The sequence below is a fragment of the Hypomesus transpacificus genome, unplaced genomic scaffold, assembly GCF_021917145.1.
Source record: "Hypomesus transpacificus isolate Combined female unplaced genomic scaffold, fHypTra1 scaffold_107, whole genome shotgun sequence".
Classification (NCBI taxonomy): Eukaryota; Metazoa; Chordata; class Actinopteri; order Osmeriformes; family Osmeridae; genus Hypomesus; species Hypomesus transpacificus.
The window spans coordinates 252693-313640 of NW_025813698.1; the positions used below are offsets into that span (position 1 = coordinate 252693).

The window sequence follows — 60948 nt, forward strand, 5'->3', positions numbered from 1 at the left end:
CGCATCAATAAAAATGGCCTACCCCATTAAAACCCATGAGTCAAACATTAATTTTATATTTGTTTATTTGAAAAAAGAAATACAAAAACTAACAATGGCATTTGTATAAATTACATTCAGCTTCAGTTGTGTACCTTCCACAACAGTGTTGCTTTGCTGACCTGAAGTTGCCATTTTGCTCACTTTTTTGGAAACGAGGCAAGATCCTCAAGTCATTTTTGGAATGTTCACCTGTACAGTTCAAAGTGGCATCTCCAATTTAAGGCTGACTGTATCACAGTACATGTTCTGTTGAGGTTAACATACTGCTCTCAAACATCAAGGCACAGACATCTGGGTTCAATCCAATTCACCAAACCATGAGTCTGACTTTCCTCCCCTTAGCAGCTTTTAAGCTCATCATCTGAGCAATCTGCAGCTTCTGAAAACTTCCATCACTGTTATCAAGGTTCAGAACAACCAACATCTTAAGAATGGCTATTGAGAATTCTAAGTACAACTCTTTTTGTGCTGAAGATTGACGCAGTACCGACCTCTCTGAACTTCATCAACATGCTAAGAATTCAGTCTGTTTCTTAGGTAACAGTTAAGCATCAAAGCACACATCTTTTAAGATACCACAGCTCCTGCTCAGAAAGTTGTATGCAATGATTCTGGTTTGTATGCATATCCTAAAAGGTTTTGATTTACCTTTTGCATATTTGTTACCCGCGTACATTGTCTACAAATCTACACCTGCAGACTCAACTTTTCTCCATTAATCTCAGATATGTACTTATTGTTCATTTGACATTTAGTCACAACATTAGAAATAGTCATGGAAACACCATGCTAGTTGAGTCACAATACATTGATAATGTAGATTTGACATCTTAAAATGTTACCAGGCTGGGAGTTGTGCATTACAGATCATGATATCCTTTCACCATACCAGTGTATAATTAACTCATTTCATAAATGAGTTCTGGGGGGGGAAAAAATCACAATATCTTGAAGGTTTAGGATTTCATCTGTAACTGCAACTCTCCCTTAACAAACATCAAGTGATCTATTCCTCCAAGTTTTACCCAACTTAAACACCAACATTTCTTGCTTGGGAATCATTGTTTGGAGGGAATTGCAGCTCTGAGCTTGTGCAGAGCTATAATCACTTAGGAGGACAGGAACCAGGGCGAGAAGTCATTTCCTTTTTGCTAAAGACAACTTGATAACATGTCTTTCTTTGCTTACTAAGGAACTTCTCTACAACACCTCAGGTCCTGTTGGCTCCTTGGCCTCTTCCGACCTCTCGGTGGCACTCATGTCCCTCTCCACACCGGGAGACGTCTTGGGACCCGAGGACCAGTTTCGGAGAGAGTAATCCAGGAGAAGAAAGATCTCTTGCTTTGTTTTAACTTTTCAAAATCGGGTCGTCGCTTGACCTTCCGGCGGGGCTGATGGTTCAACACGTCATGCAACGAGGTCTCATGTTGATTGGTTGAGGATTTGGGTCAACCTGTTGGCGCAAGTAAGAAAACATCAGTTTCATAGTTAACACTTGGAGGTAAAAAACATATTCTCGAGTCTCAGGTGTAAATGTAAACGTCCTGCAGCCATCCAAATATACGGCCACCCTCTGAGATGGAGAGTGAGGGTGGGGAGGGATATATTGCGCGTGACCTTACCTCGCTGTACATAGGAGGCGGCCGGAAGCGAAACTCTTGGATGAAGGCCGTGAGGGGGCGCTCCAGGATCCCACTAAAGTCCTCCTCAGGGCGGGGTGCTGTTGAGTTCTGTAGCCCGGCCTCCTCATCAGTCACCACAGAACTATAGTCGGGAGGAGCTGTGAAAGAATGAAGAATCCAGATTAATCAACCAATTTCATGTTTTGGTCACATTTTCCACTGGTCTCAGTGCAGACCCTTGGGGGACGCTACTAGCAACAGTGAGACAGGCACTTACGCTCAGGCTGCTCGGGGATGGCCATGCGAAGCCACTCCAGGTTAACGCTGTACTGGCTGCTGACACTGGAGGTACGACTGCCGAAGGGGTGGAGGGGTATGGTGCCCATGACCAGGGGCAACTCCAGGGATAGTTTGGAGGTCCCGGGGACGTCCACACACACCTAGGATGAGGAGGGGGGGGGAGAGAGAGCTTTTAGAAACACTGTTCACACAAAGAAAATCGACAACTAATATTCCTGCCATCAATACAGCTGGTGATGTCAACTGACGTGAAAGCAGGGCTGGTCACAGTGTAGGAGAGTGTAATGTTGGGGTGAGTGTAGCAAACTCACCCTCAGCATGTATTCCACTTTGATGATGCGGCACTGAAGGATGGAGGGCCCAACAGGCGGGATCTTGATGGCGCGGCCGTGCCAGGTCTCTCTGCGGCGAGCTCCGACCAGGTCGCCAGATAAGGTTGCCACCACTGCCCGCTTCTGCTTCATGGTGCCGCGTGCGATGAACGTCTGCGTCTGGGTGATGTAGGCCTTGGGCACCACAGAGCGTGATGTGGCGTTGTCGAACTCGGCAAAGACTGGAATCACCTCACCTACAAAAAGGTAGACGAACGTGATGTTAAAACCTCTGTTATGTTGAAACAAACTACAATTTTGGTTGACAAGGTCTCAGTGGTTAAAATGGTTTGTTCTTACCTGGTGTGTAGCCTTTGCGGTCAATTTTAGCAGTTATGGAGACTTGTCCAAAGTTACGGTACCAAACTCGTGCCATCTTGTCTTTTGTGCCAGCCTGAGGTGCCTGAATTAATAAGACATTGTGAGTTGGGATGTCAAGAGGATAATTTTATAATTCAGAGGATAATATATTCATATCTCAGCATGTCCTTACCAGTAAGGCTGGGGTGTTGATGTCAATGGGTTCAATGACTGTAAACTCCTTCTTGATCTTCTTGACTGTGGACCAGGGCCTGTGCAGCTTTACTTTCACCCAGTAACGAATGCTTCCGTGCTTGCCCTCAAATGATGTCACCAGTGTCCTGATAAACAGAAAAGATTGACTGATTAGAAATCAAGAAAATTAGAGCAATGAATAGAGGATCAGAACTTAATTCTGCCCAAGAAAATATCTCCCATTGACAGTTTACTTACTCTTCAGGCAGCTGAAAACTGAAAGGAAATTCATGCCTTCCAGCAGAGAGGAGGGTTAGCTCTCCATTATCTGAAAAGAGATTAACAAATAACCATTAACCTAACTGGCTAAGGTACAATACACTGTACAGTAGGTTGTATACTGCCTGAAAGCGAACTTTGCATTCTGTTCAACCCCTTCGCTACAGTTTCCGTGTTCTACTCAAACATTGGGGCACAATCACATGCCATTTAGTGCTTGCACGTAGGGGTGGTTCCCGTTTTTATTGAGCTGAACGTGTTTTTGTCAGAGAGAAGACGGTAAACTTGAAGAAAACGATGCCACAATTTAGCTCTGTGTTTGTGAATTAAACACTCTTATTTGCATTTCAATTATAGCTGAAAGCCCTTGCATAGGCTCAAGTGCTTTGTATTGAACAATATAGTCTGCTACCACTCCTAATGTTGTTTCGTACACTTAATCAATCAAATGAGCATGCAAAGACAATTAAAACTCCTAAACCTATCGGATATCGGTTTTATCCTATGCTTCTCATTCTATCGCTTTTCATTCCATGGAGGCTTTTGGTAGTCTGAATCTGACCTGCTTGCAGAAGCACTTCTCTTCTATTCAGATACTCCACTTCATCGCTGTAATTTTGAGTGTAAGCAGTACTGGACCCAGCAGAACGCGACTCGGTCCAATGCACTTTCGCAAAACCTTCGGCGTGCAATTTCAAAGACTCCACTTTGCTTTCTCCTGCCAGATCCAAAACAACTTTTCCAGAAACCACATCCCCACTACTGAAGACAGGAGTGGAGTCTATTTCTGGAGAGTCGAAGACGATATGAAACTTTTTCAGTTTGTCGAAAATCATCTTGAGGCTTTGTTAATTCCAAAGAGAACTTCTTAAGTGACTTGTTGAGTGAAGGTTTAGGCTCTCGGTATCCTCGCAATACTTGCTAAACAAAACTGTGGATGCAGAGCTAGCGCCAGCTCCTTTTAGATGATGTTCAAGGGGGCGGGCGCTTGTGAATATATTATGTAAAGGCCCCAGGCAAGGCTGGCTAATAAACATCTTCCATGGGTGTGGATAGCGAACGGAGGGGGAACAGAGCCTGGTGATTGATGGTTACAGGTTCTTAGACGAAAACATGCTTACTGAGCATGCCCCAGGACTGGGATTCTCCCAGCAGAACTTTGCAGGAAAATAGTTTCCATTGTTTTAAGCTTTTGTTCACGTTCGATGCAATGTTGATGTAATGCATCGTTTGCACAAAAGGGAACACTTTGTTCAAACCAAGTTATCAAACACGGTTTATTATAACTTTCAGTACTTTCGTAAAGGAGTGCTTGGGAAATAGCCCAATGTAGTGTCTACCAATTGTTCAAGTTTTTTATGTTTGTAAATTCAGGGATAAAACTTGTGAAAGTTGTTTACTCCTTTGTTTCCTGGAAGTATCTGAGGGGTTCTATACTGCCTCTCTGTGGCGTGCACGCGACACGCATAATAGAGCGCCTAGTCATGATCTCTAGAAATGGAATGACAGTGGAGAGTTATGATCTTGCCATCTTGTGGTCATCATAGAAACTACAAGGCTATAACTAACTATTAACTATTACTTGAAAAGTGTTAGTTGTTTGGGGAACATGGCAGTCAGTTTATTTTGCTATTCGTCGATTTGCTTGTCATTGTTGTGATTACAAAACCCCTTGTATGCACGCGCAGGCGTCAAACAATGCCAGGCTGACACAAACGGTCAAAATATTAGTGTGAGCTCCACTTACTGGGACCTACGTGATGTTTTACACGTTGAAAACAAAAGATGCATTTATTTAAAAACACCCACCCCCTTTTGAGTCTCCTTGGCAGCTGCCGCCCTGGGCTTCCCCTTCCCTCGCCTTCCACTTTCCGAAAACACGGATTTTTGATAAGGCTACAAGTTTCTAATCATAACAGTCTAATCCAACCGGTTAGCCAATCGAGGATATCGGCAAATCTTTGGTGTAGCGTTATTTTTCAGCCTCTGTTGCCCTACAAGAAAGCAAAGATGATGCCAGTTATAGTCTTAATGTTGTCTTAACGTAAATAGTGACAGTGTTTGGATTGTGTCCTACATTAATGTTGCAACACCGGTCCAAAATTCACAATGGATGTTTGGATTGCCAAACGATCCATGCCATTAACTTTATAATGAAACATTAACCCCACCAACAGTCCTGCTTTCGGTGCCCTTAGTTCATAACATTTAGCACTAGTCTAATGCCTATTCATAAAAATTACTGTTTCTGTGTTCTATTGTCATTTAGACTAAGCCCAACTTCCAACAATTAAAATAGCCCACTTTACTGACCTCGAACGAGATGCTGCCTCTTTCGAAAATAGGTGATCTTGGAGGTGTAGTCGTTGTAAACTGAATTCATGCCCACGCTGCGGTTCTCCAGCCAGTGGACTGTAGCAATCCCTCGTCCAAGGACCTTCATACATTGCACATTTGTTTCCCTATTGAGCTCCAGGATTACTTTTCCAGAAACCACTTCTCCACGAGCATAAACGGAATTGTCCTGCCTTTCCAGCTCCAGCTTAAAACTTTTGATGGTTTTGAAGCTCATTCCTGGAAGAAATGTTCCATTATTTAAACTGTAACCAAGGGGCCAGGAAAAGTAACAGTATCACTGATTAAAACATAATATAAAGTTTGTAAATGAAATGTAATACGAACTGACTGAAGGCAGACAATAGATTTCAAACTCACCGCAACGTTTCAAGGCACTCGTTTATGTCTTAAACTTTTCTTTTAGTATATCACCACTATTTCGCTACAATTCGGTTGCTTTATATTGTAACACGCTTTAAACGCCCAGTTTAAAAGTGGTTTACATTTTACACCAATAAGAACGAAGTATATGCCAATCACTCCGCCCACTTATGCAAACGACCACCCAATTTGACCTGTCATATTTGGTCCGCTCGACACTCGACCTTAAGGTTTCATTAACTACCCGCCAAGTGTCTCCGTATTTGTCTTTCGAGTTCTTCCTCATGTCTTTCCAAATATTCTTAAACTTAAACTATGGGCCCCCTTTTGGAAATTATGGAACACATTGCCAGTCAATTTATTAAACCTTTTTTTTCTGAGGCAATGCATGCAATGTGCATCTAATGAATTCGAGATTATAGTCAAATGGATGACATTCCAAATGTTGAGCAAATCGATGTGGCATAATCCATATTTGTGTAGTTAAAAATAAAGTACTGATGTAAATGAATGTTTAATTAGGCTACTGATTAAACTAACTGACGAATTCCTAAACTTGGATGAGCGCACATTTCACCTCACAATCACAGAACATTGGAACATCCAGGTTGGTGAACTCATGTTGTTTGTGTCTGCTTTCTAGCTCCCGATTTCCACAGTAAAACAAGTTTGCCACACAAGTTCAAGGTTATGTTGTTATTTCGAGATTATCTTTATAGCACAGCTTATTATTAACCACACTGAAGTCAACATCCTAAATCTAAACCTGTAATAACTAAACAGACTCCCACCCAATTTATCTAGTTTATACTGCAAACACAGAACATTTGTCTATAAATATACAGCCTTTCACAGCCTTTATAAAAGCTTATAAAATACAGAATAAAGTCAATTCATATGGGTTCAATGTATTTATGAATACTACATCCAGTTACTTGCAGGCACAAATAAAGCGCATCACACCATGCCATGTAGAGCTCAAAAGTACCCATAGAAAACAAACAAAACACTGCATGGATTATAGGGTTTATGCATTGGTTTTTTGCTTTTCTCCTCATGATAACATCTTCATCCAAATAAAAACAAGTCTCTAAAGTAGTTTTGACAAATCGTTACAAAGGCCTGTGTCTTGGACGGTTGTCTAGGCAAGTTTTGGAGCGAGATTTGGGCCCAAACTCCTCTTTATGGGTCGTACTGAAGTGTTGTTGATTGTAGGGTGCAAGGATGTGGCTCCCTTTGATCTGAGAGACACAGAGAAAGAGAAAGAGGGGACAAACAGTTGATAGATCAACTCTAAATGAATAAAAAGGCAAAGAGCTTGTATTTTGTACATTAACCGTTGGGCACTGGTTCTTTAGGTATCAGAATCTTTTTTTCTGTAAAACAACTCAGTCTAAAACAATTCAGCAATACAAATGTATAGTTACTCATCCATGCCCTGTGTAACAGAAATCATTTCTAATAAATGTGTTTAGATGTCCCAGCAGTCTTGCTAAAGGTGCATTAGCTCTACTCTGGAATGTGATAAGAAAGTTTACATCACAAAACGCCACAAAAACATGACTTGTTGACTTGTCTTGTTGTGACCATCAGAGTCTTTAAGAATGACTGTGTACTATGACACGTCGGGAGGGTACAGTCTCCTCTCTTATGTAATACAGTGTAACATCTTTATTTAAGCTTGTGAATAGAGACAGGCTTTATGATGTTGGGCATTTTTAATAATGCCCTCTAGTGTTCATATCAAGTCCTATGTAGGCCAACAAATTAGCAGGCGTTCAATTTTAAGCTTGGTTCCTACTTTTGCATAATTTTGCAGGCTGTGTGTAAATAAGGTGCTAGGCTACATACCTGCTGAAGTTGTCTTGGGTCAAGCTCCTGTCTCCTGCAGTTTTGTGGGAGGAAGTCCCTCTGAACGGTTGTTAAGGCTGGCCCAGACTCTGGGGAACATAGTGGCAAGGAAAATATGATCTATGTTTTTTTCCATTATACTACAACTGAACCAATTGCAAAGCAATCCATATAGTTAATATTACGGTTGATAAGTAAATGAAAATAAACTACATCCAGTCATGAAAGGAAAATATCCCTTTGATATGGAACAACATACAGCCCAACATACAGTATCAAATAATTCCTTAAGTATGGATTTCTGAAGATATCGAAACAAAGCAGGGTGCCTCACCATGGCTAGCTAACACTTGGCCAGAAGGGTGTGTGTGGGGTCTGACCCTGTCAAGGCCCCTTCTGGGGTAGTGATCATGGGTTGTTGTGCTGTAGAACAGGCGTCCCTGGCTGGGTCTTCCCAATTCTATGTTGCTTTTGGTCCTCAAGTTGGCCCCACTGACATGGGGTGTTCGTTCTCTATGGTTGTGCTGTGGGATTTTGGAATTAAAACTGAAGCTTATGAAGGTTCATAAAACCTTACAAACCGCTAATTTAGTAAAGAATGTCCTGAACAAAGTACATTTTCTGTTATTGCTTGAAACAGGCTCAAACTATGTAAATGCGTTGCTGTAGTAGTCTTAATCATTTACCTGAAAGATAAATTAAATAATAGATACCCACATCTTTACAAGTTTCTATTAGACCAGTAAACCACTGATCTAACAGTTTGAGGAATTGATAAATACACAGAACTACATTTTACCTCAGTGAAAAAGAAGCCGTTAGTCGTGGCCGTCATCCTCTCACGATTCCGTCCCACATCAGTGTCTCCCCTGGGAAAAAAGCTCTGGTTCTTGTTCCCCTGCATCAAGCAAAAGAGGTCTGGGAAACAGGCCAATAGGACGGTTAGCCAGGCAGAGAAACGAGCACACACTGGGTTTGAATACAATGCTGTAGTATTTTATCTGTGAGCTCAGCTGTCTCAATTGGCTAGGTTTAACATTGTTAAACTACCTTTTACCTCTCACCATAGCTCTGAAAACAAGCAATAAACAGCTTTGAGTATTTGAGTATGCTCTGAGTATTATTGGATTGTTTCAATCTATGAATAATCAGTAACTTGTCATCAGAAACAGGTCAAACCAGGAGGTGACAATAAGCATATGTGTCTCTTTATGTTATGCATGTGTGACATTGAGTTTGAATACCTGACTTTGCACTTTGAAATGCATGCGACATTGTGGATGTCCATGTGTTCTCAGAGTAATCCCCAAGATTGATTTGAAGACGTTTTGTTACGCTCACTGGGCTAATACAAACAATGACAAAAACAACAGCAGGGTTGGGGTCAACAAAGGTTCAATTCATTTTTAATTGTTTGTTTGAGAATTTGAACTAGTATGCTTATTTGACATATTGATGGCCAGTTCGTGTCTAATATGGTTGCATGTTACGAGGATGTGTATCCTGGCATTTAAAGGAACAAAAGCGACAAACCTAGGAACACCAGGGTGTTTAAAGGACTCGTCGTGAGTCGTTTCTTTCATAAATGTCTTTTTTGGATCTCCCATGGGAACTGAGGAAGAAATGGACTGCAGAAGACAAGGCAGACTTCTTCAGTTGCCACACAAAGCGTCCTCACATGCCATCATCGTCTTACTGTATATTCGTTCTGACATGGTCTTATCTTAGGCTTAGGCCACAGAAAACCCATTGACCATTTCATTCATAAACAAGGTTCGTAAAATACAGAGGATTTTTACAGAAATGGGAACCACGCTGAATTGGGTAAATGATGCTCTAAATATACGTTTGTTTGCATGTACCTTCTCTACAGGTTGAGGTGTATTACACCCCTTTCCTTGGAATTCCTCATTGTGATGAGTGTTAAAATGGTGAACCCTCAGATCTCCTTTGATCGTGGGCTCACCCCCTAGATTACAAGGACATTGACATGTTCAGTATTGATATATCTTTTTTCTCTTACAGATGATAACGTAAATTCACAGAAAGGCCCCCCACCTGAAGGATTCATACTTGAGGTTAAACATTGACATCAGAGCTACTGTTCTACATTGGGGATTGTAATGATTTGCTGGAGTGAACCTGTTTTTCACTATAGCAAACTTTTAAAACTTTTTCATGGAAATATGGGTCTTCCCTTGGCACTTGTTTAGTTTTTCACAATATATGCTTCATGTTTTGGCTGTTTGCAATGTTTGGGACTACCTCATTGTTATGATCAGTGACCTATGCTCTTTTGTAAAGCTCTCTCTTGGAAGTCGCTTTGGATAAAAGCGTCTACTAAATGCATAAATGTAAATTTGAATACATTTGACTGTAAATTTGTCATACTAGCAAACATGTAAGTACACTGCATTCACACAGGCATCAGAACAATTAATCATAAGCTAAATTTCCAGAATTTGTTTAAAGGTAAAACAACGTCACTGACCTAGATGTTTAACTGGGGCTTTGACAATGGCTGAAACATTGTATGGGGGAAAGGTGGCTTTATGCGTGGTTTCCGGAAGTTTCTCCTTGAGTTGGGTCTTTGTCATGGTCATGACTGGCCGAGTGATTCTCATGAGGGTTGACAACTGGGGCTTGAAGCCATCTGCATGGGTGGTCAGGTAATTCACTTGCTTGGGGTCCGAGTGCATCTTAAAGTTGGTACAGAGCTTATTCCAGGCAGGGGAGCGAATCAGCACTCTCCGATGGTGGTGTGGATAGGAATCGACTGCATCGGTTACATACTCCCTGATATGTGCCAAATCCTTGTGTTCAACCTGGGCTGGGGGGGGACGCGGAATTGCACATCTCTTGGGAAGTGTGGCAAAGGAATGGAAGTCCTCCTCAACGGTTGTCTTGAATGTTTGGTGTGATCCATAGTTGCCATAGTCTTTAAAGGGAATGTGTGAGGACTTGTGGAAGTCCTTACCCGTTAGGGGAGTCTGGATCAGGGAACTTACAGCAGTAGCCATTGAATAGCACTTTTAAGAATAACACTGTATAGATCTTGGCTGTCTTAGCTTACACAAATATTACTCTCCTGTCATGTTCAGCCATCTCCTTGGAAAAACAATGCACTGTTGTGCCACACCATGGAAACATTGATGGACTGTGAAGAACAATGATGTCATAATCCTCTATTTGAAAATAAAGTCAATATTCTATTATAGCACCTGATAAATCAATATCACTCCAAAATTAACTTTCACATAACAGAAGTTTGACAGAAATAGACAATTTTAAGATCAAGTAAAAGTATTTTGAAATTATCCATGCAAGTTTAATTGTATGTGGTCATGAAGAAAGAAATGTGCTAGGAAGGCAATGAAAGTTATTTACCCATTCCATGGCATGCGAAGCCTGAATAGTTGGAGTGGGCTTCCTTCCATGTGTCAAGTGTCCATCATGCATAATTTACTATTTCCGTGGATAACCTTACAATATATAACCCACATTATCTCATGTTGCATGTTGTTGACCAGCAATGACTACAAAGTAATGGCTTTAGTAAACATGTGGCAATCATGCAGCTATCTAAATTGTGCTATGATCCCTGAAAAAAATTGTACATTTTAGACTTAATCAGGGATGCCAACTTAAAAAAAACCTTGGAGTGAGATGTGGTGGGGACAACCAACATTTTGCTGCTAACAAAGCGAATGCTTAAGAGTTATTAACGAGTTCCAATTGTCATATAAATCATGACGAATTGACATCCAACTAATTTCCATAAAAAGTAAAAACACATTCATGCGTTTCAAAACACCAAGTAACAAGGCAGTGCCAAAAGAGGTCATCTAAATGAACACGTACAAACACATATTTTCAGTCTCTCAACAGCAGGTGGCAGTAAAGTTCACGGAGGTCACAAAAGAAGAGGATGTGATGTAGTTTTCCTTCCGCCTCCCTCTGTCTCTTTTCGTTGAGGCACAGCTATCGGTCGGGTGGGTACATAGTTTGTCCACAACGTCTTTACTAAAACTCTTTATAAGACGATTTAAAAATGTCTCTTCGACATTCTAATGTCATCGCGCTACTGTGGGAGTGTCTTCTTAATAATTTTGTTGGAACGTTTGAAACCAGAAAAATCCCATAACATGTTAAAATGTAATCTGCTCAAGTGAGCATGTGGCGGAGGCCTTGTGATAAAACACATTTGATAGCTGCTAACGTAGCTAAACGGCTGTGTGCTAACTATACCCCACAGAAAATATTTTTTAATATTTGTGATTAGTTGGACAGCACATGTTGTAAAACTGATGGGTAGTTTAAACTAACGACACCACACGCATAGCATTATTAGCAGGCGAAGATGGCTAGCCAGGGTGTTGCCAGTTTACCGCTGTGTTCGACGACTAGACCGTAAACTAATAGGAAGTTTATCTCCACAGTCTGCAAAGATGCAGATTTTCGTGAAGACTTTGACGGGGAAGACCATCACCCTTGAGGTCGAGCCCAGCGATACTATCGAAAATGTCAAAGCCAAGATCCAGGATAAGGAAGGTACGTCATATTATTTTAATAGCCAGGCATTGCATATCATACCATCTACTTGTATGAAACTTTGGACTAATCATTTGGTTTTGTTATAATGTTGGGAAAACCTGTAAGATTAATTGGTTTTCTACAGGTATTCCTCCCGATCAGCAACGTTTGATTTTCGCTGGCAAGCAGCTTGAAGATGGACGCACTCTGTCGGACTACAACATCCAGAAAGGTAAGTGTGCCTTGTCAATAACGTTCTTAAGTCCTTCGACATAACAGCTTAATAGAATAGATTTATGACCATAATTTTTTTCTGTTTTTAGAGTCCACCCTGCATCTTGTGCTGCGTCTTCGTGGAGGCATCATTGAGCCTTCTCTTAGACAGCTGGCCCAGAAGTACAACTGCGACAAGATGATCTGCCGCAAGTATGTCTCATCCTCTGTTTGTGTGCTTCAGTTTTATATTAGATCAACACCTAGGTGTACATGTTAGGTTTAAACTCTCACTCCCATACCTGGTGTCGAGACGGCAAAGTGTCAATGAGGTGTGGGATTCAACATTCTACCAATTAGGCTTCTTTCCCTAGACCTAAAGTGCTAGTTCAATTAGTTTAGCAATTTGTTGATTTGGCAACTAATACTAGAAAGCAAGTGATCGATGCGAATGCCGCTTTTACAGGAGTAATCTAAGTCTGGCCTGTTTCATGTTGCAGGTGCTATGCACGTCTCCATCCTCGCGCTGTCAACTGCCGCAAGAAGAAGTGTGGACACACCAACAATCTGCGCCCCAAGAAGAAGCTGAAGTAGACTGTTGTGTTGGTGCCTTCGGTGGGCTTGATGCAGAACTGTTCTGATCTGTTAAATAAATGGTAAAAAGACATCACCTTGTTTGTCATTGTTATGTAGGGGTGGAGGGTATTGATCAGGACTATACGGAGGAACAGTTGAAAGGAAACCGTTTTAATGTATCTAGTTGTTGGATGCAAGCATCAATAGAATATGAGCAACTGTAAATGTGAGGCAGTGACACATTCAATGGAAAGATCCAGTCTCCAGTGAAGATGAGCTGACTCAGTGTACTGTCCCAATTATGTAGTTAAGTTTAACATTTTTACCTAAGCCATACCAAGTGACCACGAGACAAGATGTGAGATGAACATGATTCCATTTTAATATTCATAAACAAGTACAAATGTTCTCAAGGTTGAATGATCCTTTACTACACTGGTTGTTTCAGTAAGACAACTTTCGTTTGCAAGACTGGTTAAATCAAGGGAGTGAAAATGTGTACTGGCTTTAATCATGACTTGGATGTATTGAAGTGTTTTGAGGTATATCAATATACTGGGCTGTGTGTAAAAATACATACCCAAAGGTTGCAATTTATGAAAAAAGCAAATTAAAACAAATGACTACCCTTAAGCCAGTTTTAATACAGAATGTGCTTTTCCAGGTGCATGGTAACAGAACATCTTTGGTACTGCATTTTGTGATGTGACTACAGTATCAATGTTGAACATGGAGATCTCATCCATTATTTAAATCTGTTCTTCAACCCTGGTCCTCAGAGCCCCTCTGTCCTGTTTGATTAAAATCTCCTGCTCCATCACACCTGATTCAAATGAATGGGTCGTTATTAGGCTTCTGCAAAGCTTGATAACGACCCATTCATTTGAATCAGGTGTGTGCAGGGAAACATCTAAAATATAAAGGACAGTCGGCTCCGAGGACCAGGGTTGAAGACCGCTGATCATGAAGACACAATGCATACTGAAAATGAGCGCACAATTTGAAGAAAAGGGTTGATCAACAAAACATCCCACATTTTGATGGTGTGGAAGTAATCCACTAACAGGCCAATCCATATTTAATAGATCACCAAAAAAAGAAACACAAGGGCCTTTGGTGACACGCAAGCTTTGACCTAGGGATTTAATTGTGCTTTTCCAGGACCAATACTATGATTAGTATAGCTTATTCTAGAACAATTGCACTTTATTTGTACCTACAATAAAGAACCATTAACCTGAAGGAAGGCTTAGATCAAGTGGAGATAAGTTGCATGTAGATTGTGCTTGTTTGTAAGAGATCAAACATTATCATTGAATTACTGTAGCCTGGAGGACCCGAGCTGAGCTGTTGGTCTGGTTGAACAGACTGGTATTGAAACAAGTCATAAGTACCTGGTTTCTAACTACTTGTGTTACTCATAACTCATACTATTGTACACTAGGCAATGCACATAACTTCTATTCCTTGGCAAATTGATTTGCTGAGCTCATGCAGTTTTTAAATTGTGTATCCTTGGTGATCAAAAAAGTGTCTGCATTTTGAAGCAAACCCTTTGAAGAAATCACGGTGTTAGTATTATTATGGCAACTGTTAGTGTAATAATACATAGTGTTTGACACAATCATTTGATAATACTGACAAACGTAAACAATAACTTGGTACCTACAAGTGTAAGACCCAAATATAAGGTAACCAAATGAACTTCAACATACATGTGGCTAACACCTTATGTATTCCCTGACAGTGGTTCTCAACCCTGGTCCTCTGGACCCCACGTCCTGCATGTTTTAGATGTTTCCATGTTCCAACACACCTGATTCAAATGAATGGTTGTTATCTAGTTATGCAGAAGCCTGCTAACGACCATTCATTTGAATCAGGTGTGTTGGAGCAGGGAAACATCTAAAACATGCAGGACAGGGGGTCCAGGGGACCAGGGTTGAGAACCACTGCCCGATGAAACCATGTGTGAACATGTCCTTTTAGTCACCTGTACGGTGGGAGTAGTGTGTGTGTGTCTTGACAGCGCTACAGCAGATGTTTACCATTCCTTGTGGAGTTTCCACGTTGTTGTCACGGTGACGACAAGCCATGATTGCAAGGTGCCACTGCTGAGGTGTGCTTGAGCTAACAACATTCAGAGCAAGCTTCCTTGTCAGTCAAAACTCCTTCCACTGGGTGCATCTCAATAGCCTTAAGCAACTTCCTTTTCTTTCTTCATCTGCACTGAGCACATGAACAGAGATGAGTCATCGCTAGCTCCTGATAGATATTCTCCATGCTACTTTCACCTTTCATGCCTTTTTTTTGTGTGTTTTTTCTTAGATAAGTACAGATGAAGGCAGGGAAGGCAATATATTCAGACTTTTTATACTATGGTGGTTATTTGTCAATGAGCTTGGCCAGAGTCTGTCGCAGGTCATTCAGGTCGTAGATCTTCACGTCAAGGACGTCGATGACCCGGCGTAGCTCGCCCTCTGTCTGCTCCCTCTCTTCCACTGAGGAAGCCAGGGTCTGTTCCGCGCTGTGCACTTGCTGCTCCAGTTCTGCATTCTGCATCTCAATCTCCTAGAGCCCGGGAGAAGATCCAGAAGTGACATTAGGGGAACAGATCATTTAGAGAAATGTCTGTTTACATATGCCATTTCTTTCATTGAGTCACAGGGAATAAAAAAAGGAAAAAACTAAACTAACAAGGATATCTATTATGTATTTGGTTCTGATGCATTATTCATTGTGACTCGTATTTTTGCCATCATGTGGGGGTGTCAGATGGCTGAGCGGTTAGGGAGTCGGGCTAGTAATCAGAAGATTCCCGGCCGTGCAAACGACGCTGTGTCTTTCACCCTACTTGCCCCGGGGGAATGTCTCTGTACTTACTGTAAGTCGCTCTGGATAAGAGCGTCTGCTAAATGACTAAATGTAAATTTGTCCCCCCCCCCCTTCCACTCAACCATCCGTCCAAGCACCTGAAGTCTCTGAACAGCCTCCTCTCTCTCTGTCTCCAACTTATGGACATCCAGTTTCTTGCTCTGTAGATTGTGAATTTCCTAAAAGAGAGCATATATGGGTGATCATTTCTTCAATAATGCATTCATACTTATCTTCCTTCTCATTGGTTGAGATATTTCTTTCTACAAATAAATGTAGAAGATGTGTCGGGTCACATCAAAGGATGGATGCAGTTTGTTGTCATTTTAGTACCGGTACTTGCTAAGTTATTGATCCCCAAGGGGAAATGGTGGAACATCTCTAACTTAGTAAAAGGTGGCCACAGGGGCAGTGGAAAGTGACTTTTGAAAGTGAGTCAGTCTGGCTGTATAAATATGTACACATGAATGATTTAAAGAAACTGATTTGTATTGTTATTCTGTCCTATGTAACACAAGCTCACTACAAAATAACTTGATAAAAATGAAACTGGTTTGCCAATATTTATGTTAATATTTTCTTCTTGTCAAATTGAAAGGTTGAGTGACAGTTGTTCTATGAAACCAAGATTCTATCAATCAAAGTAATACACCTTTAATCAAAGCAATTTCCTCTGACCTACATTACCAAAAGGCTGCACAGTATGCAAAACATAATCTGAAGGGCGTTTTGTGAGGAAGGTGAAAAAGGATTTTAGATTATGCAGTTAAGTTGGTTGTGTGTGTGGTGGTGGTGGTGGTGGTCTTCAATAAACAGTCTGATTCAACAGTTCTTTCACCAATGACTTTCAAGTCCCTTTTAAACGATGTGCTCACTTCGTCTTTAGCTTTAAGAAGGGCCTCCAGTTCCTCCAGGGACTGAGTGAGTTCATCCCTTGTGCCTCCATCACTGGGCCCCAGCTGCCCGCTCTGCACCTCCAGCTCTGCCACCTGGAAGCACACAAACATAAACACCCACCTGAGTACGTCAGAAAACAGGAGAATACCCCGCGCCCTGCAACAATGACAACTAATTAATTTTCATTCGCGATTCGCTGTTGCTCATCCCAAGCGGTCAGGACATCTTTAATGCCAAATGTTCAAAAGATCTCAATGTTCCAGACTTTATCACCATGGATACCTTTATTTTATTGTCAGAGGGAAGGGACATTACAGGTGTGGGTTTCTCTTTTCATTTGACCCATTTCTATGCTTTCAGCATACAAAAAGGGACAAACTTATGGATTGCAGTGTCACATACTAATGTAATGAGTGAGAGTTTTCCTAAATGAGATCACATCATCATCAAAGGGAGTCAGGTGGCTGAGCGGTGGCTGAGCGGTGGGGAATCGGGCTAGTAATCTGAAGGTCGCCAGTTCGATTCCCGGCTGAGCCAAATTACGTTGCGTCCTTGGGCAAGGCACTTCACCCTACTTGCCTCGGGGGAATGTCCCTGTACTTACTGTAAGTCGCTCTAGATAAGAGCGTCTGCTAAATGACTAAATGTAAATGTAAAGGCAGAACACGTGATATGTATATATAGATATCTATATATATCTATATTTTTTTCTAACCATTACATTCTCTCCAATCCTCTCCTCAACAATGTTTCCCCTCCAACCAGAAAAGTCCACGGGTCAAATGAAACGTAATGACATGCGCTCACACACAACATTTGCACCACTCAATCTGCATCTCTTAGCACGTTTTCAAGTGGAATGTCAAAGAGCCTCTTTAATACCGTGCCATCCATCCATGCAGGATTAAGATGCTGTAGGGGGAAAACACACACTGCCACAGGAGCAAGCCCCATCTCATCAAATCCATATGAGACATCTGCCCTCTAGGGATCTAGCTCCAGCAAGCACTGGCAGAATGTTTGGTCCAATCCACAGTGAACATGTTGTAAGCGCACAGACATGGCAGTGAAACCCTTTCCCTCCTCAAACATATGGAAATGTAGCTCTTTTAAAATGTTTACGCCCATATTCAGTTGATTGGGATGACACACAAACCAAATACAAGTAGCAGTTCAAGTCAGACAGCTGGGTAATGCAGCAGAATATCTGGATGAACCGAGCTGGAAAGGTTTGCAAGCCTTATGCTGGCATTTGGGAAGGAAAGGAAACAACAGATGGGTTCACAAAATCATGTGTTCCATCTCCCCTTCGTTCTACACCGTCTGGAGTTTCGGGTGTAGGCACAATTTCCTCGTCCTCAAGTGTCAAGGCAAGGAGTGAGAGGAAGGGCCAGGGACAGGAGCCCCGCTGCAGTGTCACAGACATCCCATAATAGATCAAGAGAGCCCCCCCCCCTTCAGCACAGCAAGAAAAGTAAAGGGCACGATACAATGCAAGCCTGGAGAGGGAAAGGAGTTCTCATTTAGAATTTGCCCGCAGTTCTCTCGGGTGATTTGTCATTCTCTTCCTAAGTGGGGCAAGAAGTGGGGAGGGGGGGAGAGAAAGGTGTCCTGTACTAAAATCGCCTTGCTAAACCCCCGTGCCAGGCCCTGGAGGCCTGCTCCATTTCCATCCACCTGGTTGACTTTGTTGCAGTTGAGGGATAGCCTCCGTCTGGACCAAGATGGATGTTCTCCCTCCGAGCAAAAATAGGACGGTTCTCTGTTGACAATCGTTTCAGCGCAGATGCGCTGAAACGATGTGGTATTATTAATTATTTCTGGCTGCCTGGTAGATAAACCTTGTTAATCTTGACCGACGGGGACATTTCTGACTTTTTGAATTAAAGATAGAAGTTATGCATGAAACTGGTTTCACGGTCAGACTGTTGAGGCAAGTCAACAGTTATGCTCTCAAGATGGAATGAACGTCAACAACAGAATTAAACATGCCATTCTGAATGAACTCCACTTACTAGTTGAATGAAGTGTTCAAACTTTGGTATTATATATGACTCATGCCACCACTGAGCTACTCAAAGTTGTGATTAAGAATGTCAGGTTGATCCCCATACAAAGATTTTCAGATGTATTCTGGCCCACAACCTCTGCCAAACCGTTTAATTCAAACGATGTCAGTCAATGTCATTTAAACTAAATAATTCACATTTTTCTTTTCTTTTTTGTAAACTTTTCCATTCAAATCCCATTGTGTGGAGGAGGGGTCAGGGCATTCAGAAAAAGCTCTGGATCTCCGTCTCACCTGATCTCGAAGTCTCTCAGTCTCTTCCTGGTACTCAGCCAGCTGTTTCTTCCACTGTTCCGCACCACTGTTAGCCTCATGCAGCGCCGCCACCAGCTTAGCATTGCTGTCTTGCAGGGTGAACAACTCGGCCTCAAGGTTGATCTCACATATGGACCTAAGGAGAAAATGGAGGAACGGTTTCCCATTTAAAAAACAGCAGCCATTGTTTAGTTTTTTTTACCAACAAGAACATCTATGTGCAGGACGACTTCATCTCCATAGCAACAGCATGTCAAACAACTAAACCTAATTATCAGAGCAATGAAATTGGGAGTAAGAGGAGTATTTGTATGAGCATATACTGGAATGGGGCACAGACTGGTGTGAAAATGTTTGTGTTTTATTCTCATTAATTACCATGATGTTAACCAATGCTCATATGACTCACAGTGGTACACTGTCAGTAGCCAACTGTCTGTGGGTTAAAACTCCCACGCACACTGCCTCCACAACAAGAAAAAAACTAGGGCCTTGGGACATGGCTTGAGATGGCTAGTACACTTGCACTACACTTGCAACCCATACAAGATGCAGACCTTTGGCTTGTTGAATAGTATTGATTCTGTAATGTTTGTATTATGTAATATTTAGCATGGTGCTTTTTTCTTAGCTGCCACATTTATTGTGAATGTGTGAACTGGTAAGATTAGCACGTAGGCAAATCCTGTCAAACACATCGTTAGTCAAACACTTGTTAGGCTGAGGGTACATGTCGCTGTCTGCATAGATGTGTTTGTGTGGGTCTACTTGGCAGTGGCATCCACAGTGTTAACACATTCCACACCTCCTTGCAAGTCTCTATGAGAGAACAGCCGCAAAGAAACTGCTTCATACATGCAGGTTCAATTGTGGAGCACCTAAGCCTGCATGACTGGTATAGGGGGCTTGCTCTTATAGAACTAATCTGTTTCTTCTACCGCTATGCACTGTGTCGTCTAATGTGGCGCTGGGTTCAATTATGTGAGACAGTTTCTCCATCTCCTCAACCCAGGGTGGGAAAACTAAAGTGAGCCCTTGTGAGCGTGATGTTCCATTCACTTAGGCCTCCCTATATCTGATTCTCATGTTAAAACACGGTACATCATTTGACTTTGTGCACACGTTTAGGCTCGTTTAGGCTTTTGTTTGCTCTCAAGCCAGTGAGTTTCTCTGTGCTGCTTACTGAAACGAGCACTGCCCTAGAAATTAGAGGACGGGAAACAAAGTACTTATTCAGACTTGTCATGCAACACAATTCTACTGCTCCTGTGACTAGGCAACCTAGATGTCTCATACTGTCATTTATAACTGCAACTGTAGTTAAATGGAACAATATTAAGAAGAGACTAATCATGTGTGATGTCTACTAGGTTTTGGAAGACTTAAAAGGGAGACCTTTTCCATCCACAGAGTTATTGTAAAAAAAATATTGAAGTGGCTATGTATGTGTGTGGATATATATGTAATATAATTGAGGAATGTATGTATGTATATATATATATATATATTCCTCAATTACACAATAGCAGTAGATCAACCAACTCTTTGGATCCAGTACACACCATACACTTTATAAACACATTATATACACAGTATATACACATTCAACCCTCCACCCCCACCCAGCCGCCCACACCCAACCACTCAATATGGATGAGTGGGCCCCACGTTCCCCACCATACCCTTCTGACAGCATCTTCTTGATGTGCTCCTTCTCTGACGTCAGCTCCATGTCAGCGCTCTTGCTGCGCAGGAGTTCCCCAGGGCCGTTCACCGTCAGCAGGGGAGGGGAGTGGCGGTCCTCGGAGAAAGCCTGGAGGATCACACAGGGACGTCAGAACCGCAGCATGGAAACGGGAGCATCTCTCCAATCTCCACGTTTAAACATCATCATACAGGGAGTCAGGTGGCTGAGCGGTTAGGGAATCGGGCTAGTAATCTGAAGGTCGCCAGTTTGATTCCCGGCCGAGCCAAATTACGTTGTGTCCTTGGGCAAGGCACTTCACCCTACTTGCCTCGGGGGAATGTCCCTGTACTTACTGTAAGACGCTCTGGATAAGAGCGTCTGCTAAATGTAATGTAAATGTAACATTTTCCTAAGTGTTCCTCAAAGCCTGGACCCTGAGTGAAGTTAAAGAGAACTCAGTGTTGGATCTTATGGGTTGGGATTCTAAACTTCCACTGGCTGAAATGGAAACCATGAGTAATGAAATGAAGTGTTGGCTGTGTGTCTTGGCTCCTTATCATCCGTTGTGTTTTGAAGAAGGAGAGAGACGCTGACTGTTCTGTCTTTCTTTCCAACTCCCCTGACTGCCTGAGAAATGCACAACCAATTCAATATTCAAATGGTTATTTAGCGAGTACGAAACTGGTGTGACAGAAAACTCTAACATCACTTCTTCCTGTAAAATATATCTCTTGCTCCAATGCGACATGAGAACATTTTCTGAATAGATGTTTTATTGATTCATCTGACAAAGACCCAATTTTAAGCCTATTCGTTTATTCTGAATGCTGACAGGCATTCATATCAGCCAGACAGCTCATCAAAACAAATAAGCTAGTCTGGGACAGAACTCCATGAGCCCAAAGCTATTATGTCTCTCTCAGCCTCCATATCCGTTGCACAGGTTCAAAGTTGAGCATCTAAGCATGTGTGGGGAGCAGCTGGCCACTATTACTTTGTAGTGCATGGAGCAGCATATGGCGTCTTCACTTTGGAGTGATTTAAATTCAAAGGCACACTGGCCAAGTTACAAATGTTGCCCTTTATTTGCTTGACAGTGTGTCACGGTAAGCTGTTTATTCAAATGCTGTGTACACAACTGAAGCACAGTTGGTCTTTCGCAGGTTTGCTAGTTTGTTCTTTTGAAGGTTTCATAGTTCGTTACAAAAGGGGTCAAATGTGACACTATTAAACATGTGCTCTGTGACAACAAACCGGCCCTATTGATGCCTCCTTTGTTCAACTGTATCTAACAGGCTTTTTTGAAGCTTCTTTTTACTGCTGGCCCAAATCAGCAGGATAGCCATGGCTTATTTGCACAGCAGCAGCTTGGCTACAGCATGTTTACATGTTAGCATTGAGACTAAGGAGAACCTTCACTTCAGATCCTGCTTTCTGAAAACCCACCACAGCTGTAGTGTAAACGTGTTGGTGAACAGTTTTTTTTTCTTCCCCCCTTCCTGATCCTCTGTGGCCAGATAGAAAACCAAACTTGAGCCTGACAAACTCAAAGTGCATCGCTGAACCATTACACCGCTGCACTCAAAAAAGCCTCCATTATTAATTCCCCTTCTCCGACTCTGGCTATTCCCCCCAAGGAAGTTGTTCTACTTGTTTGGCCCCGCCGCTCTCTCCCTCAAACCTTACAGACAATATTGGGGGAGAAAGAAAAAATAATCTACAGTAGAACTATATGGCATTATTCAAAAGAAGAAGGGCTAAGTCCAAAGGGGGAAGAACCAGAGAATCAAAGCTTAGAGGACTCCACACCAAAGTCCTTCAAGCAAGGGAACAGAGATCCCTATTTAATTATTCATAGTCTGATTCATGTTTAAGTAATATGTGGTGGAATTACACATTTGCCACTCATTTTTATTAATGTATTCCAAGCGGAGAGAATGTCAATATAAGGGTGATATCTCTCAGCAAAGTAGCGATATGTAGGGCCTTTCGATATATTACTATGTTGAAATGAGTTTCTCTTTATTTTACACTGTTTCTACATGTACTAGAACTCTCATGTCAACTTATTAATCACCCTGCTCTGTTCATAATTAGTTTTCTGATGTGTGCAAGGCTATATGGGGACAGGTACAGCTGTACTGTCTGTGAAATGCAAAACTAACTAGTCTCAGTCTACCGTACTGTAATGCATTGTTGATTACAATTGGATCTCCCCTGTCCAATCAAAAATTCACAATGGAGACCATCTCGGAATGTTGAGGATGGGTCTTTCGGAGTACAGGATGTGGCGTGCTTGCTGTGTCAAGAGGGGTGTAACAGACATAGCACTCACCTGAGAAAGCTGGGAGGGGAGCTATCCCATGATGCATCGGGAGCAGGGGGAATTCATGGTGGGAAAGGAGAGTGGAACACATAAAAACAGAGCTCATAAACTGTTTACATCAGCACAATTTTAGTGGGTGTTTAGTTTCAAAACACAACAATAAATGACATGCATTGAGGGATCACACATTGCTACGGTCGACGGTTGCAGATAACTCTTTACGTTCTGATTTCAGGCTGTTATTAAATATTAAAGCGTTCTCTACATATATTCGGAGAGCTTTCAAACTTACATCTATGCACTACGGAACATCAACGCTTTTACTTATTAATACGAGACTTTGTCCGACCAGTTTCTCTTGCTTCATAGCTTTTAATGCCTTTTATTTATTTTTTAGGTTGTATGCCCTTTTTTCACTCTGACAGGGGGACTGCCAATAGAAACTAGCCTTTTTGGTTATAATTGGGTGCATTTACATTTTAACGTTCATGAATGTACATTGGCCCTCTTGATCAAATAAATTACATTGAAATGTTCCTGTTTATACGTCCTTGGCCTGAATCAAAGGCCAAACCGGCTTTAATAATTCATGAGGCCCAAATGTAGGTCTGTATTTGACGCACCTTCATGTGCTCTTTGTGACGTTACTTTTGCGTCTACATCTTATTAAATATGGAACGCTGAGTCTAAGGACATCGTGTATGGCACTGGATCACAGAGAAGCATGTATCCTATCCTATGTGCATTTGATCAAACAATTATGAGCATAAATACATTGAATGTGTCAAACAAGATTGAAAAGACTGTTGATGGCAGGCATTAGGACCCAGCCCTGCGAGAGAATGGCAGCACTGGTGGGGTGGAGGAGGTGTGCACTGATTCATCCATAAGGTGATTCGTTCAAGAGTGGCAGTACAGTGCTGAAATAAAACTGTCACAAGACACTTATACCCTATTTACTTCAACAGGGTTGTCTTCAAATCTAAAGCTCAACAGCTGAAAAAAGCCCAGCTCCAACCGGCATTGAATTGATTTATTGATTAATATTCAGCCTCTATAGAAATAAGCAAGGGGCATGCTCACTCGTGATTGGGACTTGCCATGGCGATGAGACACGGTTTAGCCTGTGTAAGTCCATGCATACTGTAGCTTGGTGTGCAAACAAACAGCCTGAAAAACTGCCTGACAACAGCATTAAAAAAAGCCAGGGTTTCTACACGAGCAAATGGTTAGATATTTATTCTCACAATGTCAAAAAACTCGAAACAAATCAATGAGCACATTGTTAATTTTGATTGCTAGAAAAAAATCTGTGATGGATTCGGCCTGCCTGCATGCTGCTTCTAACCCTTCAGCCTTCCCCTGGTGTTCTGATTATGTGTGCGGTTGTGTGTGCGGGTGTGTGTGTCAAGAGGGGTGGGGGGCCTCAATCAACTGTACAAAGAAATACACTGCAGAACGTTTCCTAGGTGACCTGCAGCAGTGTGATCTTTGGCCACAGGAGACAAATAAATGTTTCCACACGATTCCAAACACAAGGCCCTAATCATGTGGTCAGTGAAACGCAACACACTGGACAGAACTCCCTGTGAACAGATCAACATTCGCATCAGTGTATTCCTTTAAACCTAGAGCTTGTTATGTCAGAATACTGGACAGGATAGCTATTGTATAACTGGACCAATGAGGAGGCAGTACCACGCAGCAGTACAATGGAGAATTTCTTCTCCGGGAACAAGCTCTACTCAAGAAAATACAAATTCTGCCTTTTGTTTAGTCAATATTCCTCTTCCTCAACTCCTTCCTCTCACAATTCATTCATGTTGATGCAACAATGAAATTGGTCTGGCACTTATCAAACAATGGATTCCAATTACTTTGCAACAATAGGACATCAAAATGAAATGGATTAGAGATTAATTCAGGTCGTCTCTAACGACAATGAATTGAACAACAATGGTCCCCAGAATGCAATTAGTTAGCATTTACATTGCTTTCTTTTTTTAATTGGCTCATAAGCCAATCACTCACTCGTTACTATTAAAATGACGGAAATGATATAACCTCAAAGAATGTAAGACTTTTTTCTGATGTACAATTTCAGTCCCTCCTTCAACTGACATTTAGATGTTATCATTTCAATCAAGAAAATCCCCCACATTGATGGAACAAAGGCTGCTATTGTCAGTCCATTTCAACAGCGGCCTAGATTCTTTAAAAAAAAGCACCCTCGCTTTACAGATGATCCCCCCCAACCCCTCGGCCCCAACCCTCCCTCCCTCTTGATCCCAGGAGGTGAAAATATCACAGTCCCTCAGTTTACCTTGAAATGAGCATTTTGTACGCTCTGAGTCCCAATTTTTATGCATGAAATCCCTAATAGAGTGAACCAAATGTGAACATTATAGGATGCCCAGAAAGAGCGTACACCTAATCCCCAACGCGTGTTATAAGTGTTTTAAAATGTTTTGTGTGTGACTGCATGGTTACCAAGTGGAGTGCTGCTAAAGCTTCATGCTCTTTACTGCTTAGTGTGACAGGAAAAAAAAAAACAGGTGAAGTTCCGGCTCTCACCTGAGGGGCGGCGATGTTCAGAGCGGGGTTGGCCAGTTCAAACTTCTCCTGGGATTTTTCCCGGGCTAATCGAGCCGCCTCCTTCACTTCCTTGAATTGGTCTGAAAACTAAAACAACAGAAGAGCAGATAGATATAGATATCTATACAGTATATATATTCACGTTACATTCCAGTATTAGACTTGTCTTCCGGTATTGTGTGTAACATTTTACACAGATTTTCTTGAAATAAGTTGATTGTTGTTTGTCCGTGGACACTGCCTTACCTGCTGAAGCTGCTGTTCTGTTGCAAACCCCAAGCCATACACAGTGTTGGCCCGGCTGTCCGCCCACTGGCCGAACTTCTGTGACGTCTTGGTGAAGGTCATGTTGGGGGTCACGGTGCTGTTAATGATGGCCTGAGATGAAAGAAGATGGTGGAATAAATGACTGTAGATAACAGCCATGCAGATGAAACGCAACAGGTCAGGTAGAGAACATTTTCATGTAATAGCTTAAATGAGATATACATAAAAGGATTCATTTTGTTCTTCTGTAGGCCAACAGAAAAAAAATCTGCTGCTCCTTTTCAACAAAAACACTCAAAATGACCTTTTTTATTTGTGGAACAAGAATCAGACAGGACTATGAATGTCTCTCTTTGGGATGCTCATTAGCCAAACAGCCAGGGAGATGATCTGCTATGAAAGCAGGTGCCCCTTCCACATCAAAGAGACGAACTTACAGTGCTACCTCCCTCCAACCCGACACAGGTCTCCACTAATGGCGCGGGCCCCATGGAGACCGTGCTGTCGAGTAGGCCTGTGTGAAATGTGAGGAGGATGATGAAGGGAGCAGCGTGAGTGGAGCGAGAGAGAGAGAGAGAGAGAGACAGAGAGCGAGTCGGTGTGGAAATGCATTCCTTTCACCTTGGTGCCTCCAACGCTGATGATGCGGTAGACACTGCGGTTGGCATCGAAAAAGAAGGAAACAGTGACGGCGTGCTTGCTGGCGGGGAGCCAGTTGCGTTTGGTGGCCGGGTCAATCTGGAACACGTGCGCACGGGCGCTGAAGATGGGCTGTTCCCTTCAGGGCAGAACAAACAAACAAACAAACGATGGGATAGGTATAACAGTGAAGCAGTCTGATCAGTTGCCTTGTTTTAGTCAAAAGCAACAAGGTGAAATGAAGGACATTTACAGTATGTAGGGATTTTATACATCAATCTGTTGTCGATCAACTCAACCTGTCAATCAGTCTGTTTTCTATAACCAACAGAGGACCATCATACACAACTGTAGGTGTGACTACCATACAATGGTTCGTATTCATCTGCAAATTCCTTCTTTAAATCCAGATAGTCCCTTTAATTGTCAAACGGATGGTACGTTTCATTGTTTTGAATTGCCCTAGGACGTTCCCATGGAATGAGGCCAAGCCATCTGTGTAATGAGCCTATCAATGGATTATAGTTTGAGACTTCCTAAAGCAACAGTCTCTTTAATTGCGTGTTGATTTTTTATTTGAAGAAGAGAGCCAGATCCATCAATTAAAATGAGATGCTGATGGTGACTCATCTGCATTAAGTGAACACAACTTTACCCCACTAATAGAATTCACACAATGCTAACAAATGTTGTGTACCCCCCCCCCCCCCCCCCCCCCCCCCCCCCGCTATCCAATTGGATATGTATTGATATTAATGAGTCGTGCCACAAGGCCTCTGTGTGCTTTGTCAAGAGAACAGAAATAACAAGGGGATATGCCGATATGAAATAATACAGGCTGACCATTCTCCATCTGTTTTACATAGCAGTGATGTGATTGTTCTTTCTTAGCTTACTGGGGCCAATGAGAATCCTCTACAGCCAAAAGCAACGCAAGTGTAATCCTCCAGTTGTAGTCTGGGAAAAAGATGATTACTCAATAATACACCCTAAAAGCATCTTACCTTAGTGTAAGATTATACTGATCTTAAAATGGTACAATAACAAAGACGGGTAATAGGTTGTATTGCATTCATTGTTTTTTAACCATCTTTGTAAACAGCATAAAGTATACAGGTACATACAATCTGAAGACAAGTGTCTGTTCTCACGAAATGTCACCATCCTTTCTGACAGAAAGCTCTCTTAAATCACACAGAGCCAGGCGTAAACAACACAACTGAGTAATCGAATCTAAGACGAGATTGTTGGAAACACTATGCACACGGATGTCAGAACGACATCGCTTCATTTCAAAATGAATCTCCTGACCTAATTGGATGTCTTTGTGTCGAGAGGAAAATGTCAGCTGCCCTTTTTGGACATCTAGGAAGCTCATCATTCATTGGTCAGGTTTCATCATGTTGAGACTGACGCGCATAGATTAGCATAGATTAAATTCTAAGCGAGAGAGGCAGGAACTATAAAGCACCAGTGGGTATCCCGTAACAGGAACAGATCGAGAGTCTACAGGGCCTGGAGAAGAACTCAGCTGTAAAGAGGCCACATCTCGCGCTGTTGCACTTGTGAAGCCTCTTGACTGCGCCTTGAGTGAAATGTGTGTATGTGTGTGTGGATGAGTCCAGCAGAGGAGGGGGGCCTTGTGGTTAGAGCTGAGAGCAGTATTCAGTGCCAACTGAACGGAGAGGACAAGGACAGGGAGGAATACGTGTGGAGGAAGAAGGGGGGAGAGGGGGTTCAGGAGTAAGGGGCCTTCACTGATCGGCTGGCCTTCCCTACAACGCTAACTTCACGGGGTCATGAAGGACCCCTAGGGGAGAGGGGTCTGGCTAGTACACCACAATGAACCATTCACCCGCTGTCCTCCTACATTCCCCTAACATATAACCAGCCTTTGAACTGCCACTGCAAACGGCGACTGCTTTATCGTGTTGTGCTGCAGCCCAGACACAAGGTCACACTTCTCCACAAGGTCTAAATGCAGAGGGCCGTCCAGATAGATTATCACAGTTCTTTTCCAGCCCGGTCACATTCTCTCCTAGAGCCCCCCCCCTCCCCCCTCCCCCCTCCCCCCTCCCACCACATCTACAAAGCTCATTAGCCAACCATGCATGAACTGAATGATAATTGTGCAATTGTGTGCAGTGCAGAGATTTGTTTTTATTGGAATCACGTGTGCCATATATATATATATATATATATACACACACACACACACAGGGAACATCTTAATTGTTAAAATACGTTCTAGAAGAGTATTTGCACTAACAAGACAGGCCGTCACTACTAAATATGCAAAAAGGACTAAAAGGTCCTAGTGTGATGCACCACTTCTGTGCTTCTCGGATCCTGCCCTTTGCTAAAGCCATGTTTCAACAAAGCAGAGTTCAAAGGCTACATCCTGAGTCTCTACAGGAAGGTCTCATCCCAAAACAAGTATGCTGGGTAACTGATCCCCCCTCCAAAAGAGGGGAGGAAGTAAAAAGTTACAAATCATGTTAATACAGCTGCAGAAGCTACTGTTATAAGTGAGTCAAAGCTGTGATGTAATGTACGAGAGATTCTGTTGCCTGCATGGCCAGCAAGGTGAGTAGGACAGCTGCCAGTGGACAACTGGATGGAGAGACAGCAGGGAAAAGCTGCTCTGTTGGCTGTGGGCCCAGCTTGACTTCCCCACTTATCTATATTTCATGACCTCTTCCTTTCCCTATGCAGGCTTATATCCTATAGATTCAAATCAATGTTTCACAGAAATTCAATAAAGATGAGTGGTCGTTTCTTGTATGTATAGAATTCAAGTTGCAAGTAGGAATCAGACGTTTTAGGTAGATGGAAAAGGTCAAACTCGTTGTTTGGGACTAGACCTGGTTTTGGGGCAAACTTCAGACTGAGAAGCAGTCATTCATAGTCAGTAATAGTATTCCAATAAAAAGCTTTGAAATCACAATTGCAATCATTATCAACAGCACCATATGTAAAACCAAAGTGTGCAGTACATCATTAATAACTTATTCAAGTGTGATTATCCATGATCCTCTTTAAGGAGCGAACTGCTCAACTCAATCTCAGTCGATTGGACCCGAAACGGAACAGCAGATTGCACTTTTCTGCCACATTTTGGAGTTTATCCACACCGCACACTCCCGCCGTGACCCCTGGGTGTGCCACAGACACTTGTGTCATGGCTCGCTAATCCCTCTCACTTGTTTCTACGTCTCATGCTTAAGCTCCCTCTGTAATTCATCTCCCAAATCCACTGATCTGAAAAATGGCCCCCGATGCGGATCAGTTGCCCCCTCCAACCAGCCTGAAGATACCCATGAATTGTTTTGTAGTCCACCAAAGCTTCAAACTGCCAATTTGAGGTCCACAGCTATAAATAGGTTGGATAAATACATGCTGAGACAGCCATCTCTGCTGCAATTTAGCACTTGCTGTTAAGTGGAGTGTTCCCATGCTATACCTAAGATAGGAAACCAGTCAGATGTCTGGAAAAGAAATAAAGGCTGTTAGAAATGAGTTTTCTGTTATCCAAAAGACAATCCAAAACCTTCAGGTACATCATCTTAAGGTAAGTGTCCCCAACATACAGGATTTAGTAACGGTTCTATAAATATCAAACACACTCCCAAAAATGTAATATCGTCCTCTTATCTACACTGTAATCCAAAAAATGTTAAAATACACCACTGCGGCGGCCCTGATTGCAAGCTCTGAATTACCATCGTTGATGTTTTAAGGCATCTATTGTAGTGGCACTACTACAAATGGTAGTCCATTTGCAGCAATTTTGGATTATGGCTTAAAGGTCCTCTGGAAAATTGCCAATTGCTACATTTTGAGATCACTGTGTTTATTATGCCATGCAGGTCTTACACATGAGGTTGTGCAGAGGTCCTCTCTGAATTAGGTCGTTCTGCCACTCCTACTAAGAGCAGGTAGAAGTGGCACAGTATTTGTAATGAAAGAGTGGAATTTGCATGTATAAAAGAGTTACATTTACTGTAGCTCTCTTTCAAGAGTTAAATTCCTGTGACCCCCCCCACTGAGACTTGACAGACCCTCAATCCACATTCCTGTGACAGCGCAAGTGTCGGGCTCAGTTCAGCAACATGACACTGCACATCTAAATACCAAAATAGCATTGGAGAAACGCTAATTCATAGATAGTCAACAGCAAGTCTACATTTCAGCACCCATTAGGCCTAAATGTTGTGAAAAAGTAATTAATGTTCACATTTTGCATTAAATTAAGAGAACCCTGTAGAAATGTCTTGATGAAGCAGACAGACAGTAGTCACTGGGGACCTGACTATGGCACTAATTACATGAGGATTTAAGCTGTGCGCACACTCATTTTCAAAGGTCTTTTGATTGCAAACTTGTTCAAACACGCCATCTACACAGGACTCTTAACTTAATTAAAGGTCAATGGTTATGATGTGTCTGGCAAATATATTACTCTAATAAAGACATGAAGTGAGAAAAGCAAGTCTATAAGGCCAGAGCAGAGGGAACACCACAACGGCAAATCGAATCAAAAAGCCATAAAACAGCTAAATACAGTCAATGGAAGACAATTCCAGACAGTGACAGTAACGAGGGACAGTAACGAGGGACACTAATTTGACCACAAAATAAATCATATTTTGATTTAAATCTAAATTATAGTAAATGGATGACTTACAAAAGGTAAGTTTACAAATGGGTACACACAAATGCACACAAGTGCACAACCTTGATAGGGCACAATTATGGGGCAGGAGAAAGATTTGGGTGGATGAGAGAACAACTTGGCTGAAAGAGACAATGGGCAAGCACAACATAAAACGTGTCTATAATACCTTTCTTTGTGTAGTGGATACATTATTAGTGCTCATGGAAGGATCCTCTTCTGTGATAGAAAAAGGGAAAGAAGGTCAAAGCAACACTGAAAAGGTGTTTAACAAGTGGGATTGTGTGAACTTGTTTTCAGGGCCAACTTAACTCAATCGCAAACTAACCTTATGATGTTTTTTTGTTCAAAATTATGCTTTTCTTAGCACGCTCTTGGGATTCATCCCATTGTTTTGTTTTGTGTTCTAGTCAAGGATGTATTTAAGAAACTAATTATTGTCTGAAGAGCTGCTCTTCCTGTTACCTGCAGGCATAATTCAATAAAGCAACATCAATCTACCTTAACTACTGATGGTATCTTCAATAGCCTTAAGCACATCTTGACCTGTTTTATAAACATGAAAATATGCATTCTGGGGGGATCGAATGGACTAGGATCGTACAGGTATACACACGGCAAGAAGTGACGTCTGTTCACCGGTGTCCTGACAGAATCAATGATCAGTATCACTGTGAAAGCTGAAAAGCATTAAAACAGTTTACACATCATTATGGTGTGTGTGTTTGTGCGTTTGTGTGTGTGTAATACTAAGTAATACAGTGATACTCCACAGTTGACTGATTATTTGACTAAATCAACTCCATTTGTATCAGGGATGTCATTGAAATAAGGTCAACTTGTCATGGCAGTAAAATAGGACCAAATCCATTGATATAGTAATCCAAATATGTCGGTTAATGTGGCTAGATAACAACAGGATGCAATTTAAAAGGCAGTAATAAAATGTTTAAGTTTTCACAGCAAACATGCAGGCTATAGTAGTTCATAGATTAACGGATCCAACAGTAAAACCTGTACGGCGTAGGCCTACTGGAATAGTTGGAGAATACGTATCAAATAGGTAGACTACATTTATAGTTACGCACCACCCTGAACTCATGCAAAACTTCACTTTTTTTCTTCTTCCAAAAGATATTTAGAAGTCATCAGCATACGTTTTTCAAAATAATGAAAAAGCGATTAAACCTAACAAATGAAGGTTAACATATCCTACTGTACTCACCCCATGCTAAAGAAAAAACGTTGTGTCTATGTAAAATCCCAGTCTTATATTTTACGTAGGCTATATCAAGTCTTTTCTCTTCTGTCTCCGAGTGGATATGTAGGCTACAAATCGTCTCAAATGTCACAGCAAGTTTCTCGTTGCGTTACATATCTAACACCAGAACCAATCCACGTATATTTCTTTAGTTTGTTGCCGTAGTGTTTTTCTCAAGTGTTGTAGTTTTGTCCTTTGAAGTCAACTGCACAATTACAGCTTTCCTTTGTCCGTATCTCCAGCTAATCACGTCTTCCGAGTACTTCTCTAACCTAAAAATGTAACTTCTCTCAGAGAAAAACAATTTTAAATGCGAATGTATTGCAACCACTGATGACGGTCCTCTCACGACAGTGAAATCCGTCTGTAATCTTCACTTTGTTGTCCCTCGTTGCTGTGCCGATGTTAATACTAGTATCCCATTCAAGAAGCCTGAGCTGTTCAATTTGAATTTGAGATCTTCTTCGACACCACCTGGTGGTTACTATTCCACGTATCCAATTACGTTGCACTTAAAGCCATTACACGTGTGAAATGTTATTTTACAGTCATCTGCCAGCTGACGTGAAAGAGTGCTCGCCACATGTAATGTGGTTTGATTGTGTCTGGTAGACTAATGGAATTAAAATATCTGATTTCAAATGATTGATTTCCGGGATCCGCTCACAAGTGGCTGGTAGGTCGGCTTGGAAGTTGAAACATAAAAACGGCCTGTCAAGATAATAGAAGCCGGTCATTTCCAGATTTTTTTTTTATTACAGTTTTCAGATTGATTTTTTCCCCAATACTTACTGGAGCACACTAGTGCTAAATGCATTTACAGCAATGTCATAACATTTTGCTTCGAGAATATTTTTTTTGTCTATGTTTATTTCACAGAATTGTTTTAATCCGAAAAGCAAAGCAATCTTTGCTTTTCGGATTAAAACAATGTAAACTATTGAAATACAAAATACAGAATGTGGGATATAGCCCTTTCGTATTAGGTGCATGCACTAATCATGCTGTGCGTTGGCCTATTTCAGACCATTCATCTCAGTCCTTGACTGCAGTGTTAAAATCTGTAGGGACTGTTGTTCTGTGTATGAATGTACATTAACCCATCCACATGTGTGTTGGATGAAATAATGTGTTCTTAAATAGGCTGAGGCCATTTACAAGTTGTTATCTAATCAAACACACAGTTGTGATACCTTACCATAATAATATATCTAAATTAGGCCTTTATTTGGCATGCAAGGCCACATGGGAGACACAGTTGATTTTTTTTAAAGATAGATCTCTACTCCAGCATCTCTGACCTGACCTCAATGAGGAATAGGAGGCCGTCAGCTGATATAGTCCCATGTGACGCCTTCAGTGGAAAATCACAGAGAAGGTAATGGCAACGATCTACACTAGAACATGGATAATACAGTGTCATCAACACCCGTACATTACTATTCTTGCCCAATTTATTTGTTTGTATTCACGCCTATAATTCCTATTTTTCAGTTATTCCCCAGATGTATTCACTCCTGTAGGCGTATTACATCACTTACACCAGACTCCTTGAATGGTATGTTTGCCAATACACACCCCACAGTGATTTAGTGGGAGGAACATCCAGAAATACTTTTTAATGAGCAAGTTTTGAAATTAGAAATTGTTTTCTTTTGTATGATAATTGTATTTTTTTGTAGCATTAATAAACGTAGTAAAGAGTCCTTATTCACCTGCTTACAGCACCAACTAATGAGTGAGCTTTAGAGCTTCAAGGATTGCAAATGGGACGCTGAGCTGACGTCATCAGCATGCGCCTATTGAGAGTCGACACGAGGATGTGACTACCGCTGATCATTTTTATTTTCATTTCGATCTAAACTAGTGACTTAGTTGTATAATAATTGGTCGATGACGTAAGAATTAGCAAAAATGTCTGAGTTTTCCGCCCTAGGGCTGTCAAATTGGTTGATACAACAATGTACACAATTGGGGATCAGTAAACCAACACCCGTCCAGGAGAACTGTGTGCCACCAATTTTGGAAGGTAAGACTATTAGCCAGGTAGCTAATCTTTTTTATAAACTTTATTCAAACAAAATGCCATATTTTGACCTAACAGCCTCTTGAAATAATGTTTAGCTGATTATTCAGTAGATAACGAACATATTTGTGGATTCTCATGGTTTTCCTCTAGGTCGGGATGTGATGGGCTGTGCAAAAACTGGCAGTGGAAAGACTGCCGCGTTTGTTTTACCAGTGCTCCAGAAGTTATCTGAGGATCCCTTTGGGATATTCTGTCTCGTGCTCACGCCAACCAGGTTAGTGGATCTCTGGCTTGTTAGATTAGTTGTATAATCAGCCAAATAAGACTAGCTTTGTGTATTTAAATCAAGCTATATGTGACTAGCTTTAAGTATTTACGATTAAAAGAGTTTTTAATCCGTTTTTTTTGCAGAGAGTTGGCGTACCAGATTGCTGAGCAGTTCAGAGTCTTTGGCAAACCGCTGGGCTTGAGGGATTGTATTATTGTTGGTGGAATGGGTAAAGCCTTATATAAGATTTTATGAAAAGAGGATGATACCTCAATAGCGACCTTAAGCCTTGACTGTCAAACCGCTGTTTGAAACTTCCATGTTATTTTGCCAACAGACATGATCACTCAAGCCTTGGAGTTGTCAAATAAGCCTCACATTGTTGTAGCCACACCAGGACGGCTGGCAGACCATATACGAAGCTCCAACACCTTTAGCATGAAGAATATCAGGTTTCTGGTGAGTCTGAGACGGCTAAACAATCCATGTTGGTTTGACTGAGGTGTACAGACAGAAACACTTCTATGAACATTTGAGACATTACTGTCAGAAAAGTTATCATGTTGTTTTGATACACCACTCAATTGTTTCAATATAAACAATTGGGGGACCTCAATTAACTACTGGTGTAGTTACCATGATCCCCAACTGGTCCTGACAGTGTTTCCTTGTGACAGATCATGGATGAAGCGGATCGCCTGCTGGAGCAGGGCTGCACAGACTTCACCAAGGACCTGGAGGTGATTCTGGGGGCTGTGCCAGCCAAACGCCAGACTCTCCTCTTCAGTGCCACCCTCACAGACACTCTGCAGGAGCTCAAAAGCATCGCCATGAACGAACCCTTCTTCTGGGAAAGCAAATCTGAGTAAGTATATTATTGAACTAATCTCTGCTAATGACTCGTAGAAAATAACTCCTATGATCATATAGAATTTATTTTAATAAGTAAACCTTTGATTCAAGAGTCACAGAACGCACTCATATAGTGTTTAGGAATAAAGGGATACATCTAGTTTGTTTTTCTTTTAGGACACGCACGGTCGAAGAGTTGGATCAGAGATACATTCTAACCCCAGAGAAAGTGAAAGACGCCTACCTGGTGCACCTGATCCAGAAGTTTCAAGACGAGCATGATGATTGGTCCATCATGATCTTCACCAGCACCTGCAAGTAAGAGCTTCTTGGGCCACAGCCGCCACACACTGTTTTAGTCTGTCCTGAAATGACAAACGTGCTAAAGATTAAATGTTCATAAACAGCCTTTTGTTCAAATGACAGATTTGCTCTGTGATCTATTTATTTAGTATATTCGATTTATTATTGCTATCTGCATATTTAGGAAGTTTCACTTATTCAAGCTCAACATAGATGTAAATTATGTTCTGTGTACTTATGTCATGTTATGCCAGGTGCTTGCGTTGTCTTGTCTTAAGAATTTCAGCGCCCAGTCTGACCTTGTGTTGTTCTGTGGACCTGACAAATAAAACTTGAACTTGATCTGTCCTTAGAAATTGTCAAATACTTACTATGATGCTCCGCGAGTTCAACTTCCCCACCATTTCCTTACATTCTATGATGAAGCAGGTAAGTGAGAGTCTATTAGAAAAATACCAGATACATTTGATAGGGCAATCATTAACAGAAAAAACTTCATATCATATGTTTGGTGAAAATGAATGTGCAAAAATATTCTCGTAAACCTTATGCATATTTGTATACAGTGTAGATGGATAATAGATTTTCTAAATGTATTTAACAAGTTGTGCTTATTCTTTTCAAAGAAACAACGTTTTACCAACCTAGCAAAGTTCAAGTCCAGTGTCTACAAAATCCTCATAGCAACAGATGTGGCAGCCAGGTAAGATTGCATGAAAATATGTCCAAAACCTGACCAGCCTTCTCTTTGTAATACATTGACTTTTGGAAACTATTTTTTCAATTTCAAAAACAATTAGGGGTCTGGATATTCCAACAGTCCAGGTCGTCATCAACCATAACACTCCAGGTCTGCCAAAAATCTACATCCACAGAGTTGGAAGAACAGCCAGAGCAGGTAACAGAGCTCTGTGGTTACTGCATTTTTACATGTCGACTACCCATTTGATTAAACAACTTCCTGTTTCCTCTGCAGGAAGAAATGGTGTCTCGATTACTCTGGTGACTCAGTACGACATCCACCTGGTCCAGTCTATTGAGGAACAGATTCGTAAGGCTGTTTCTATCCATCTATAGACTATTATGAACCATGTAATAATATGTAACCACAGCAACCATATCTGTCAACAGCCGTGAAGTCGTGAACCTTAAAATGAAGGCTTCGGTCTTAAGTTACGTCAATCATCTAAGCTTTGTAATTAAATGGAAAGGTTAGCGTTTGTGATTGCCATCAACGGTATTAAAAAATCAGTCACACAAAGCATGTTAAGCAACTGTAGGCAACTATACACATTTCATGAGTTCTACTTTTGTTGGTTTAGAGACTAAGCTGAGTGAGTATTCAGTTGAAGAGAAAGATGTGCTGAAGATCCTCACCCAAGTCAACGTGACAAGAAGAGAGTGTGAAATCGTAAGGCCCATCAGAAAATACATTCATATCAATGTCAACATCAGTGTGTGGCTTCATATGTAATCAAGTGCTGTTTCTCTTTTCTGTGTTTGTGTAGAGACTTGAGTCTACAGATTTCGATGAGAAGAAGGAGATCAACAAAAGGAAACAGATGATCCTGGAAGGGAAAGTACGTTTCCTGTTAAACATTGCAGCTTCCAATGATTTATCCAGTGTTTTGATATGGATTAGACAAGATTTTAGGCTTTTCAGGAAAGTATGACGCATTCACAATGATCTGTACAACCCAATTCTCTCTTCAAATCTGTTAACTTTCATTCCTGTTTATCAGGATCCAGACTTGGAGGCAAAAAGAAAGGCGGAACTGGACAAGATCCGTAGTGAAAAAAGAAAGTTTAAGGAGCGGATTCAAGAAACGATTCAGAAGAAACAACAGGGAATGTTGAAAAAGAAACAGATGAAGAGTAAACATATCCAAAAGAAAAAGGCTGCAAAGCCCACATAACACCTAGTTGTAAATGATTGTGTGTATATTTTTGTATATTTGATCATACATTTTTTCCACCTATGTTGCCATGGTTTATTCTGGTATTTCTCTTTTAGGCTTGTGTAGTTTCAATAAATCACAATACATGGGCAAATTGGTGACAATCAAACTTTATTGATGCGTTCAGTTTTACAAGAATTTAATCCCAATGTGAATCGTCTTGATTAGTCTTTACTGCAAGTAAGATCAAATCATGTACCCTTATCAGAAACGTGTCCAATTAATCTAGGGTTTGCACTCTAACTCTGAGGGCTGTAAGGTGGACACCAATGGTAGCCTCCCTAAAACTGGCAAAACATTTCATTTCTTGCCTGCATTTCAAACCTTTCATTTAGTTCTGTGTTGGGCAACTACAGCTCATTCTGGCAAAGAAAACATGGATCTCTTTTGGTCCAGAGGAAAACAGTTGTACTATCTGTAGGATGGTTTTCAAATGAGTGATGGGTACTATAGGCCTGAAATGGAAAATGAGTTAATTGCACAAAAGAACATGAACACGGAAATCACAATCTTGCAATGTACTACTTCTAAACACACTGTTCAACCATATTTAGCTAGTATGTGACAGCATGATTGTCAAACAATGTGTGTTTTGGATTCACAGAAATTAAAATCAAGCTAGCGGCCTTTTTATGTGGAAGTAAACGGAAGGAAGCAGGTGGTAAAATGAGTACATTCTCATGGTGTTCCGCACACAACATTCTAAAAACTGATACACAAGACTAAACCCTCAAATCCGAAACATCCACAGTTGAAGGAGTATCTGGAACAAAAAGTAAACCATAACTTCTACCTCATCCCCTTCATCACTGAATAAGCTACTCAAAACAAAATACAACAGTAAAAACTACAAAAAGGGGACTACAATCTACCCAGCTCACAACATGGCACACAGAAGCTAATAGTTCCACTGGGCAAAATGGAATGAGCTCAAGGTTGACGTTAAACATAATTCACAAAAAGGGAGGGTGGGGTGTGTTCAGAAAGCCATACCGATACGATGGAAAACATCTATGAGGGATCAACTATAGGGAAGGCGACATTGTCTTTAAAAACACAAAATAAAAAGTACACAAAGCAAAGCACTTCAACCAACCAGGATTCATACCAACTCAGAGAAGGAAGGTGGCTTCCCTCCGTGCGTCCCTACAGAGACCACAACACCACGGCCTGTTCATCTCTGGGGTCTATGGAGCTTGTTTTTGTATTCCTCGTGTGGTAATATTGGTTATGAGGTTAACATATGCTGGCATAGGTTTTTCCTTACATTCGTGTGTTTGCTGCTTTTTACACCTGAAGATAAGCTAGTTCTTATAGGCACCGGTTCAGATACTCACTCTTATTGTGAGAATGACGTAAGAAATCCTTTTTCAATAAACGTATGGAATCAGCACCAGTCCAATGTTATTTGAAATGGCTCATATGGATGTGAGATACCTCTACAAGTACATTTTATGTAGCCTCCATACAAAAACACCGAACCGTGAGTGACAGTTGATGACTCCTGATTAAATCATCTCTTCTAGAGGTTAAGGGGCTCATGCAGTACTGGCTATATTAGTCTGACCACATCCTTCAGCCACCTTCCTTTTCAACCTGTTTGGTATTTGTATGCGCCTACCTCTTACAATTAACCACAATCACAAAAGCATGTGTAGCCTTATACAGGTTCTATTATCTGCCTTTCACATCTTTTTCTTTACTGGGGCTTGATTCATACAGACAGACAGTATTTCCCCATGGGAGGCCCTCACAGCCCCCAAATAAAGACCTTCTTCAAAGCAGTTGCTAAGCATACAAAGCATAAAAATAAAATAAAAACATCAAAAATGTCCCCGCCCAATATTACAACAGGCCTTGTTTTTATCTTATATTCTATGCTGGTCATTGTTGATAGTTAGAATTTTTTTTAGGTTTTTTTGCTTTTGTGCTTTGCAATAAGAAAGGTACTTCAAAAAACGAAAAAGAAAAAAATATATATCAGTCTCACGATTATGGATCTCTCTAATCCACAACTCACATCTTGAGAAACTTTCGTCTGAAATCCCCATGCCACTCCACCATAGACTTGTAGTCAACCACCTTTTTTTTGTTTTAAAGACCTGTTGAAAAAGCCAATGGTTCCCAAGGCAATCAAAGGCATTTAAATTCAAAGTTCTTTAATATCAGACTTTAAGCGCAGAAACCGTGTCAACTCAGAAGCTGAACGATGACGAGAGGCCTCGACTGCTCCTACGGAGGCTGCGGAGGCCCACTGATGAGATCCCGGGTCCAGGAGAACACAGCCACCACTCTGCTTTCACTTCTATCGAATGCTAAATGAGTCTGGACTTCAAACAGGCTGGACAACCAATCAACTTTGAGGTGAGGATTACCTGCGTTGCCTACTTGTCAGCGATCCACACCCCCTCCCCGGTTTCATCCCCCTCTCCTCCTTTCAAGAGCGGGACACTCACCAAATTGCTTGAGAACTTAGCCCTTCCCCAGTTATCCCCGAGCAGACCATTCCCCTCAGAGGTGCGAGAGTGGAGACGGGAGTGATGGTGTGTGGAGGGGGGGGGTGGGGGGTGGGGTGGTGGGCCACTTTCGTTGGGAGATGTGCCTCGTTTCGTTTCCCTGCGCGAGACCTCACCAGGTCTTCTTCGTCTTCCCCCTGCGGCAGCTTGAGCTCCTGCCTTCGTCCGTTTCCTGCCCTCATCCACGTCCCCCGTGTTCCAGCGGTGGTCGCTTGCTCCCCGCTCGTCCTCGCTCTTCCTGCCCGTCTGTTTTCGTTCTCTGACGCCTCTTCTCTCTCTCTCGCTCGTGATTGGTCGATTTCTCTCTCCTGTTGCTTTCACACGGTGGTGCTTCAGTTGTAGCAGAGGAAAACAGGTATCCATTTTTTGTTTTTATCATTACCCAGATTAAAATGCTGACGAACTAAGCTCTGCTGAAGCCTAGCTCCCCTCTTCCAACAACCTACGGGAAAAGAACAAACAAGATGTTTACGATACAGTTCGCCAACGCAAAGTCTTCCGGCCAGAAAGATGAAAACAAAAACCAGTGCGCTTACACTCTAGTACTGTGACAGTCCAGTCACCCCACCATGTTGGTATGCACGCTCGCCCTGGTAAGTAGAGTCTTGGGACAAAGCCACGTCAATCTGGGATTTGAATTCATCGCCTAAGTAGCTGTCCTGTAAAATAAGAAATTAAAATAACATTAAGTCTATGATAAGACACAAGTGCTATAGTATCTCACCACTGACCCCTGCCGAAAAATATCATCCATACAATCATCATCTCTCCTTGGTAATGTTTCAGACACTTTAATCCCAAACAACCACATTGGCCAAGGCCTTACATTCAGTCATTTAGCAGACGCTCTTATCCAGAGAGACTTACAGTAAGTACAGGGACATTCCCCCGAGGCAAGTAGGGTGAAGTGCCTTGCCCAAGGACACAACGTCATTTTGCATAGCCGGGAATCGAACCAGCAACCTTCTGATTACTAGCCCCAATTCCCTAACCGCTCAGCCTCCCGACTTGCTAGCAGTGAGGTGAAAGCGTGTGCGGTGTGGTTACCTGGGACAGCTCAGGCTGGGAGAGGCCGGGCTGGCTCATCTGCGAGGGCTGGCTCATGGATATGTAGCCCTGTGTGAGGGGCCCCTGGGAGAAGGGCTGGGAAGACCCATCCTGGCTGGCCTGGCTGTTGGGCCCGTTGCCCTGCCCGGTGCCATGGTTACCCATGCCACGGTTCCTCTGGCGCCCGCCACGTCCGACCTTGCCCTTCAGAGCCCCGCGACCTGGAAAATACAGGGAAGACCAAATCAGAGTGTCAGGTAGAAACACTCGCCTTGTAGAACGATCTGCTGAGTTATGTTGGAATTGAAAGCAACAACAACTTTTCCTGGAAAACCGTTTTCCCTCACCTGCTGCAGGACCATTGGTCTGGCCCAAATATCCTGGTGGAGGCATGGGGGGCATGACCAAGTTGAAGGGGATAGGGAGGTTCATAGCTCCCATGTGCCCTGGCCCAGCTCCGATCATGCCTATCTGGTCATGGGTCTGGAAGTACATGTTGGATGGACCCCGCGCTGGAAAAGCAAACGCCACAGGATCGTATTACACACACACGACACCTGACGTCTCAGTTGGGTTAGTTAAATCACCTCAGAGTGAAGATTGACTAATTGTCACAAGCGTTTGTAAACCTTTGTCCAAACATATTTGACAAAAAGGGGGGGAAAAAACGGTTCCAAATTGTGAAAGTGAAAGACTGAACAGAGAGGCGACTGGGCTGACCTGCGCTGCTGCGGTCGTAGGCCGACCCTGGGATGAGGGCCTCGCGGGCGTCGTACATGGCAGTGCTCATGAAACGCCCTCCCTGGGGAGCAACACATATCTGCTAGCCACACATATGTCACACTCGTCATTATTACATTGCTGTAGGAATATATCAAGGGGGTGGGGGGGGTTATACATACAGGGTTGATGGTGTTGACCAGCTTGCGGGGCTTGCTGAACTGCATGAGGCTCTCCCTCAGGTTGTTGAGGGGTCCTTCCACCAGCACCTTCTGCTCCTTGTAGTAGTTCAGCAGGTGGTTCCACAGGGGCTGCTTGGACAGGGCCTTGGGGTTCCCCACGATGATCACACCATACCTGGATACAACACACACACAGTCAACAAACCAGTCGATAAGGCAACATATCGGGGGATAGGGATGGTGTTTTTCTCAAATTCGTTTTTCTGGGAGTTTTTCCTTGTCTTTCTTGAGGGTTTAGGTTGGCTAAGGTGGAGTTCTATGGGTGTATGTGAAGCCCTCTGAGACAATGTTTGTAAAAAGAGATATACAAATACATTTGATTTGTTTATGGAAATTCACTACAATGTCTAGCAAATCCTCTAGTTTTAGTCTGCATGAAAGTACTTTGTTCTCATGGTTTATTCACTACAATCACAAGCCTCTTTAATGACAGAACTCATACAGATTGTGAATAACCAGGAAAAGCTCCATGTGGTTACCTTGCTCGAGTGAGAGCCACGTTCAGTCGGCGCGGATCGTTGAGGAAACCGATTCCCTGGTGTTCATTGGCTCGGACACAAGACAGGATGATGAAATCTTTCTCTCTGCCTTGGAAGGCATCAACGCTGGCAATCTCAACCTCCTGTAATAGAGAACACAACACAGACATTACGATTGTTGCACCGTGCCTGGTTGCTGAGATTACTTTGCACTGTGCCTCGGTAAATAAACAACTCTTCCTCTGACCATCGAAATACTCTTAGTTCTATGCACTTTTAACCCTTCATTTTCTCCTCCACATGTCACTTTGGATAAAAGCTTCACCTGAATAAATAAAAAGTCATTTAAATAGGTGGTTGACACATCGATACTGTTTATCATATCACCACTGACCTCTGATTCAAACGGATCTTAATAACTTTCACAACACACACACACACAGTTAAAGCTGTACCTGGTAGAGTTTGGTGTGGAGAGAGCCGCTGAACTGCATGTACTGGACCAGGTAGGACCGCTGCCCCTCGTACGGGGTGATGATGCCTATCTGGTCGGGCTTGGCTCCCGCCTTCAGCAGCCTGGTGGTGATCTTCTCCACATTGGCTGCCTCAGTCCTGCACGGTGAGGGCAAAATTCCCCATGAGTTAAATCAATAATATATTAATTCAATGTTGTGTTTTGTAGAAGAAAAAAACAACAGAACGATCGACGTGCCTGTTCAGGTAAGAAGTTCCAGAGCTGGCAATTTCCTCCTGGCCTTGGGTCACATAGAAGTACATGGGCTTGTCTGGTTGCGGCCACTGGAAGTCAAAACCTTTCTTGATACGGTCCGCTGCAGAGGAGAAACAGTGGAAGTTTAGGTATTGACTTCCTCTATCCTGGACAAGAACCACTGCTTGTAAAAATAAAAATCCAATACAGGTCTGGTACAAAGAAAACAACATGGTGACAAATGAAATGCCTTTTAAACTACACATATCCGTTTCAGCTGAAACAAGTTTGTTTGGTTTTGCTGAGCATCCTTTACATTATAATTTATAACAAACGTATAATAATACGTTTGTAGAGGACCTAGACATTTAATAGATGCTATGCTCAACGTTTCAAAGCAAACTCCCTGAACGTGGATTCAACTCCATCGTAGCCTCAGCTAAATAGATTTTCTAAAAAGGAGTGGGACCTTCCCCATTGCTCACCAGCAGTGACTCCGTTCTGCAGGGAGCCCTCGTAGAAGATGTTGGAGGGGAACGCGCTGAGCGCCGGGTGCATGCGGTACTGCACCTGCAGACGGATGGGCCTGATGCCCAGAACCACCAGACGCTCAAACAGGGACTGGGACAGGCCTGCTTTGGCCGCCTTCTTACACATGACCACCGGGCCCAGCTGGCAGTGGTCTCCCACAAGAATGAGCTAAGGACGGGAGGGGGGAGAGATTTAAATTCAACTGTTTTGGTAAGAATGAAAACTACTTCAACAACTACGCAGAGAAGGTTCTCTGGCGTCCATCACAGACTTTCTGACACAGAGAAAATGTTTTGTGGCTTGTGTCTAGAGCAGGCGCGCATCAGTGTTGTGGTGTACCTGTTTGGCCCCCAGCACCACAGGGACCATGCACTCGGGCTCCGTGGCCTGTGTGCTCTCGTCGATCAGGATGGAGCGGAACTGCATCTTGGCCAGGCGGGGGTCCCCGGCGCCCACACAGGTGCAGCAGATCACATCAGCATTCTGTGGAGACAGGAAGGATGGTGGAGTGAGGGGGGGTTAGAACCTTGTGGTGAGTAAAAAAACCTGGACACAGCACACCTCCAGTGAAAACGTTTTGTATTTCCTATCCACCCATGTGTACAGCATGTTTTTCTTTTTCTAAGATATGTACATTTTCCATTTTTCATTCTTTATTGGACAGTTTGTAAGGCCAGTGTAACAGGAAAAGGCAGGGAGAGAGAGGGGAAGACATACAGCAAAGGGCCAAGGACAGATTCAAACCAGGCCCCCTACGGTTAGTCCTCAGCCTACACCGTACCCCTACTTCCAGTCTTTTAAACCACTTATAACCTTTACTAAAAAAAACTAACAACAACCACAGCTACACAGGACGACACAGATGGTTACAAAGATCACTGCCAACTGGCAACGTGGGGGGAAGAGACAATGACTAATCCGTCCTCACCATGAGCAGCTCCCGCTCCGCAGTGCGCTTCAGGGCCCGGTAGCGCTTCTCGTCTGCGGATGACAGCTCTCCGGTCTCATCCTTCAGCTGCTGGAGCTTCTGCAGCTCTGGCATACTGCGGTGGGCAGCAGGCACAAAGCACGGTGGGTTTAGTACACATAATCACATTTGAGAAAAAAAGTTCAATCAGGTTGTGCAAATGACGATGGCCTTTTTTTTCTCTTTCTAGTCTACAGTTAATATGCAGAGACAGAGATATTGGAAATGTGGGTGAGTCAAACACTTGACTCAATTACCTCAATAAAAGCTTCCCGCTTAAGACTCAAATGGAAAGATAAAGACAACTAACTGCCGTAATAAGGCCTGCGTTTCGCACCTGTCCATGTTGCTGATCTGGTTGTGGAGGGCCAGGAAGGAGACGGGTGAGTCGATGGCCTCCCTGCTCTTGGCACAGAGCCGCACCACCTTCAGGCCCGTCTGGTGGATCTTCTCAGTCAGCTGGTCCACGGCGATGTTGCTGGGAGCGCACACCAGCACCGGCCTGCACCACAGCACCCAATCAAATGGCATTCATTTGTACGGCGCTTTTCTTTTCTATGTCTTTCTATCTTAGCAATGCCGCAGAAGGTTAAACCAACTCAAACCCTCAAGGAAGACAAGGATAAACTCCCAGGAAAACCCATTAAAATGGAAAAAAACAAACAAACTAATCAGAGTGTTATGACTTCATTACATAGTATTGAAAACAACAAATCTGTCTCCCCAACTTCTTTATTAAGAAAAGTATAAATAATCAGCTGCATCCTCGGCTATAAAAAATTAATAAGGCAGGCATACATTACGAGAAGAACAACAAACTAATAAATCATGATAGCCTGTCAAGAAGGTGCTTATTGGATTACTGGTCTTAGGTCTTACCCGTTGCCCTGCCTGGCGAGGTGGTACACTATGGTGGCAGAGGTGACAGTCTTCCCTGTGCCCGGGGGCCCCTGGATGAGGCTCAAGGGCCTCTGCAGCACAGTCTTCACTGCATACACCTGTAACAAAACACATGTCAACCTAAGCTCTAGCCACGGCACGTAGGAAAACAACCAGATAGCAGTCAAACCTCACACCAAGCCCATCTTTAGCCACTGAAAAAGACAAATTTCTTGCTATTTTTTTGTGATTTGTCACCGTTCTCATGTATTAAAAATGGAGGTGTTAAGCGCCAACGTAGTGTTCAGTGGGACTGACCTGGGAGTGGTTGAGGTCAGGCAGACCTTGGGCAGTGAAGCGCTTGGGCAGCTGACACTTGATGATGACGTCCTCCACCTCGTGGCCCAGCAGCTTGTGGTAGATGTAGCCTGAGACGGATGTCTCGTCCACGGCAAACGTCTTCAGGGCGCTCTGCATCCTGGAAGAACGCAGAAGACAATTCCACCGTTTGGGAGACTCTTTCAAAAGCAAACGATCGATTTAAGCCAATATTTACTCGTTATGTTTTCTCAGGGGATTAAGTTCAGAGCGCATTTGCATACCTGTCAAAGGAAGTGGACTTCCAGACGAAATCCACCTGGAAATTATGGGGTATCTCCACCGGGGCTCCGACGCTGCTGCGCAACTCAATAGCAATCTCATCTCCATAGTCTTTCACAAAGGGTGCTAAGGAAATCAGTACAGCAAAATAGCCTTTCCTCTTTGTGGAATTAGAGTAGAAACAGCACAGTGTGGCTAATAGTAGTGAAGGCAGAAAAAGGAGCAAAGTTTCTGGAAGGTGTCCCTTTATCAGTGTGTTATAACCTGTAATGAAAACTGGTGGACTGAATGTTTTGGCTACGTCCAAGTTAAGGGGCCTAGAACCTTCTCATCTTCCTAGTTAAATATGGAATTCTGGCCATTTTAATTAGCAAGTTCTCACTTTAGGATTTAAGAGGTGGCCTTCATCCCCACCCGGCATGTTCGTCACCATCAAAATGTGCATGTTTCTGTGGCGTGTATTTCAACTGGACAACATAAAGGACCCCCATGAGGCTACTCTCAAACAGTGTTATAAACTACAACCCTGACTTGGCACCGGGTGTGTGGGCGAGATGGTCCCTTCTCCCTAAACCGTGCCCACACTGAGAGGGTGGCACAAGAAAAAGGAAAAGAGAAGTGGAAACATGCAAGCACAAATCATAGTGAAGAGCCGAGCTCTTCAAAATGAGTCCTTGCAGAAAGAAAAAGGATACTGTCAGGGACTTTGATCACGTGGCCGATGCCTTTCCACAGTGGGGCCAGGTCTCCTTTGTAGCGCAGACAAATCTCATCTCCCTGCATCAGGCGCATATCTGGAGGGGACAAACCCACCGCGAGCAAAGACAAGTTAGGAAACCCTCCGCTCCAGCGCCAAATTAGAGAAAGCGATAACAGAAAAAGGAATAAGGGTTTGGAATGAGGTGATAATATACAATACCGGTATGTGACAACACCACCACAAACAAACACTAACACACCACCAGGGGATGCAGGTATGGGATGCGTGCGATGTTGGGGTTCTATGTCAAGACCAGTGGTACCAGTGGTTCTAAGTCAGAACCACTGGTACACAGATAGTAAGCTGAAAGAATTACCACCTGAGTCCGTCTTGGGCAGTGTGAAATAAGCAATCCGCTTTTTATTCAGTCCCAGGTCCCACCTGACTGTTATATTGTCTTGGGTCTGTGGATCAGAACAAAGGGAAAGAAAATAGGACGAATTAGTCAGACTGCAGTAAGCTAATAACACAAGGCAAAACAACCCCTGCTGTGTTCAAACAGATTCAATTTCATGAAACATGCACTGTCCCTTGAACGATGTGCTTAATTTGGATTAATTGCATAGTATTCCACTTTTTAAAATAAAATCTGCTTGCTATAAAAAATTTAAAAAGCCAACAAAAGGCCCCCATGAACTCCCAGATCCTCCACTAAACTGAAACGGGATCAAAAGTAAACAACTTCCAAACCGAAAAGAGTGCATCTGAAGGCAACGTACCTGGGACTCTTTAAGCTTTTTGTCGTAGTCGGCCTCCAGTTTGACGAGGGGCCCGAAGATGTTCTGGTACTGGTAGGCGTCCTCGTAGCGCAGCAACACGTGCTGGGGCTCCTCGTCCACCCCGGGCTTCTCCAGGTCCTCCAGGGTGGCTGTGGGGTTGTCCTGAGGGAGACGCAGGGTTTAGATGGCTGAGTGTCTGACGCCTTTATCCAAAGCGATGTAAAGTGTGGGGATTCGAACCTATGACCTCTCGATCTGAACACAAATGCTCTACCGCTGACCTTTAAAATCACACAGCGTGCCTCATCTATTTTGGGGTTCTGAAGCCTACCTTCCAGAGCTCTTCCAGCTTGTTGATCTGCTGGGCAGTGATCTGGCGAGCCCTCAGCTGTTCCTGCTCAGAGGGGATCTTTACCAGCCAGGATAGGAAGCACCGGTCCTGGATGAGTGGCTGCCACTGGGAGCTGTCCCAGTTGATGTCCTTCAGACTGCTCTGGCTGGCACATGGCTGCCTGTTGTGGGGGACAAGGATGATCAGAGAAAAAAGGGAATTAGTAAGAGGGGTGTCCCATGGGAGATAACAACTTGATAGGACTAATTAATTATGTAGTAAACACTAAAAACAAAAACAGTGGCACATTTTTCCCTTCATCTACCCACATATGCATTATTATTATTATCGGGGTTTTCCGCAGCACTTTTCAGTTAAGGCGGCCGCCTAAGCAACACACGCCTGCCGCCTCAACTACGTCGTAAAATATTTCAATGAAATAAAAACTTTTTTTATTTAAAAAAAAAAAAAGCGATATCCACTGTGTTCCTCTGTCCTGTTTTCTCCCTTTCATTCCGAACCGTGACCAACGCCAGTCTCCCTTCTCTGCAGAACGCATTAGTCTATCGCACAAACAAACCCCGGTCTGACGGCAAACCCCACCCTACCACCTTAACTGACACATTTTCTGCGGGAAACCCTAATTATCATTAATAATTGTGTCACGGCCCACATTTACCTGCACAGCAGCACGACCACAGAGTCCGCCTTGGCTGGGATGAAGCCCAGGAGGAAGACATTGCGACAGCCACAGTTGTAGCACTCCAGCACCGTCTCGCCCAGCGGCCCGTCTTTGTGCAGCGTCACCTCTTTGCACTTCGCCCTCACCAGGTGGTTCACGATGTGGCTGAATCAAAAACATGACCAATCAAACCACCTTTCGCGCGTGACAGGGTGAACGCACGTACGCATGATCACAAGTGGATTTGGGTACGGTACCTGCCAGATGTATTGCCACGTCCATTGCAGAACCATTTCTTGCTCGTGTTGCAGTACACCACACATGCAGGATCATGAATACCACAGTAACTATAATATAATGCAAAATATTAACATTAGTTACATATTATGATCAGTGATAAAACAACCATGAACACCTTTAGCATTTTCCACATTTACCAAAGCATAGCTCAATACAAACATCCTTTACGTTTACATTTATTGTTAAAACCTATGTAACATCCATGTAACTATGCCAGTTTGTCAAGCACCTCAGCTGGAAAACATATGCCCATAATAATAGTTGGCCTAGCCAAGGGATTAAAAATGGTTTTGCCTTACCTGCACGCGTGCAATGGGAGGTCTTTGGTGTAGTAGGTATCTTCTTCGTCCTCTTCAAAGTTCAGCTCAGCAAGGAGTTGGCTTGCCTTGGCAACAGAGTCATCCACACCTCCATTGTGAAGACCATCATCAGGACCATTCACCTGTGCCGATATAATTACAGGGAAATTGTTTTAGACAGAGCAACAAAGATAAACTATGACTGCACTGTCAAGACATCAAACACTGGATGGGAACAACACTGCTGAAACTCTTAACTCTTACTAACTCGGATTACATTTCTTTAAAAAATAAATGAACACTTTACAATGGATCGTAGCCAATGTTGGTTTAAATTGATAGCTCAACATTTAAAATAAGTCAACCTTAAAATTACCCAACTTGCTAATTAAAGTTAGCCATCTCTGTTGTTAGCAACATTGACTGCGGTACAGCTAGCTAATGTTAGCAGACTTACGCTAGCACTTATCATGCTAGCTTGTCGCTACGTGTTGATTTTCTTAAGGCGGGTGGCAAGCAAGCTAGTACTAGCATGGCTAGCTAACGTGTAGCTAACATTAGCTGGCCTCCATACCCGTTTCCCTGTGGCAGGCAAGCTAGCCAGCAACATTATAATTACCTGATTGTCCAACTGGCTTTGGGTTTGTCCTTGAGTTTGCGTCTGACTTGGTAGGGTGAAATCGGTAAATTCGTATTCCGAGCCCTGGGTATCTGCTCCAAGCAGCTCCGCTTCCTCGGTGTCCAGGAAGGTGAGGGTTTGAGAGCTCGGCCCGTACGCCTCCACACTCATTTCGACACAAGTTGCACTGTCTAAACGAAATCCGGAACAATAATAACGATTAACAAGAATCTCAATTAAATGTTTATCAATTCGGATATTTGCATTCGCAGTTCTAAGCTGGATTTAAACCCAAACAAGTTCTGAACCACACGAGAAATTAAAGCGAATATACAGCTCGAGAGCCTCAATTCCAAAAGCAAATTGTGACGAACTTCCTAGCGCCGCACAACATGAGTACGAAGAACACACCGATTGTAATATGACGCATACACAGATTTGTGTGCCTGGTCCCTCCAGTCGTTATGTAGTTGTTTTTCGTCATGCAAATACTGTATCAACCTCATCCGCAATGAAATTTTATTCTGTTTACATAAACAACATATACAATCACTTCAAAAAAATACTAGCAGAACGTGAAGGTAGACATCAAACTAGTAAACCAAGACACTGCCTGAAGATTGATCTGGTTAGCAAGATTTTTTCATATCAAGTAAAACAATTATAAACTCATAAAAAAAGAGGAAGAAAGGCCATGTTTATATGAAAACATGGTATAAGGACATCAATAATGCACAAAGGACCATTTAGGTGGTGGTACACATTTTGGCCTGATGTTGTAGCCTCACTTTTATTGAAAAACGGACCTTTTGGTAACTGTGTGGATTTTACAATAACAACATATTTCAACAAGGTCAAGGCACAGGTCAGATGTCAAGTGTAAATTAAAACATACACTGAAGAAACATCATGGGTTAAGGCTTTTATGTCTGTTAGTTGAGAGTAAGGTCAGTTTAAGAGCATGCCATTTCATATATTCAGCAAAACCTGCAAGCTTTCCTTGAATGACATTCCCTGATGACCATGTACAATTTTCCTAACAAAAAACAGAATCTCAATATCTCCTCATTTCATTCAACGGTATAAAACAAAACATGAACTGTGAGTAATTTGATCCTGGTAGGCAATTGGAGTTAAGTTTTAAAACAATACAGCAACAACAAACACAAACGTATACTACAATGCTCAGAATCGGCAATAAGAATTTGGATGCACACAGTTAATTCCTTATAGGGATATGCAGTTTAGTCAAGCTTTTCTAAACAAATAAGGACAGACTCGATGATTGATGCTGTTATCTACCACTAACTGTAGCATTTCACAGAGGTGCCTTTTCAACACATGAAATGTATCCTTCTTTCCACCTTTGATTATGATTTGACACAAGTAAATAGGTGAAATCATGTACATCTGTTCTCAATCCTGGCATCTCATCACTAATTTTCAGAGATGGGAAAAAGGAATCAATTGAAACTCAAAGACGGGAAACAATAATCTGTGGATTCAAATAATTAACCTTTTCAGACATGTGCTAGTCAAAGAGAGATCAGACCAACAATAACAACTAACAACTAAAACAACTGTAAAACAAGTACATTTTCAAAAACCTTTACAGGAAGTTGTGTCAATCCAGTTGATAAAATAAAATTGAAAGTGCCTCACAGCGTCCAAGTCCCAATTCTTATATTCCAAACGTGATAAAATTAAGTGTTTAGAATTGGTAACTGCAATGGACTGATTCGGTAAAGTGGGCAAATCAAAGCTATTTATTTATAAACCATAATACAGTATATATTTTCAAATATAATCTCATAGGTGCAGATGTCTGGGTGTGTTACATCTAGTCAGAATTGGGAAAAAGCATTTGACAATATGACTAAGAACCAACCCGTTCCCTGATATAAATAACCTTATTAAAGGAAGACAACTTCTTATAAAGAAAAACGACTCAGAAGCAAGTCACCAATATAAAACTGCAAGATTTTGCAAAGTACTTAAAAAAAAGAATATAAGAACAGCAACTCTAACAATGTTGAGAAGAAACTATGCCAATGGTATATGCAATTTGCAGCTCAAAGATAAAATATTTTATAAAACATCTAGGCCTCAAAGCCTCAAGACAGCACCATTTCATCACTTCAATATACAGTAAAACCTAAACAAATCATCTCTGTGATTCTTACTGTGCTACTTCTTGTGCTACTTGAATGTGGCTCACAAGTTCAATATGTTCAATGAAATGTGTGACAAAACATCTGAAATACATGGGATTCAATGAGCCATGATAGTTAGAATCAAGACAAAGTGAATTGATAAATGAATAACCAAGTACTGCCCATCTCATTTGACAGTTATCAAACAACCTGGGGGCCAAATTCATTTTCAAATGTTACCTCTATAAGAGAATAGAGTATAAGAACATAGGTATTGCAGTAATCCTAAAACTAGATTACAATAAAAGTTACATTAGAGACTACATCAGTAAGTTTGTATATGCATGAGAGTTAATGGATAAATGTGATTGAAGAAGAAGCTGAGCATTAACAGTGGTCAAATAACTAAAGAAACCGCATGTATATTGGGTTTCCTGTAATTCAAGTGAAACATGCTAGTACACAAAGGTAAAAGGGCAGTGTTTCAGAACAATTTCTCAAATCTAGATAAGATGGGATGTAAGTCAAAACTGAGCACTTAACTACACTCAACCCAATTCGCTTGACCCTTCCCAATCATTAGCCGCTGTGTGAAAAACACTGAACAAAACAAAAGTACAGAGTTAAACACTTGTGGAAATTACTGACAAGGATACAATAAAGAAAAACATAGTTTGGCTTCTTGTGGGTAAGTGCAATTAGTCTTGTATGTTAGTGGGGTAGAGGCTTGGCGGGCTTCAGTGGGTCACTTTATGTACATGCTGGCAGTGGATCTTCCCCTCAGCTTGGTCCAGCAGGTCCAGCATTTCTTGAACAATAGCTTGCAGGGCCCGGCCCAGGACTTCCCCACTGTAGGGATTCCCTATAGGGGGGACATGGATGAACGCAGATCGTCCACGGCTCAGGTATAAAGAAGTGTAGTAGGTGAAGTCACAAAGGTATCTGTTAAGGAGAGATAGAGACGAGAAGGCGTTGAGAGATTCTCGAAAATATGACTTTCTGTACTGAACCGTATGTACTGTACTACAGTATACTTCCAAATTAAAATACCCTGTTCTTATGTATATATATATATATATACATAATATATATATATATATATGTTTATATGTTTGACAGGTTTGTAATTACTTTAATGATACAATACTATACTCTCATGACCACATCCTAATTATTGTGGCCATTAGCTGTGGTAATCATTAGAAGAACTGACTAGTCACAATATTGTAATAAATGTCACGGCTTTTACATTTTATCACAAGCACAACTAAACAAGTAGATATTTACCTTCCAGCATCTTTGGAGACAGACACGGCCACCCCTAAGCCTGTGGCTGCCACTCTCTTGCAGACAGATTCCATATCAATAACAGAGTCAATGCAATCAGGACCTCCCACAACACAACACTGTGAATCTGGACAGAAGCTGCTGTTGTCCAAGCCTTTGTAGCCATGGTTACGACCGCTTTTCTCCAGCGTAACTGTCGTTGCCATTGCGGACACTCCGACATGAACAACTAACTGTTTCCAAGGAGAACAATAGAACATGGTATTCAATTCACTAACTGCTGCAGGACAAACTGCATATAACATGACATGACTCTAAAGTAGCCCAGGAAGAGGTGAAATTAGATGATCTTATCTTACTTGTGGATGATACTTTTTCCATAGTGAAGGTATCAAACTCTGAACGGTCTGATACTCCACAGGTACTTCACATACATGCAGTATGTCATTGCCCAAGCCCAGCTTCTTCAGTTCCTTTAAATAAAAATAACAATAAAAAAAAGGTAACTAATACTGGAGGATAAGTTTGTCTTTGGTACGTGATAAGTGGATTGAAATCACTACACATGATTTAAGTAACCTAACATTTTCTTGGACCTAATCAGATTTGCAAGCTGATCTCTTTTTGACAGGAAAACGGAAACAGTCAAGCCAACAAATCCAAATTCAAAAGGGAATGATTATTTTGAGGAAGATAAATCAGTATGACTTTAACAGACGGCTTCCCAATCCTCTACAAAGGGCAACTGGCCAGACCCCTATTAATATTGAAAAGAGGGTTGTTTGACCACGTCCCTGACCCTGCCACAAAGGACCCTATTGTTTGCTTTTAATATCCTTATCAAGTCCGTCTAGACACCCTGACAACTATTGTCCCTCTCCAATATGCCCATGCAGAATCTTAACACTACTTCTGCCACACTCAGCCTTGTTACGTATCTCTCCTTTAGCAGGGTGGCTTAGAGAGAGACACATGACCATGACTTATCACCTACGCAATGCAAGGGTAAGGCAATCTCTTTTCTATTGTCAATTATGTAAACGTTGATCTTAGAAAGAGAATTTTGTGTTTTTTCACCAACTGTACCTAAAAGTAACTTTGGAAAGTTAAACACATAGGGGACAGGCAATTTTTTGAAATTTGAACAATTTTTATCACCTGCTGTGTGGATGGCTTCATGTTATATGTACATACAATACATTTAACTAACATATAATACATAAACATACGATATACAAGTCTTCTGACAATGGTGTCTGAAATGCAAACAGCACTTGACTGACATAAAAGACAGGTTGATGAAGATGACATTATGTTAAAATAAAAGCTTTTTTAATACGCAGGGGTTTTCATACCTGCACTGCAACCCAACTGGCATTGATTGAGTGCTCTCCAAATGGCCCAAACCCTGAAAAATATGAAAGTTATAAATAAATAAAAATTGAGTACAGAACCTTCAATTGCTTGCTTTTTATTCCATAAATATGTGCCACAATACAATGTATGCTTATTTAAACATATGGGTTTTCTTTAAACATATTACACATATTAAGTGAATAATACATATTAGGTTATTTATTTTTTTGTCAGGATATGTATTTAGGGCCCCGCGATTGGTTTCCCCCCCCCCCCCCCCCCCCTCCAACAAAATTGTAAAAAAAACAACAACGCCAATTACTAGGGCCCCATACACAAATTTTATTTAGGGCCCCCAAAACCCAAGGGCTGGCCCTGGTGGTAGTTAATATACAGTACATGTTACGGACGAATAAAGGTTTGCTTCCCTGTGTAAAGAGTGGGCTACCGACATGTTCCCTTGGGGACCCTGGGAAGTGTCTTACGAAAGGGGGGATTGAGGTCGGCAGCTGCAAGCCAGTTCTCTATTGTGAAGGCCCCTATTCCCAGGCAATCTACACATCTTTTATCCACTGACCACACTCCTCAACAGGCCTTTGTGTCTGGGGGACAAGTGAACGAGCTAGCTAACCAGTAACCAGCTGTGTCTTTATTGTAGTTAATAGACAGTGAACTTGGTCATGAAATACACTGAAGTTGGACAAATAGTTTAAGAATACATTAAAACGTTAATTAAGTGGACAATATTCAAGTACTGAGATGTGTGTGGCACTAGAAATCAAGTAAAGGCATTAATTCGTCAAAATACATGTCACTGCCGGCTAATGTGCACGTCAAGGGTTATCTAAGCGATCTTAGTTGAACACTGTTACTGTCATGCGCATATTTGTAAGCCAACGTACGGTTCCACGTAGACCATACCAGCAGCCAGAGGAATGAGATCGAAACAAAAATATCTACATTGACAGACACTATATTAGCAATTCGTGTAACTAGCTTTGCATGTAAATATCCTCTGCAGTTTCACGTAACTTTTCTACACACTTCAGAGCGGCTTTGTTCACAGCCGAAATGTAGTTACTCCAGCAATAGTTCAACATAACATTTACTAACCTGTTACAACAACAGTCCGCGAACTATTGTCCATCTTCTCACTAGCTGAAGAAAGAGGACGAGCAAGTAATTTTTTGTAAGAAAGATTTCGTTTGTGTAGGGCTGGGTCTAGGCTGTTTTCACAGCTGATTGTGGTCTCGTCCAGTCCACACCACTTCTGTGTTAACACCAAACCTTTATGTCTTTCCTCTTTGGGACAAGAGTCGGATGTCCCGCCCATCACCTACCATTACCGTCGCCTAATTGGCCAGAATGATTGACATCTAGGGAGAAACTTCCACCAACCTATGAAGAGGGAAACAGCAAGCTAGCTTTTAAATCTAGCTAAAGTTGTTGATATAATCAGTTAGAATGGTAAGTAGCCTTACATTTTTGATAGGTTAATTTATATGTTAGGGATACGTTAGGTAAGAAGTTGCTTGTGAGGAATCCTGGTTGCTTGGACGTAGCGAAAGTCAGTTTCAGTTTGCCTGCCATGTAGGCTAGCCGCGATAGCTTGCTACAGTAGCTATCCATGCATATGCTAGTATTAGCTCGTTCAACCCTTGTACATTTAGCTAGCTTGCTAGTTTAAATCTAGCTACCAACCTAGCTACACTTATGCGAGGGCGCACATAGATAGCTAGTCAAACCTTGCTTAGAAGTTAACTGTCTACCAAAGCATGCTTTGTTGGTTAGCTAGCTCTAACTATAAAATATCTAACATTTTAAGCGAGTTATATGGTTGGCAGGATGGCTAATGGTGTGATTAATCATTTCAACAGCTACCTCTTTCTTTGCTGAAGACTGCGCAGAACCACCCTATGGTAAAGTTGACTTAAAAGCTGTCTCTGTCTATGCGTGTATAGTTGAGTCGTAGAGACAACATGGAGATTCACACCTCTACTAGATCATACATAACAATTTGAGTTTATTAGATTGCAACGATGTGTTAACAAATAGGCCTTCATCTGATTTGAAAAGGTTAGTTTGGGTCATAGCTGGATTATAACTTGTTCCATTTCCCCTTGTCAGCTGGTGGAACTGAAAAATGGAGAGACGTACAACGGACATTTGGTCAGTTGCGACAACTGGATGAACATCAACTTGAGAGAAGTAATCTGCACCTCAAGGGTAAAGTCAAATTTCAGTACTATATTACTCAAGTCATCCAACCTATAAAAAAAATTATGGACACATTTAAAGGATAGATCCATTAAAAGCCACTTGATGGTGCCAGTTCTGTGTCTAACCCCCACAATACACTGTCATGGTTTTAGGATGGAGATAAGTTTTGGAGGATGCCTGAGTGCTATATCAGAGGGAGCACCATCAAGTATCTGCGTATCCCCGACGAGATCATCGACATGGTGAAGGAGGAGGTGGTGTCCAAGGGCCGTGGGCGAGGCGGCATGCAGCAGAACAAACAGCAGGGCAAGGGTCGCGGCGGTGGAGCCGGCAGAGGTAAAACAAATGCACCCCTGTGCTTTTCGGGTTGCGGTTCACTCAGTCTCTGGTATAGGCCCTCATATATATGGCACCTGGGGCTTAAATTCCCCCCAAATATGTGTGTGTGTGTGTGTATATTATAATTTTATTTTTTTAAGGAGCAGCACAAGTGGATATGATGTCACAAACCATGATAACCTTGATTAATAAACGATAGGAATTGGATGATAAAATATGACAGCATTTTCTTGCTTTACAATGTGTTTGTTTATTCTGTCCTGTGTGTAGGATTGTTTGGCGGCCGCGGCAGAGGTATGCCAGGGGTGGGAAGAGGACAGCAGCAGCCAGACAACAAAAAACCTGGTAAACCTCAGGGTGTTAAGAACCAGCACTGAGACCCGGAACTGAACAGAGGGAAAAGGAAAGAAAGGAGGTCTAGAGTTTTGAGAGTAACTCAAATCAATCTAATGAGTTGAGGGTATTTCACACCGGTAGCTTGTCATAGTTGTGTGTGGTTGACCATACTTTCGTTGTGAACTCTTAAAAATTGTATTTGGGGAGCAACAGTTTGGGGAAAAATGTTTTAATCTTATTTTTGTCTTTTTGTTTTGTCTTCAGAGCCATTTAGTTTTCAGTTTATGATATAATATTTGTTGACAGTTATCTGTAGTGCACCTAGCAAGTAATTTGAATGTGATCTGTAGTTGCTGATTTATATTATGGAACATGTCTACAAGAATCTCTGCAAAAGCTTTCTTTGGCATTTAGTCTCATGTATGTATCCTAGGGTTTTATGTTTGGATTTTATTTTTCATTTTTTACATCAAGACAATGTTGTAATTTATGTACAAGAGAAGACATGAGAATAAACATTTTTGTTAAAGACTGTATTTGAATAAAATATTTCAAATCAAAAATGGTTCCAAAGGGTCGATTCAAGTCTTTACTCGGTATCGTCAGATATAACCCTTTACCCTAATCCAGCCACCTCCAAACTTTCAATCATCTTGTCTGTGTTTTTTTGCATGCAGCAAAAATCTGCAGTCCAATATGTTGACAGAATTGTGACAGTCACTGAGATTATACCAACTCTGTGCAGTACACTGCAGACATGTTGAGTTCCTATAAAAGCCACAAGGTGTCACCACAGATATACTTCCTGGACTGACAATCCAAGCACTTTTGATATGGAAAGATTTGTAAGTATTTTTTATAATAGTTTTAATGCTTAAACTTAAAGCAATGTTGCTTTTTCAAGGAAATGTTTTGCAGCAATCTGTACAGACTCTCATAGACAGTAAACACTTTTATTGCATAGGTACATAAAAACACATACAGATTCAATCTACACCAACATAACTACCTGCCACAAATTCATAGCACAACAGTGATGGATGTCTCACATGACAGCATGATAAAAGGAATGATAATGACATGGTTGGATGGTGTCTCCCTACAAAGTAAAATCATATTGGATGAATTGTAACTGTCTGTGTGTACATGATTCTATATCTTTATTGTTCCACAGTCTATGTCCTTGAGTCTGAACTACAGCTTTCCTGCTTAGTTATAGGAGAAATTATTTCAACAGAAAAGCATAAATATCAAGGAGTTTGTTTCCTAGTGGAAAAAATACAATTTGTTCTGCATCTCAATTCATGGCTCAAGGGGCGTGCTAATCATATCAGCAGTAACTGCTGAGCTGAAATGTTAACTGTATCAACTGGCTTTGACTGGATAAGGGGGGGGTCATCTCATAACTATTGTCTCCATCTTTGCCACCCACGCATCTTCCTTCACCCCCTTTACACACACACACACACTACCCCCTCGCACCCAATCACAGCCTCTCTCCCTCCCTACAACGCTCACCTGCGTCACTGCATGTCAGTGTTGCCGTGGCAACTGATGGCCAATGCCCTGCCTCCCTTCTACCCGGCGACGGCGATAACAGTTCCTGCTGATGCAGGCAGGCTTTTGGACGTCATCACTTCCCTTAGGAAACAGGGCTATTTTTACTGCGGGGCACCAATATACCAGCCTCTCCATATATTTATGGGAACCATATTTAATGCTGTCTGCCAGGAAATATTTGATACCCTTTCTCTTTCTTTATTCTTTACCCTTTCTCCTTTATTCTAAACAACCCATTCCTCTTGTCCCTTTTTCATTTCTGTCAAAAAAGATCTTCTGTTGATTTGGAGGAATGCCTGTGTTTGTGTACAGCCAATTGTAAAGGGGTTAAAGGACCATCCAAATCTGTAATGTGATGCAACATAAAGCTACACCTGTTACAGCATATATCTATTGAGCAACAGACTGACTCTCTACAGAGACTAATGTCATTTAACCTAACCTTGTCACTGAAGGCTCGGATGTTATGTTTTGTCTTGTTAATCTCAGCAGGGTGACCTAATTAGAGACAGCAGCGGCCTACAGCTTGTTCCCAGTTTGGGTCTCCTGGACAGGGGACATCTGTCTAAATCCAGTCCTTTTCCTGTCCCCTCTAGAGACTGTCAGCTCTGAATCGCTTTTGCTTGATTGCACTTCACAGAACCTTTCCAAATGTCTCGTTGATGTTTGTGTGGCTATAGAATACACCATATCTGACATTTCTTTTCACAAACTGGCACAGTATCATTATGAGTAGAGCTTGTACTGTTTTTGCCACAGGAGTCAGGTCAATGTTGTTGAATAAACCACAACATTCCCTCCAAACTTAGTTTATTGCAATCATTAGAGGCTTGTTTCATTGTTTTATCACTGGCTTTTTTTTCAGCGTTAATACAAGACGCATTGCCTTCAAACTCGCCTTCAAAACACGATGGCTGTGTTTTTGCCTAAAAACAGCACAAATCGGAAATACAGTATGTTCTCAAGATTCACACTTGTAGCAAGTAACTGGTTTCAACATACGTGGGTGTCATGATTTGTGATATTGTGGTGCATTTCTTCCACAGTCCTTTTTTTCCTTAAATCCCTCATTTGCATTTCCTTTTTTCCATTTTAGAGCCACTGATCGAGAGAGGAGTGGGCAACATCTAAAAGCCTGGAGTTCAGTATGTCCAAAAGGATCAATCATACTATAATCCATGTCCAGTCTTATTTAACAATACTGTTCAGAGATGCATCTTCTCATCAGAATCACTACCAATACTCCAAACCACTGTGTCGGCTCAGGTGCAGTTTGTGGCTTGCGTGTGTGAGCGTGTGTGGGCGAGAAGCATGTGACGCGTAGAACAATGTCAAACGATCTT

At 42.1% G+C, this 60948-nt stretch overlaps 7 protein-coding genes and 1 long non-coding RNA gene across 13 annotated transcripts; 3 read left to right on the forward strand and 5 right to left on the reverse strand.

Moving 5' to 3' along the window:
• Positions 1–47: 47 nt before the first annotated feature.
• arrdc2 (arrestin domain containing 2) lies at positions 48–5683 on the reverse strand. 2 transcript variants are annotated; one of them, XM_047050335.1, is made up of 8 exons: positions 5423–5683; positions 3089–3158; positions 2829–2976; positions 2636–2738; positions 2276–2532; positions 1942–2104; positions 1665–1822; positions 48–1495 (listed from the first exon to the last, which is right to left on the reverse strand). In XM_047050335.1, exons 1-8 carry the CDS (start codon positions 5679–5681, stop codon positions 1442–1444), a joined length of 1212 nt encoding a protein of 403 aa, XP_046906291.1. In that variant the 5' UTR covers positions 5682–5683; the 3' UTR covers positions 48–1441. The 2 variants fall into 2 exon arrangements, with proteins under 2 accessions (XP_046906291.1, XP_046906290.1); XM_047050334.1 differs by lacking the exon at positions 5423–5683 and adding an exon at positions 3672–4062.
• A 5883-nt stretch (positions 5684–11566) lies between these two features.
• uba52 (ubiquitin A-52 residue ribosomal protein fusion product 1) lies at positions 11567–13091 on the forward strand. Its single transcript, XM_047050358.1, has 5 exons — positions 11567–11670; positions 12118–12229; positions 12357–12443; positions 12535–12637; positions 12925–13091. Exons 2-5 carry the CDS (start codon positions 12127–12129, stop codon positions 13016–13018), a joined length of 387 nt encoding a protein of 128 aa, XP_046906314.1. The 5' UTR covers positions 11567–11670; positions 12118–12126; the 3' UTR covers positions 13019–13091.
• A 1798-nt stretch (positions 13092–14889) lies between these two features.
• LOC124487944 (homer protein homolog 3-like) lies at positions 14890–32990 on the reverse strand. 2 transcript variants are annotated; one of them, XM_047050356.1, is made up of 11 exons: positions 32509–32990; positions 31453–31502; positions 26591–26747; positions 25949–26080; positions 25682–25789; positions 23117–23137; positions 20777–20907; positions 19074–19230; positions 16750–16863; positions 15973–16053; positions 14890–15571 (listed from the first exon to the last, which is right to left on the reverse strand). In XM_047050356.1, the coding sequence occupies exons 2-11, from the start codon at positions 31473–31475 to the stop codon at positions 15386–15388; spliced, it is 1110 nt and encodes a 369-aa protein (XP_046906312.1). In that variant the 5' UTR covers positions 31476–31502; positions 32509–32990; the 3' UTR covers positions 14890–15385. The 2 variants fall into 2 exon arrangements, with proteins under 2 accessions (XP_046906312.1, XP_046906313.1); XM_047050357.1 differs by lacking the exon at positions 31453–31502 and having other exon boundaries at positions 32509–32989.
• A 1289-nt stretch (positions 32991–34279) lies between these two features.
• On the forward strand, positions 34280–39784 carry ddx49 (DEAD (Asp-Glu-Ala-Asp) box polypeptide 49). The gene is made up of 13 exons (XM_047050267.1): positions 34280–34573; positions 34724–34847; positions 34985–35070; positions 35179–35300; positions 35519–35706; positions 35871–36011; positions 36350–36425; positions 36623–36699; positions 36797–36894; positions 36973–37047; positions 37319–37407; positions 37505–37576; positions 37739–39784. Exons 1-13 carry the CDS (start codon positions 34459–34461, stop codon positions 37910–37912), a joined length of 1437 nt encoding a protein of 478 aa, XP_046906223.1. The 5' UTR covers positions 34280–34458; the 3' UTR covers positions 37913–39784.
• LOC124487890 lies at positions 35975–36722 on the reverse strand. The gene is made up of 3 exons (XR_006958564.1): positions 36641–36722; positions 36368–36411; positions 35975–36058 (listed from the first exon to the last, which is right to left on the reverse strand). It is a non-coding gene; the product is annotated as an uncharacterized LOC124487890 (long non-coding RNA).
• A 1055-nt stretch (positions 39785–40839) lies between the features above and the next one.
• On the reverse strand, positions 40840–50736 carry upf1 (UPF1 RNA helicase and ATPase). 4 transcript variants are annotated; one of them, XM_047050266.1, is made up of 24 exons: positions 50355–50736; positions 49736–49878; positions 49394–49483; positions 49134–49301; positions 48455–48635; positions 48124–48285; positions 47721–47808; positions 47340–47438; positions 46647–46755; positions 46363–46522; positions 46045–46163; positions 45503–45667; positions 45127–45241; positions 44538–44681; positions 44153–44366; positions 43671–43788; positions 43414–43570; positions 42959–43101; positions 42420–42594; positions 42238–42319; positions 41865–42029; positions 41518–41738; positions 41007–41129; positions 40840–40912 (listed from the first exon to the last, which is right to left on the reverse strand). In XM_047050266.1, the coding sequence occupies exons 1-23, from the start codon at positions 50523–50525 to the stop codon at positions 41010–41012; spliced, it is 3309 nt and encodes a 1102-aa protein (XP_046906222.1). In that variant the 5' UTR covers positions 50526–50736; the 3' UTR covers positions 40840–40912; positions 41007–41009. The 4 variants fall into 4 exon arrangements, with proteins under 4 accessions (XP_046906222.1, XP_046906220.1, XP_046906221.1 ...); XM_047050264.1 differs by having other exon boundaries at positions 42238–42337; XM_047050265.1 differs by having other exon boundaries at positions 46647–46770.
• Positions 50737–51105: 369 nt separating this feature from the next.
• pgpep1 (pyroglutamyl-peptidase I) lies at positions 51106–56464 on the reverse strand. The gene is made up of 5 exons (XM_047050336.1): positions 56264–56464; positions 55150–55202; positions 54154–54267; positions 53795–54027; positions 51106–53449 (listed from the first exon to the last, which is right to left on the reverse strand). Exons 1-5 carry the CDS (start codon positions 56295–56297, stop codon positions 53245–53247), a joined length of 639 nt encoding a protein of 212 aa, XP_046906292.1. The 5' UTR covers positions 56298–56464; the 3' UTR covers positions 51106–53244.
• A 43-nt stretch (positions 56465–56507) lies between these two features.
• Positions 56508–58612, forward strand: lsm4 (LSM4 homolog, U6 small nuclear RNA and mRNA degradation associated). Its single transcript, XM_047050337.1, has 5 exons — positions 56508–56617; positions 57028–57069; positions 57278–57376; positions 57523–57706; positions 57980–58612. The coding sequence occupies exons 1-5, from the start codon at positions 56615–56617 to the stop codon at positions 58084–58086; spliced, it is 435 nt and encodes a 144-aa protein (XP_046906293.1). The 5' UTR covers positions 56508–56614; the 3' UTR covers positions 58087–58612.
• Positions 58613–60948: the final 2336 nt, after the last annotated feature.

Coding starts and splice junctions, on each gene's coding strand:
- arrdc2 (XM_047050334.1), bottom strand. CDS start 3,945: ATGATTTTCGACAAACTGAAAAAGTTTCATATCGTCTTCGACTCTCCA. Junction 2,977..3,088: donor AGTTTTCAGCTGCCTGAAGA/GTAAGTAAACTG, acceptor TCTGTTTATCAG/GACACTGGTGACATCATTTG. Junction 2,105..2,275: donor AAGTGGAATACATGCTGAGG/GTGAGTTTGCTA, acceptor TCCTCATCCTAG/GTGTGTGTGGACGTCCCCGG.
- uba52 (XM_047050358.1), top strand. CDS start 12,127: ATGCAGATTTTCGTGAAGACTTTGACGGGGAAGACCATCACCCTTGAG. Junction 12,444..12,534: donor GGACTACAACATCCAGAAAG/GTAAGTGTGCCT, acceptor TTCTGTTTTTAG/AGTCCACCCTGCATCTTGTG. Junction 12,638..12,924: donor GACAAGATGATCTGCCGCAA/GTATGTCTCATC, acceptor TTCATGTTGCAG/GTGCTATGCACGTCTCCATC.
- LOC124487944 (XM_047050356.1), bottom strand. CDS start 31,475: ATGTATCCACTACACAAAGAAAG. Junction 26,081..26,590: donor TCAGCGTTGGAGGCACCAAG/GTGAAAGGAATG, acceptor CTTTCATCTCAG/GCCATCATTAACAGCACCGT. Junction 19,231..20,776: donor AAGAAGATGCTGTCAGAAGG/GTATGGTGGGGA, acceptor TTTTCTCCTTAG/GTCCATATGTGAGATCAACC.
- ddx49 (XM_047050267.1), top strand. CDS start 34,459: ATGTCTGAGTTTTCCGCCCTAGGGCTGTCAAATTGGTTGATACAACAA. Junction 37,048..37,318: donor GTCTATTGAGGAACAGATTC/GTAAGGCTGTTT, acceptor TTGTTGGTTTAG/AGACTAAGCTGAGTGAGTAT. Junction 37,577..37,738: donor AGATGATCCTGGAAGGGAAA/GTACGTTTCCTG, acceptor CCTGTTTATCAG/GATCCAGACTTGGAGGCAAA.
- upf1 (XM_047050263.1), bottom strand. CDS start 50,525: ATGAGTGTGGAGGCGTACGGGCCGAGCTCTCAAACCCTCACCTTCCTG. Junction 49,302..49,393: donor CGTGGCAATACATCTGGCAG/GTACCGTACCCA, acceptor TTTTTGATTCAG/CCACATCGTGAACCACCTGG. Junction 41,130..41,517: donor CCCAGCCTGAGCTGTCCCAG/GTAACCACACCG, acceptor CTTATTTTACAG/GACAGCTACTTAGGCGATGA.
- pgpep1 (XM_047050336.1), bottom strand. CDS start 56,297: ATGGACAATAGTTCGCGGACTGTTGTTGTAACAG. Junction 54,268..55,149: donor CCAGTTGGGTTGCAGTGCAG/GTATGAAAACCC, acceptor TTTTATTTAAAG/GAACTGAAGAAGCTGGGCTT. Junction 54,028..54,153: donor GGAAAAAGTATCATCCACAA/GTAAGATAAGAT, acceptor CCTTGGAAACAG/TTAGTTGTTCATGTCGGAGT.
- lsm4 (XM_047050337.1), top strand. Junction 57,070..57,277: donor CTGCGCAGAACCACCCTATG/GTAAAGTTGACT, acceptor TCCCCTTGTCAG/CTGGTGGAACTGAAAAATGG. Junction 57,707..57,979: donor CGGCGGTGGAGCCGGCAGAG/GTAAAACAAATG, acceptor TCCTGTGTGTAG/GATTGTTTGGCGGCCGCGGC.